At 40.0% G+C, this 68,407-nt stretch overlaps 1 long non-coding RNA gene across 1 annotated transcript; it reads right to left on the minus strand.

Annotated features, from left to right (window-relative positions):
- Positions 1-7,871: 7,871 nt before the first annotated feature.
- LOC111747705 (uncharacterized) lies at positions 7,872-54,712 on the minus strand. The gene is made up of 7 exons (XR_010319747.1): positions 52,852-54,712; positions 45,051-45,188; positions 41,668-41,842; positions 41,225-41,377; positions 36,833-39,670; positions 35,014-35,178; positions 7,872-9,772 (listed from the first exon to the last, which is right to left on the minus strand). It is a non-coding gene; the product is annotated as an uncharacterized LOC111747705 (long non-coding RNA).
- Between the last annotated feature and the right edge of the window lie 13,695 nt (positions 54,713-68,407).

The following is a 68,407-nucleotide window of genomic DNA, read 5'->3' on the forward strand; positions in this document are numbered from 1 at the left end:
TTTGTTTTCACCCCACCAACTGTTTTGAAAATAGTTTCTTTATTAAATCCTCCTCAAATTACCCAATTTGAGAATACCACCTTTTTTCCTGCTGGAATCCTGATAACAGCCCCTGTCCTTGCAGGAATGTATATGATTGGTAAAACCATTCCTGAACGGCCATCTGAGGTCTCAGGTAACTTTCTTTACCTTTCTTCTTTTACCCTTTGCTTTTCCTACTCATTCCTCTCTCCCTTTCTACTCTTCATTCTTACATTTACCTTTAAACTGGCCTATTTACTCAAGCCAGGATCTTTTCTTGAGACAATTATTTAACACTCTTGACTGTGTTCATTATTGTTGTAGCCCTAGAGCAGCAGGTCTCAACTATGGCATTGTGACATAAAAGCAGCAATTGGCCATCAGGAATAACCCAAATAATTTATTACTAACTTGATTAAGACACTAAATTTTAAGAATTGTATTAGTCAAATTTCTGTCAGATAAACCAAAGTCACTCTACATACCTAGAGAAGGAAGAGACTTAATATAGATAATAAAAGTCTACACGACCATTAAAAGGGCTGGGGAGTCAAAGTCAGGAAGGCGGCTTTCCAGAAATCTGGGCGTGAAAAAATTGAAGGGAATCTGGCACCAGTGATCCCAGCCATCTGCAGCACTGCAATGGATGAGTCTGATGATGACCTCTAAAAGTCAAAGTCACCAACAATAACCTCAGCTACCTGCCTGTAGCTACCATCACAGAGCAATGTCTTCTACCTTCCAACTATCATGCAGGCAGCCACCACCGGTGGAATCTAATTGAAACTCTGCTCATAAGGGAGTCTGGAAATACAGCTTCCAAGATTCCACTGGTGGGGCGTGGTGGAAAGCTGTAGAAGGCTTTTTAAAGGACACACTCTATATGCCAATAAAAAAATTACACATGGAAGATAAATTTCCTTATAACTACAGGAAGGCATTCAAGTGTCTTCCTGTAATAATAGTACTCTCTCGTATTTGCATGCCGAGCTTTTCTGAGTGGGAAGAGAAGACTGTGATGTTATAGTGAGTGAGCTGGGAATTCGCGTTGGAGTATGTTCACTCATCGGACCACTGTTGAGACAGAAAAATGAAGTTGAGAACAATTGGACTAGAGTATCTGAAACTACGTCTTCCAGTTTCCTACCCCAGCTCCAAAGCAACGTGGAAAACACCATGTCCTAGATACATGCTGATCAAATCAAAGGTGATGATCATGCATTAAGGATGAGGATGCAAGGTCTGTTTATCATCCCTAGAAGAATATTTCAGAGCTTGGAAATGAGGTCATTTTGCTTTTAGTCTGAACAGAAAGATATTTGAGATCCTGCCAAAATGTGTGGGTTCAGATTAATCTTAATTTAGTCTCTTGACGAAACTAACACTGGAATTGATTTCTTCTACATACTTCGGAGCAATTTTTCACTCAAGTTATGTAAGCAGTCATGTCCTCTCACCCACCACCCTTAGTGTTAGCTGTATTCAATACTAATAGAATGGGTTCTTCACTTATTATAAGGTGATAGGAATTTAATCAGTAGGTGGCGCAGTGGTTAAGAGCTTGGCTGCTAACCAAAAGGTCAGCATTTCAAATCCACCAGCTGCTCCTTGGAAAGCCTATGGGGCAGTTCTGCTTTGTCCTGTAGGGTCGCTGTAGGTAGGAATCAACCCAAGGGTAACAGGTTTATTACCCTCCTTCTGGCTTCTGAGAGGCAGTAAAGAGTAAGGCTTTCTTTCATTCTCTTCCTTTTCAAAGGGATATTCGCCAATGTAAATACTATTATGTTTACATTATCCCGTGTTTTGAGTATGACTCTTCCTGATGTCAACTTAAGTTGTTCTTTTCAGGTCCATGTTACCCATTCTGGAGGCGATAGGGAATAGAAGTTAAGCACATAGGGGCTGGTGTCAGGCTGTTTGGATTTGAAACCTGGCTTAACCACTTGTAGTGGGTTGATTAGTGTCCCCTAAAAGATATATTTAAGTCCTAATCCCTTGTACCTGCGAATGTGACCTTATTTGGAAATAGGATCTTTGTAATTATGGATCTTGAGATGAGATCATCTTGGATTTAGGGTGGGCCCTAAATCTCATGACTGATATCCTCTTAAGGAGAGGAGATGACACAGAGACAAACACAGAGAAGCAGGTGATGTAAAGACGAAGGCAGAATCTGGAGTAATGCATCTATGAGCCAAGGAACACCAAAGATTGGCGGCTGGGAGACAGGCATGGGATGGATCCTCCTTCACAGCCTCCGGAAGTAACCAACCCTGCTGACACCTTGACTTTGGACTTCTGGCCTCCAGAACTGTGAAAGAATAAATGTCTGTTTTTGTTCTTATTTTTTAAGTCACCCAGTTTATGATACTTTCTTATGCCACTAATATACCACTATGAGCCATGTGACCTTGAGCAAGCTGTCTTTACCTTAGTTTCTTTATCTGTTAAATAGGAATGATAATAGTACACAATAATAATAGGGCTATTCTGAGGGAGCAGGAGATCAATGGGATGCAGACCCCAAATTCTCATAAAAAGACCATACTTAATGGTCTGACTGAGACTAGAGGAATCCCGGCGGTCATGGTCCTCAAACCTTCTGTTGGCACAGGACAGGAACCATTCCCGAAGACAACTCATCAGACATGAGAGGGACTGGACAGTGGGTAGGAGAGAGATGCTGACGAAGAGTGAGCTATTTATATCAGGTGGACACTTGAGACTGTGTTGGCATCTCCTGTCTGGAGGGGGGATGGGAGCATAGAGAGAGTTGGAAGCTGGCAAAATTGTCACGAAAGGAGAAACTGGAAGGGTCGACTCATTAGGGGGAGAGCAAGTGGGAGTACGGAGTAAGGTGTATATAAACTTAAATGTGACAGTCTGACTTGATTTGTAAACGTTCACTTGAAGCTCAATAAAAGTTAATAAAAAAAAAAGAGTAAAGAAAAAAAATAGGGCTATTGTGATGATTAAATGAGATAATATATGTAGAGTACTGAAAACAGTGCCAATCGTGAAATAAGAGCTCAGTAACCAAACCCACTGCCGCTGAATTGATTCCGACTCACAGCAACCCTATAAGACAGAGTAGAACTGCCCCGTAGGGTTTCCAAGGAGCGGCTGGTAGATTTGACCCGCTGACCTTTTGGGTGGCAGCCAAACGCTTAACCACTGAGCCACCAGGGCTCCAAGAGCTCAAGAACCTGTTGCTGTTGAGTTGATTCTGACTCATAGCAACCCTATAGGACAGAGTAGAACTGCCCCATAGGGTTTCCAAGGAGTGCCTGTTGGATTCGAACTGCTTACTTTATAGTTAGCAGCTGAACTCTTAACCACTATACCACCAGGGTTTCCAAGAGCTCAACAGTATTAGCAATTACTATTATTCGATGTCGTATTTCCCTCAAAGATCTAATCAAAATTGCTGTAACCTCCACTCAAAGCTTCCTTAGTCCTTACAGTGGCAGAGGCTCTAAGAATCTCTCCCAGCATCTTAGTGTGAGATTTGTGTGCCTGGTGAATTGAATAATGAATGTAGTTGCCAGGAGATACTGTTTTCTGATATCTTGTCACTCCTTTTTAGCAGAATATGCTTGGGAAACACTGTGTAAGCTGAACTATTTCCCCACGTACAATAGATGCCCCAACCTCACTGTATTACATGCAGTTTCCCGAACATGCCAGGCTCTCTCACTCCTCCGTGGCTTTGCGTGCACAGTTCCTCTGTCTGGGAGACGCTTCATCCTTCTTTATCTGGATAACTCCTACTCATTCCTTAGGACGCAGTTTAAATATTGCCTCCTCCGAGAAGCCTTCCCTAACAAGCTACTACCCACCTTCTCTACTGGCAAACCCAGTACCAAATTGAGTGGGCTAGTCACCACTCTCTTCCACCTGGGTATCTTGGTACTCCTGTCATTGCACTTAACCACTATCTTTACACCATTTTCTTGTCTGTTTCCATCATTCACCTATGCATTCTTTCATTGGAAACTAAAGGCTCTCTATATTTCTTTCACTTTTCAATTAATTTTCAGCAACTTCAACCTTGTGGCAGGTTGTGTTTTTGTGTTATTTGTTATTTGTGTTTTGAATACAAAATGATGTGGATATCTAAATCTGGATAATTTGCTTTCACACTAAGGAAGCAATAGAAATAAATGTATGAGAGGATGAGGGGTGGGGCTTGTGTATTCATATATTTGACACAAAGACTTTTAGTTTTGTTTTCAAGATAGGTAAAATGTATCAGAATGACAATTGAATGGCAATTTAATGAAGTGTGATTTATTTTTAGGAGATTTAGTTAGGTAATAATGACGAAGAGAAAAATATATTAACCACTCAGAGAACATTCCTGACTCAATCTTCATCTGCTGCCCTTCCACCCTGCTCAACCAGACAGCTTTGGACTGTTAAGGTTGGTATCCTCACCTTAGAAAGGAGAAACAATGAAGTGATTAATTCTGTGGGCAAAGGACAACCATGGCACAGTCATTCAAATGAGCATTGGTGTAAGACAATGGAAAACAACTCCCCTCAAGTAGAAAATAATATATGCACCTCCATTTGAACTGCATGAGTCTATTATACCTTCACAACCTTCTTGTTCAAATGTTAATGAAATGCTTTCAGCGTGCTTTAGTACTCAGGGTCTGCTCAATAAAAGCTTCACTGCTCAACGGTCATATCCGCCTGTATTATTCTCCCCGGGTTGTGCGGACCCTGCTACCGTGTGTCATCAAAGGTAACAATGCAGAGGGGTCTCCAAACACCTGCTTTCGCCAGTGTTAAGTGGCTGCATGGCAACATTTCCTTTTGTGAAATGAAGGACGTTTGCGCTCAAAAGTCTTTACGCAAAAGAAATACTGAGAGCAATTTCTGTAAAAACTTAAAATTAAATGTGCGGTTTCTCTCTACTGTGCTGCGTGGGTTTCTGTAGAATGAATCTTGTTGATCCCTGTCTCAAGGTTGCTATTCTTTGTGCTTTTAAACCAAGGTCAACCTAGAGGCAGCTCAGAGGCCTTGAGATTGTCATTGACAAGGAAAATAGAAGCTTTATAGCTGGAGCACTAATTAATCACTTCTAGTTTTTTTTTTTTTTAGAGAAATAGAAATAGGAAATGCACACACACACACACGCAGACATATACACATAAAGTTTTGCATGTCAGCAACAAAAAAAATGTCAACAGCTAATAAAAAATTTACTTTGTGATTTTTATGCATGTAATTATATGTGGATAAGCATATTTTATAGACACATTAAAATATATCCTCGATAGCTAGATAAGTTTAGGGAATAAATATAAAGTAGTTTCTATTATAATACCTTTCCTAATTACTGTTGCAGTCAAGGCTGCCCTTCAAGATGTCTGAAGCATCAGAGTTAACTGTTTCAATTAAAATCTGAATTACCAATGTGTTTCACTGGATTCCAATAACTCATAAGTAGCTTAAGACAAAGAATGCCATTCATAGCAAGTTTATCTTCATGTACAAAATATAATAACCACCAGAATAATTCCTATATGAAGCATTTCTCAAAATAAGTGTTTAAATTCAAAACTTATATATGACAATTAACTGATTTCAAAGTCATATTTTATTCATTCTGATCTTTCTTCAGCAAGCATTTAATGAGCACCTGTTTTTTTTTCTTTGTTTGTTTATGTGCCGGGTGTTGCAACGTGACTTTACTATAGAAAAAAAGTGTATTTAAGAGATTTCTAGGGAATAACGAACATACCAAAACCAAACCACACCCCTTGCTGTCGAGTGGATTCCAAATCATAGCCACCCTGTAGGACAGAGTAGAATTGCTCCATAGGGTTTCCAAGCAATGGCTGGTGGACTCAAACTGCCAACATTTTGGTTAGCAACCTCTTAATCACCGAGCCACCAGGGCTCCAATAGCCAACATAGTGCAGAGTTAATTCATAGTAGGCTCACAGTGAACACTTCTTTTATTGTGGTAGACACATATGTAAAAAATTGTTTGCCATATCAACATTCTTCACATGTACAATTCAGTGACATTATTTATGTTTATCATGTTGACAAAGAATGTTTTCAAAAAAACAGTTTTGAAAGCTTGATTGGTTTTTTTACCTTAAATATATTTACTGTAAATTTAAATTTAGAACTTGTTTTCAGAAATAAAAATAAGTAGCATCATACTCCTACAAGAAAGAAGACTCTTCTAATTTAGAAAGATAATGTGAGTAGAGTAATATTTCATTCTTCCAGAATGTGAAGAAATAAAATATTATATATAATTCATTCCTTCATTACACATTTACTGAAAACTGACTATAAATCAGGAATTGTGCAAAGCACTAAAGATACAGCGACGGACAAAATGTCCACCATTCTTACCCTCATGGAATTTAGCATCTAGTAAAGGAATTCAATCATTTTTCTGCCTGCTGTGGAAAGACATAGGAAGGCAACACAACCCAGAATGGGAGTTCAGGCAGTGGTTCCCCAAGAAGAGACAGCCTCCAAGCTGACGGCTGGAAAAAAAAAAAAAGGTGGTACTCCGAGTAGCAGAAAGAGCAAACAGCCTAGAGAAGAAAAAGACCTTTGACGGATTAGAATTAGTTTAGCTGTGCTTCAAGTTTAGCGTTTGAGGAAAAATTGATGAGAGATAAGGTTCTGAAAGTTGAGTTAGAGCAACCTCAACATGGCCCTGTGAGTCCTGTTAAGGGTCGGGGCTTCACCATAAGGGCAATTGCAAGCTATTGAAGGGTTTCAGTGAAGGATTATAAAATGTGTGTCTTAAAATAATCACTCTGCCCACAGGGTTGAGAACGAAGAACTGTAAGACCTGAGGGAGGGACCAGACCTTTATGGTATCAAAGTGTGATGTGATGGTGGCTTGAGCTAAAGTGGTAGCAGTGGGGATGGAGAAAAGGTGGTCTGATTAGAGAAATGGTTAGGGAGTGGAACCAACCAGACTTGGTAATTGGCTGTACATGACAAACAAAGGTGAAATGGGTTTTTGCCAGGGTTTCTCAACCTCAGCACTACTGACATTTTGGGCCTCATCATTCTTTGTTGTGGGTGGCTGTCCTGTGCATTGTAGGATGTTTAGCAGCGTCCCTATACCAGGGGATCTGATGACAGAAGCATACCTTGCCTCTTCCTACACCCACCTCCCCACTCTCAGTTGTGTCTCCAGACATTACCAGGGTTCTATGCAAATGACTGTTTCTTTGCCTTGGCTGCGCATTAGAATCACCTGGGAAGCTCTTAAAACAACCCACGCCCTAGATTCTTCCCCTACCAATTAGGTCAGTGTCTCTGGTGGGTAACATATAAAAAAAAAAATATATAGGCATGACTATTTTGTTGTCTGGTGGAGGCTGTGGTAGATGTGCTCTATTAGTCCTTTGGACTAATCTTTCCCTTATATCTTTAGTTTTCTTCATTCTCCCTTGCTCCAGAAGGGGTGAGACCAGTGTTGTATCTTAGATGGCCACTCACAAGCTTTTAAGACCCCAGATGCTACTCATAGAAGTAAAATGTAGAACATTTTCTTTATAAACTATGTTATGCCAATTGAGCTAGATGTTCCCCAAGACCATGGTCCCCACAGCCCTCAGCCCCGTAATTCGGTCCCTCAGGGAGTTTGGATGTGTCTATGGAGCTTCCATGACCTTGCCTTGTACAAGTTGTGCTGGCTTCCCCAGTATTGTGTACTGTCTTACCCTTCCTTAAAGTTACCACTTATGTATTGTCTATTTAGTGTCTTTCAATCCCCACCCCTCCCCTCCCTCATAGACACCAATTATTCCTTTTTGTGTGTAAACCTTTTCATGAGTTTTTACAGTAGTGGGCTCATACAATATTTGTCCTTTTGTGATTGACTTATTTCACTCAGCACAATGCCCTCCAGAGTCATCCATGTTGTGAGATGCTTCGCAGATTCATCATTGTTCTTTATCATTGTGTAATACTCCATTGTGTATATGTACCATAGTTTGTTCATCCATTCATCTGTTGGTGGACATCTAAGATGTTTCCATCCTTTTACTATGCTGCAGTGAACATGGATGTGTGTATGTCTATTAGCGTGACGGCTCTTATTTCTCTAGGATATATTCCTAGGAGCGGGATGGCTGAATCATATGGTATTTCTATTTCTAGCTTTCTAAGGAAAGCACCATATTGTTTTTCCAAAATGGTTGTATCCCCACCAGCAGTGCTTAAGAGTTCCAATCTCCCTGTAGCCTTTCCAACATTTTTATTTCCTGTTTTTTTGGTTGTGTGTGTGTGTGTGTGCCAGTAATGCCAGGGTGAGATGGTATCTCATTGTGGGTTTAATTCGTATTTCTCTAATGGCTAGTGATTGTGAGCATTTCCTCATGTGTCTGTTGGCTGCTTTAATGTCTTCTTTGGTGAAGTGTCCATTTCCTTTGCCCATTTTTTAATCGGATTATTTGTCTTTTTGTCGTAGGGGTGTTGAATTTTCTTGTAGATTTTAGAGATCAGACCTTTGTCGGATTTATCATAGCCCAAAATTTTTTCCCAGTCTGTAAGTTCTCATTTCACTCTTTTGGTGAAGTCTTTTGACGAGCATAAGTATTTAATTTTAGAAGATCAAATAGATACCAAATTCAGAAAAGACACAATACACACACACACAGAAAACTTATCTATCAATATAGATGAAATATGAATAAAACATTATCAAATCAATGCATTAAAAGAATAATACATTAAAACTTTACAAGGTTTATCCCAAGAATAAAATGGTGATTCAACATTAGAAGTATAAGAATGAAATATAATGCATTAATAGAAAAAAAGGAGGAAAGACATGATCATCTTTAATAGATGTTGAGAACATGATAAAATTCAACCATCCTTGCTTTTCGACAAAATTAAAATTTAGCATTCTAGAAACACAAGGCTTCCCTAAACCTACAAGACATTTCACACTTAAGGGAAATCATTAGAACCTCTCTGATCAGTAAAGAATAAGCCAAGAACGCCTTCTATCAAATTCCACACTGGATTATCAATTCCAGCCAATGTTAAAAAAAAAAAAACTTGAAAGAGAAATGTAATGTATAAATGCTGGAAAGGAGAAATCAAAACAAGTATAATTTGCACAGGAGTTTTTTGTCTTCCGAAAAATTCAGGAAAATCAAATTTTAACTAATTAAAATTAATTTTAATTAATTTTAAAAGGAAGGTAGCAAGGAATAAGATAAACACCCAAAATGAGCAATTTTCTAACACATGAGTAATAATCAATTAGGAAATGCAATGACAAAAAAGATTTCATTTACAACTGCAAAAAAAAAAAAAGCCTATGAACACACCAAGAATAAAATTGTTTACGATGCATGAAAAAAACATGCAACTTCCCTGAAAGACATGGAAGAATATCTGAATAAGTGGCTCTAGGTAACATGTGCTTGAAGGTAAGAATCAGTACTTGTCTTAGCCATCTAGTGCTGCTATAACAGAAATGCCACAAGTGGATGGTTTTAACAAAGAGAAGTTTCTTCTCTCACAGTAAAGTAGGCTACAAGTCCAAATTCAGGGTGTCAGCTCCAGGGGAAAGGAAGGCTTTCTCTCTCTGTCGGCTCTGGAGGAAGGTCCTTCTCATCAGTCTTCCCTTGGTCTGGGAGCATCTCAGCACAGGAACCTCAGGTCCAAAGGATGCGTCGTGCTCCCGGCACAGCTTTTTTGGTGGTATGAAGTCCCCATCTCTCTGCTTGCTTCCCTTTCATCTCTTGTAAGATAAAAGGTGGTACAGTCCACACCCCGGGGAAACTCCCTTTACACTGGCTCAGGGATGTGGCCTGAGCAAGAGTGTTACATCCCACCCTAATCCTCTTTAACCACAGGCAGAGATTATGATTTACAACACATAGAAAAAGCACAAAATGGAGGACAACCACACAAGGCCTAACCAAGTTGACACATATTTTGGGGGGACACAATTCAATCCATGACAGCCCTGTTAAGCTATTAACTTGAAAAGGCAATGCAGTTCCAATCATTGTCTCAACCAAATCTTTAGCGAATGTTAACAATTTTATTGTAAAGTTCATTAAGTTCATTAGGAAGAGAAAATGTACAAAAATAAATAACGTTTTTTAAATGATAGAAACTTGCCCTACAGATATAAAACATACCGTAAAGAATAAAAAATAATATGATCCTGGCACAGGAATAAACACATAGACCCTAGAAAAGAATAGAGAGTTGATCCATCCCATTTGAGAATATTTTCTTTTATGGGATGAAGACGGAATTTCAAAGTAATGGGAAGGAAATGAACTATTTATAAATGGTGTTGCAATAAGTATCTGTCTTTTGTGAACAAAATAAAGTAAGATGCTGTCTTTTATACCACATACAAAAATAAATTCCAAATGGGTAAAACATCTTAAAATTAAAAGTGAAACTATGAAAGAACTTGAAAAAAAAATAGCAGAACATGTGTTTATTCTTGATATGAGAGGACCTTTTTAACCAAGACAGTGAATACAGAAACCACAAAAAAAAAGTTGATGAAATTTGCTACACTAAAAATTGAAAGCTTTTACATTACAAAAGAGCATAAATTGAGTTAAAAGATGTTGAAAAGCTGTGAGAAAATATTTGCAGGACGTATAACAAGCAAAGAATAAGTGGATTGTTACCCATACCATTTTTTAAAATCCTTAAAAAACTCTAATGGCAAATATTAACCAAAAAATAGGCAAAGGATATGACCCAAATGCTAACAAAGGAAATTCAAACGGCCGATGAGTGCATGAAAAAAGTGCATACCCTCACTAGTAATCAAGAACATGAAAATTTCACTATCACTACAGGATCACTAAGGGCCCTGGTGGCACGGTGCTTAGGCATTTGGCTGCTAACCAAAAGGGTGGCAGTTCGAATCTACCAGGCGCTCCTTGGAAACCCTATGGGGCAGTTCTACTCTGTTCTATATGGTCATTAGGAGTCAGAATTCACTCAACAGCAATAGGTTCTTTTCGTTTTACAGATCTCTTATCCCCAAATATTGTAAATACTGACTGATAACTTGATTGTTAGCAACGACATAGGGGGAAACGGATTCTTACATGTTTTTGGAGGGCTGATGAGTTCTTACAGCCTTTTTCAAGAGCAATTTAGTAGCAGTTATCAAAATTTTAAATAAATTAGACCCGGAAATTTCAATTTCTATCAACATTTCTTCCAGGACAATCATATACATGGCCTGAAAACTATGGACATTTGGTGAATTGTTTTCAGAAGTGAAAATTTGGCACCTACCTGTACAGGCACGTCGATAGGACAGAGATTAAATAAATTTTGCCACATCCATATCGTGGAATACTGGAACATTGTGCAATTATTTAAAAGACTAAAACCAAAACATACATACTAGGGTAGAACTAGCTCCAAGATACACAATTCACCAAAAAAAAAAAAAAGCTTAAATTTTATGCTTAGTTTCTTACCCTCCCCTGTCCTGCTTCCCTCTCTGCCTTATCAGTTTCCCCTGGAACAGTTCCTTAATAAATCCCTTGCACATAAATTCTCATCTCAAGGTCTGTTTCTGAGCCAATCAACATAAGATAGACTCCTCCAGGGGCATGGTGGAATGGAAAGGAAATCTGCACAATTACCCGTAGGGAATACTGAACACAACCAGCCCAAGATCTCCTCCGTTAAATGAATCATTGTGTATGTAGGAAAATGACCAAAGATGTCTGAGAGGTTACACAGCAAATTGTTAAAAAGTTGGTTATCTCTGGGATTGAGGGTTGAGGGAAGGTGAAGGGTGGTATTTACTTTTTACTCTACATACTTCTATATTGTCTGATTTTTTTTTTACAATGAGCATGAATTCAAATATAAGTGCAGCCAAAAAAAATTCTTTTTAATTATTTATGTGGGCTTTGTCACTGCTATTTTGTCTGCACAACAGTCTTCAAACTTGGGGTGAGGTGTGTTGGGGATATACAAAGCCTTCCCAAAGTATATATGGGCACCAGGAAGTGTAAGAGAATCAATTTTCAGATCCTCAACTTCCGTATGTACTCTTAGCTAAGACCGATCATGCTGACCCCTTTTCTGCCTCCCTTTGCAGAATTACACTTTGGTCACTTTACTTCTCCATCCTAAATTACTATAATTCATTTCCCCAGAGCATTAAAACCTCTGAGATGCCAAAGAACAATTAGAAATAGCTTGAGAAAGTAAATGAGTCTAATGACTAGGTAACAAATCTTTTAGCATGATGGGTAGTTACCAGCTTTCTTTTTTTTCCCCTCCCCCAACAAAATAGGAGTACCTAAATCAAGTTGTCAGCTAATAGGTCATTAAAATGTATTTCTTACGATATATCACTTTCTGATATTTAGCATATAATTCAGAAGGAGTTTTAAAAAATTGAGTATTATACCTTTAACAAAACCCCTTCTATTCCCACCCATTCATTTATATGAAGTTTATCAGTACTTAAATCTAAAGAAGCAAACAATGGGATTAGACTTGACGTTGAACTCTATCTCTTCGTACCATTAATTAACATTTACCCAGATATAAAAAATGAATTACGAAAAAAATCCCTAGCCGTCTCATTAAGAGATACATTTTCATTAAAATTGACTTTTTATATTTAATATTTATAAATTGTATATTTCTAATGTTTTGGTTAATGGTGCCCTAATAATAATTGTACAGATAACCAAATATAGAAGAAATTTTTTTAAACTAAATCTTAATGACCATGGGATTTAAAAAATAGATTTCTATTCATATATGTATTTTATAATGGAAAAATACAGGATGAAATTTTGTGATGAAAATGGAATAAAAATTCAGCCTCAAGGAGAAAAAGAAACACTGTAAAACTTCCTACTATTAAAAAAAGCTTGTGCATTTATTTTTAAATTGATAGTGGTTCATATCAAATAACTATGATACTTAGATTCCACCGGCTTTATTTGTCTATTAGAATGATGTAACAGTTTTATCTTTAAGTGTGGAGCTAACAGCTGCTTGCCAATTTTTATTAAAAAATATTAAAGCTACTATAATTCCATGTTCAGAGTAGCCTCCTCCAGAAGGTGGGGCCTTTAGAATTCTAACCTCTACGGGAGTGAGGATGGACTATATTCCTTCTGAAAAAGACAAAGAACCTCATAGCATCATGTGAGTCAGTGCCAAGAAGGGAACAGTCTCTTCCAGGATGTCCACTCTTGACCTAACAGGTTTTGGTACCAAGGTGACCCTGCTAAGCTGTCTTTGAAGTTGTAGATTGTGGCAGTAAAGGGACAGGAAAATAGCTGAACAGGTTAGGAGGAAATGTCTTCAGAGAACATTCTGCTCTGGAAGCAAGAAAGGGAGTCTGCTGTCTCTGACCAATTACCTTTACGACCTGCTTCTTGGAACTTGGCTGACCTTCTGTTGTGTGCTTTAAATCCTTCTCTTCATTTTGTTAACTTTAGAGAAGACTGTTGCTGATATTTGGTAAGATTCTGAAATTCCAGGTTTTTTTTCACGTGTTCACCGTGTTTTTACGCAAATGACGCGGACCTTCTATGTTCCTTTGCAAACCGCACCTTCTCCCTTCTAGGTATTTTCATAAGCGCTGCTATGCCAATGTTTTTTTTTTTACATGTTGCTGTTTAAAAAGTTTAGCATAGCGCACTTAGGAAAATACCTCCCTGGGTGCAGGTGTGGGTGGCAAACAAACCTAGAAGGCACGTTGTTCGCATAAAAATATGGTATGTCTGTTAAAATTAGTATAGTATATTAATAAATCCAAGTATACATTCCCATAAGAATCTAAACATTGTCACACTGGTTGGTTCACTTGGTACCTGGACAACCAGCATAGGATTTTATTTCTAATAGCTGTTTCCAAAGATGTTCAGAAATCAAGTGTAAAAACTTAGGTCCACACAGTAGCCTGGTTCTCCTTCTTAATCACTAACATTTACTGAGCACTTAGTATGTAAAAAAAAAAAAAATTTTTTTTTTTAGTATATACCAGGCACTATTCTAAGCTCTTTACGTAGAATATTATTTTAATCCTCACAATAATGCTAATTTATCCTCACTTTACAGAGGAGGAAATTTAGACAAGAAAACTTACTGAAGTTAACTTGCTCAAGTCAAACAGCATTAAGACCTGGCATGGCAATGTGTTTGTAAATGACAGAGCTGCGATTTGAATGCAGAGGTTTGTCATGCTGTTAATGATTGAAAGCAGGTCCTATACATTTCCATTGCAGTCGGTTATCTGCTAGCAACTCCTGGGGTAATTCATTTCATAAATTTATTCTCCAGGATCCATAAGATAGATTGATATTAACAAATAATTATTGTGGTGAATGTTTGCCTGCTAAAAAGTGCAAGCTAAACTTCCTGTTGTGTAATTTTCATTTTCGAGTATGTACTTCTGCAAAATCCGTAGTCCTTCTCTTCTTTCTATTCCTCATTTTTCTTTAGGGGACATGATCCGTTGCCTGGGCATATTAATTAAAAAAAAAAAGAATTGACTAGACAGGTCTTCTGGAAAGAGGTAATGCAACTTTTAAAACAGTCACTTTGAAAAGGGCAAATGAGGACTACTCCAAGGTTGTACCCTTAGGTCAGAAAAAAAATACAAATCATCCAAGCTAGTTTAAAAATTGTCACGAAAGAAAAAAGTCAAGAATTAATTGTGATAATGTTAATGAGGTTTAACAAGCATTTGTGCTAACAGCAGGAGGGAGAAATACAGGGACCTTTCCAAATTGATTCTGTATTTTAGGGACTTACTATTACAACATGAGCTCTGCGAGGGCAAGGACTTTGCCTTATACAGTGATGTATCCCCAGCTCCTAAGACAGTGCCTGGCACATGATACATGCTCAATATATATTTGATGAATAATTAATTCCCCTCGTGTATTACCATAATAAAAAGTGATGATCATATTGGTTATTAGAAGATGGTGGTAATGGCATCATTACATTATCCCTCATTACTGAATATTATCATATATAACAGTGATATCCTCTAAATGTGATACCTTTCTGCTTGCCTGTGGTATTGACAAGGGAAAAAAATAGAACAGAGCCCATCTCTAACACCCCCTCTTCTCCAAATTATCTTACTGCAGTGCTACTCACAATGTGGTGCGCAGGCTACCTCCGGGCTGTGAATTACTTGTTGCCAGCTGTCTTGGTCATCTAGTGCTGCTGTAACAGAACTACCACAAGTGGATGGCTTTAACAAAGGGAAATTTATTCTCTCACTGTCTAGTAGGCTACAAGTCAAATTCGGGGTGTCAGCTCCAGGGAAAGGCTTTTTCTCTCTGTCGGCTCTGGAGGAAGGTCCTTGTCATCAGTCTTCCCTTGGTCTGGGAGCATCTCAGTGCAGGAAACTCAGGTCCAAAGGATGCACTCCGCTCCCAGTGCTGTTTTCTTTGTTGTATGAGGTCCCCATGTCTATTTGCTCACTCCTCTCTTTTTTCTCTTGAAAGACATTGGCTTAAGACACTATCTAATCTTGTAGATCTCATCAATATAATAGCCACTAATCCATCTCATTATATCATAAAGATAGGATTTACAACACATAGGGAAATCACATAAGACAACAAAATGATAGACAATCACATAATACAGGGGATCATGACCTAGCCAAGCTGGCAGATATTTTTGCAGGACACAATTCAGTCCAGGACACAATTCAGTCCAGGACACAATTCAGTCCGCGACACCAGCCCATAACATAATTAAGTACAGAAACTGAGAAATAAGCAAATAGAAACTTTTATAACAATTTGACTTTGATGTAACATCTAGCGGTTCATTTTTATTATGATTTACAAAAATATTAGACTGGTGGATTAGAAATAAAACAAATAAACACTGGTCCTTGAGCATCAGCAGGGACAATGTTAAGAATAGACCAGGTTGGGAGCAATCTATGTTTTTTGGGACTTGGATAGAAAAAAGATTATTCATCTGAAATATCAACTCTACTTCATGCCAGACCATTCTTGTAGCTCACCTCCTTTGAGTACTGAAGACTTTTTGATGTTTAAGAAACCCCGTTGTTGTTGCTGTTGAGTCAATTCTGACTCATGGCAACCCCATGTGTGCAGAGTAGAACTACTCCATAGGATTTTCAAGGCTGTGACCTTTCAGAAGCAGATCACCAGGTCTATCTTCCGAGGTGCGTCTCAGTGGGTTTGAACCACCAACCTTTTGAGTAGTAATTGAGCACTTAACAATTTGTGCCACCCAGGGATTCTAAGAAGCCCCCAATTAAATACAAATATCTCTGATAGAGATCTCGGTTACATCTACTAATTGTTAACACTCTAATTATCACTTCCCACCCTACTATAATAAAGAGAAAAGAGAACAAATCAACTGGTATTGAAAGTGACTAGAAAAAACCTTGAATATCAGCGATAGTAGCAACAGTGGTTTCCAGGGGTGGGACCAAATGGCCTTTAGTCCTAGAAATATGGCAACTGCAAAAGTAAAACCACCCGTATTGGGGCCCAGGTGACTCCATGTGTCTTTCACTTCCTTCTCATGGTACAGAAGCAAAAGAAAGCAGTGGAAACACATGACATCTCTTAAAGTTCAGGCTTGAAGCTGGCACATTATCACTTCCCCACAACACACACACATTCTCTTGGCCAAGGCAAATGACGTAGAGAAGCCCAGAACTACACACTTCATCTAGTGGGAATAACTGAAAAGTCATAGGGAAAGAGAATGGATAGGAGTAGAGGTGAAAACCTGGAAAATCTACCACATCCATTTAGATTACTAGAAAAAAATTCATGCATCTAATATACACAGCCTAAGTGTATCAGTTAGCCTTTGCTGTATAAAAGAGAGAAAAAAAAAACCTCCCCCAAACTTAGTGTCTTAAAAAGGCTAATCATTTATTAGCTTATGATTACATAGTTTGACAACTTGGGCTGGGCTTAGCCAGGCAGGTTTTCCGCTGACACTCTCTGGGTCACTCATTCAGTTGTAGCCAGTTGGTGAGTTTGCTAGGGCTGGTTGGTCTAGGGTGGGCTCACTCACATTCCTGTCAGTTGGTGCTTTGCAGCTGGCTGGAGTAACAAGGGTGACAGGGCCACGTATCTCCAGCAGGCTAGTGTGGGCTTATTTACATAGTGGAGCTTTTGAGGTTTCCAGGTCCAACAAGAGAGAGTAAGCCCTAATATGCAGGTATTTTTTAAGCTTCTGTTTGTATCACATTTGGCATTATCCCATTGGCCAAAGCAAGCCATTACCACCAAGCCCAGATTCGGAATACCCAAGGGCAGGGATACAGAGAGTGTAAACACATTGGGGTCTATATTATTGCAACAATCTACCATATATGGCACAGTTCCTGACACATACCAGGCACTCAATTAAATCCTGATCATTTAAGTCTACTATATTTTTTGTAATCAATTATGGATATTCGAGATCTTCTAAACTACTATTGATACATGATTAATACATATGTTTTCTTTCTTCTTGTTGAAAAATATATAGCTAACACATTCAGCATTTTTCACATGTACAATCCAGCAAGACCGATTACATCGATCATGTTGTGCAAACATAAGCAATATCCATTACCAAATTTTCCATCACAATAAACAGAAATTCACTGTTTCCTAAATAATGACTTCCCTTTTCCCCCTTCCTCCCCCTATAACTATTAAACTCCGATGTTAAACCTTCGCTTATTCTAGGTATTTCATATTAGTGACATCCTACAATAGTTATCCTTATGATTAATATATTGACCTCTACCAATATGAGGTCTCTAGTGCTGTGCTGTAAGTCTTGTCCAGTCTATTAGTCTATCCGTGAAGAATGAAGATATTAAAGACATGCTTTTCACATTTTTAGTGACCACAATGCTTGAAACTAATATATTGGTTGATATAAGTAAAATCCAAAGTATTTTACCGAGTTGGAATAAAAATACAACATTTTAAAAGGATAACTAGTAAGTCCTACATTTAGGTATCAAAAGTTAATTTTAAAAGTTTAGAATGAAGGACCACACTTGACCTCAAGTCATTTGAAAACGATGTGAGATAATGCCAAGTTCATTTGGAGCCAGGACTTTGAACCAGTTCAATCATGGCCAAGGAAGTGACACTAGAACAGACATGAATTTTTTTTAATTTGGGTGAACGAGGACCATAACCTTGGAGCCCTGGTGGTGCAGTGGTTAAGAGCTATGGCTGCTAACCAAAAGGGCAGCAGTTCAAATCCACCAGCTGCTCCTTGGAAACTCTATGGAGCAGTTCTACTTTGTCCTGTAGGGTCCCTATGAGTCAGAATCAAATCAACTCAGTGGCAACGGGTTTGGGTTTGGGAACCATAACCAGAACAGGAAAAATTACAGGTCAGAGCCCTACTAGAAACTTAATCTCCCTCTTGGAAAACAAGGGCAGCATATGTGTTGCATAGCAACCAAATCTCTGGCCCGTTGGATTTTGTGTAGAGTCAGAAACAGCGGTGACCTGCTTAAAAATGGTGGCCACCATAAACCAGAGACTACATCAGCCTGAGAGCAGAAGAACTAGATGGTGCCCGGCTACCACTGATGACTGTCCTGACAGGGAACACAACAGAGATTCCCTGATGGAACCGGAGAATAGTGGGATGCAGACTTCAAATTCTCATTAAAAGATCAGACTTAATGGTCTGACTGAGACTAGAGGGACCCCTGAGGTCATGGTCCCTGGACCCTCCGTTAGCCCAAGACTAGAACCATTCCCAAAGCCAACTCTTCAGACAGGGATTGGACTGGACTTTAAGACAGAAAATGAAACTGGTGAGGAGCAAGCTTCTTGGCTCAAGTAGACACATGAGACTATGTGGGGAGCTCCTGTCTGGAGGCAAGATGAGAGGGACAGAATGGACATGGGAATATAAGGTGGAGAGGAGGAGTGTGCTGTCTCATTAGGGGGAGAGCAGCTAGGAGTACATAGCAAGGTGTGTACAAGTTTTTGTATGAGAGACTGACTTGATTTGTAAACTTTCACATAAAGCACAATTTAAAAAAAAACGGTGGCCAACCATACCGTTTTGAATGTGTGTCACTCTCCTCAGTCCTGTAAATAATCCAATCTCATGTGTCAGGCTTCCGAAGGGGCTCACTACGCCTCTTCCAAGTCTCCCGTTCCAGGGCTTTCACCCATAATTTTTCCCATTCTGGTTATGATTCCCGATCACCCAAATTGTAAAAAGTTGGCCCTATTCTGATTTTACTTCAATGGCCATGACTGAGCTGGTTCAAACCAGTTTGAAGCCCTGACTAGAGCCAACAACCTAATTCTAGTTAAAAAAACAAAAACATAATAATGCAATTTTTAGCCTACATGAATAGGTATATGGTATCATCATAGTGGAGCCTAATAGCACTGGTAAGAACACATCCCAAATCTTTTGTGTATTTCTGATTCATCTAAAGAATTTTGACAGATTAGAAACTGTCCCAAGGAACTCATCCAAGATGGTGAATGATTTAGAAATCATTTCATATGGAGAAGGGTTCAGAGAGCTACAGATGTTTCTCACATGACAACAAAATAACAACAAAAAAACTTGGAGAAACATGACATTGGCCTTCAAAATCTGAAAAGGTGTGTCATGTGGGGGAAAGAACAAGCAATCTGTGATGTTCCAGAGGCTTCCAGAATCAATAGATAGAAAGTTACAGGGAGGGAGATTTTTGCTCAGTAGAAGGCCTAACACTTAGACAAAATGAAATGGAACAACTAGTAAATAGTGAGCTGCTCTTACTGAAAATGTTCAAGCAGGCACCATTTGGCCATCTCTCAGGGATGTTGCAGATTTTTTTTTTTTTCATTTGAAATGAGGTTGATCTGGTGCAATTTAAGGTCCCTACCAGATTCAGTGGTCTCAACAAATGGGCTCAAGCATAACAGGGATTGTGAGGATGGTGCAGGACCGGGCAATGTTTCGTTCTGTGGTACATAGGGTCGCTATGAGTCAGAACTGATGCGACGGCACCTAACAACAACCAGATTCAAGGTTACATCTGGTGCTGTGCAAGGGACAGGTTGGGGAATATTGGAAAAGACTCACTATCTTCACTTGTGTATGAACTAGTTAGAACGATAATGTTGCAGAGTATCACCGGAATAGAAACTAAGTCCAGGCTATTTTCTAGTGGGAACTGAATTACTAGCAAATACTGCCAAAAGGAAAGTTGAAAATTCATTTCAAACGAAGAAAATAAAAGTAGAAATTTCCTATTTTAATTATTTTCTGTATAAATTCTATTGTTAACACACCCATGAGCTTGCCCTATCATTTCAGAAAAATGTATGCTTTTTTTCCTCCATTTTTCCTCTTCTTTCAATGCAGCGATTTTTATCCTTTTATAGCTGATAGAAGCAAACATTTATTTTCAAATTGTAAGACCATTATCCTTCCACTAATTAATTCTATCTCTGTGGCTGTGGTTTGTAAAGTACTGCTTTTCTACATCTTGAAGCAGAAACAAAACTATTTTTAAACAGTGCCCTGTGATGTTAAGCACAAAGAATAAAATAAATAAGTTCTGTTCGCTGTCAAGATTTATCTGTTTCAAATGTTTCTAAAGCACAAAGCATTATTAATGAAGCACTTAACATTAAACTCCCAACAGCCTGGTAGAAAAACGACAACACTAATCCAGCAGATAAAGAGAAACATGGGAAACGGTTTTAGTGGGGGCGGAGGAGAGATTTCTGCTCTTTTAATGGAATCTTTATATGTTCTGGGTTCCAGTATTGTGTCAAAGATATGAAGAAAGGAAAACTGAGCAATCTTTTTAATTGATTCCATGGAGGTTAGAAAACAATTGGTTACGTTTGGGGACAATTAAGAGTTCGAGTGAATGAGTGACTGAGTGAGTGAGAACAATTTTCCTTATTACATTTGCAAGCTGATTAAGGGTGAGGTTGCACAACCGATTATTGTAATTGCTGTCAATAAGTTGTACACCTGTAAAAGGTTGAATTGACAAAAGTTGCATGATAGATAGATGTATTGACAAAAAAAAAAAGTAGCTGCTGAGGCTGCTTAGCTACAACCAAACACCTCATGGGATTTGGTGCCTTGGTTTGGAGGTTTTGGGTCATGGTTTCATGGGACATCCCAGTTAATTGGCCTAATAATGTGTTTAGTGATTCTTTTCTACCTCCTAGTTCGTTGAGTAGTGCCTGGGGTCTTAAAAGCTTGCAAGCAGCCATCCAAGGCACGATTGGCCTGTATTCACCTGGAGTAACAGAGGAAGAAGGAAAGTCAGGAATAGAAGGAAATGGAATATGTGGCTAATTGCCTCCAAGAACAATTCTTCCTTTGCCATGAGACCAGAACTGAATGGTGCCTGGCTACCATTACTGAACACTTTGATCAAAGATTCTATAGAATCCTAATCCAAAGCGGGAAAATGCAGAACAGAATATCAAATTGTCATCGACTCCAGACTTTCTGGAGCCATGGAGGGTGGATGAACCCCTGAACTTATTGCCCTGAGATAACCTTTAAATCTTAAACCAAAAATATCTCCTGACGCCGTCTTAAAATCGAACAATAGATTAACTAGTAAAAAATGTCTGCCTTGAGCATTATGCTCTTTTAAGAACTATCTATATGGGATCAAAGTGACAATAGCAACTCCAAAGATTAGATGGGAACCTTAGGGGCCAGTGAGTTTATATTAACAAGGGAAGAAAACTCAGAAAAGGGGGGTATGATTGCGCAACTCGAAGAATGTAATCAAGGTTACTAAATTGTATATGTAGAAACAGTTGAATTGGTGTATGTTTTGTGTGTATATTCTCAACAACAACAAAATAATAAAATTTAGAAGAAAAACAAAATTGCAAACTGAACTCCAGAGATCCAAAGGAAGTACTGCAATAATAATAATAAAAAAAAAAAAAACAGAAGCATCATCTTGCTCCCTGTTGGTACAATTGCAAGAAGTAAAGGAACCATGCCAGGAAAGAGGGTGGTCAGTGAACCCCAATTTAGGAATCCACTGCTAATTTTTTTTTTTTGTAATACTTTATTGTGTTTTCAGTGAAGGTTTACCCAGCAGTTGAGGCTCCCATTCAACAATTTCTACACAAGTTATTCAGTGACATTGGCTATATTCTTCCAGGGCTTCAGACCAGTTTGTTCCAGTTTTGACCCCTTGCTGAGAATTTGCATTTCCACCCAGGTGATTTAACAAGATCCCCAGGTGATTCTTATCATTTTAACAAGAGCCCCAGGTGATTCTTATTTATACTTATTTCTGCATAAGAATCACCTGGGCTCTTGTTAAAATGTAGATTCTGATTCGGTATACCTGGGGTGAAAGTAGAAATTCTCAGCAGGGGGTCGCACCGGACAGAATCAATTCAAAGCCCTGCATTCTTCACAGTGCATGAATATCCTCATTATTTCTGTACTGGTTGCTCAGTTTCTATTAATCTAGTTTCCCTGCCTCCTTTTATTCTCATCTTTGTTCTAAAGTAATTGTTGACCATTTGGTCTAATATAGATGATTTTTTAAAGAAACACAGTACTCACAAGCAATATTCTTTATTTGTGAGCCAATCTGTTATTTAGCTAAAAGGTGACCTCAGGGGCTAGTTTTGGTTCAAGGTTTAAAGAGTATCTCAGGGCAATAGTCTTGGGAGTCCTCCAGTCTCAACAGGTCCAGTAAATCTGGATTTTTTAATTTAAGATTCTGTTTCACGTTTTTCTCCCATTCTATCAGGGTCCATCTATTGTGGCCATGATTAGAATGGCTAATAGTGGTAGCCAGGCACCATCTAGTTCTCCTAGTCTCAGGGTAGATGAGGCCATGTTTCTTATAGACTGGTTGTCCTGTACTCCCATTTCTTCTTTGAGTCTTTGGTTTCCTTCTTTGTCTTTTGCTCCAAATGAGTAGAGACCAATAGTTGTATCTTACCACTGCCTAATCTTTGTTAGCAAAAGAGAAGGAGAGCTCTATCAAGGCTGTCCCTTATGGGAAATGAGTCCATGCCAAAACCTGCTTGAGGAGAAGAGGAAGCTGCATTTTGAAATGATAATCAAGATTTCTGATTCAAAAGAATATGTATGGAAAGCTAGGAGGGATGTCTTTGTGAAAAATTAGAGGTCCTTTGGTATGGTATATATGATATTAGAAGCATATCAAAGATTTTAAAGATCAAAATTTGCATTTATTTTTTTGCCCATTTCATAGATCTTCGTCTATATAGATGATACAATGACTTGCCTGTCAACAAGATATACACACACACACACACATATATATATGCATATAGAGAGAGAGGGTCTTTACATTTTCATCGATGAACTGGGCTGAGCCCATCCAAACCCTCAAACCTTGTCCCTCTCATGGCTAAGAGAAGATACGTATGAGAGGACTAGCTCTGGTTTAAGTTTTTCCCAAGAAATGTAACTTTTCCATATAAGAGACTTATTGGTCCCAGTAGAAATCATAAAACTAATACAAGTTCTTCACATATAGAGCTTATAAAAGTATCACCCATTTCAATAGATATTGGCCTTAAATGAAAGATTTTCTTTCAGAAAAAATATGCTCATTGCTGAAGAATCATATATAACTTTATGAAACTGTCATATTTTTACATTCAAGAACTAACATGATTATTGCACTGGGCATGATCCATTTGTCTCTCCCATCCACTCTTCCCGTCTCTCCATCCTGCTCTGCTTCCCAGGATGCTGCCCTATATGGATTATGTCAGCCTTCTTTGCTTCCCTCTAGTTTTGGGTTGAGTTTGGCCACTAGGGGGCACTGAGAGGAGATAGGAGGCAGGGGAGTGAGGTCAGGGTATTTATTCCCCCAGAGCCGTCTCTCCATTGTTGCATAATCCTGGCTGCTTTTCTTCATCGAAGGCTACAGCTTCTACCAGACGGCCCTCTCCATACTGCTTTTTCCGACTCCAGGTCTCAATAACAGCTCCTTTTCCTCACTCCCCTCATACCATAAGGCTTAGGGGTGGTAACAGCACTCAGCAGTTACCAGCCCCAGGGTACACCACAGTCTTTGCGGTTTCCCTACACCTGACCACCCGTTCGTAAATTTAATTATTAAACTCTTCTCAAATTACCCAGTTTGACTGTACCAGCTTGACAATAAATGACTTAAATACCCAGCAAATTTACTAATATATGAGGAACAAAGACCATCCATAGGAAAGTAGATATTTTAGACTTTGGATTTTTTTATTGTGTAATTACTATAAAAATAATAGCAGATGTTTGTTGGGAGCTTACTCTATGCCAGACACTGTTCTAAAGGGTATACATGTGTTAACTCACATAATTTTACAATTAAACCTATGAAGATAATACAACCATTATGCACATTTTACAGTTGAGGCACGGAAAGGTTAAATGGCTTGCTCATAATTACACAGCTAGTAAGTGGTAGGGTCAGGATTTCAACCAAAGAAGTCTGAATCCTGAGCCCACGCTGATAACATGGGGCAATATTGCCTTATACAGCAAAACCTATAAAAGCTGGAACCTGTGTAAGGCAGAAACCTGTCAGAGAAGGAAACTCAAATATTTTCCACTAAAAAAAGTGGTAGAAAAGTCAAAGGTGGTTGGCCCCTGGACACCCTTTTAACTCCGTACTGAAGTCATTCATGAGGTTCACCCTTCAGCCAAAGATTAGACAGGCCCATAAACAAAACAAGACTAAATGGGCACACCAGCCCAGGGGCGAGGACTAGAAAGCAGGTGGGGACAGGAAAGTTGGTAGTAGGGAACCCAAGGTCGAGAAGGGGAGAGTGTTGACATGTCCCGGAGTTGGCAACCAATGTCACAAAACAATATGTGTATTGTTTAATGAGAAACTAGTTTGCTCTGTAAACCTTCCTCTAAAGTACAACGAAAAAGAAAGAGAAAAAAAAAGTCAAAGGCAAAAAACTTTGGAGACCTGGAAAAACAAGGCAGTCCCATCGAGTTCTGGCTCTCACAGTTTTCACTGTATGTAAGAATGCTAAAACAGTAATCCATGGGAAAATTTGCATGATTCAAATGGAAATTTACATTGATCAAAAAATGGCAGAATGTATGAAGTTGCTAAATATTAAAAGTAATGTTATTTATTGGCTTTAATTTTACTGGAAAAAATGTTAAGGTTATAATGCTGTGCAGGGAAAAGCCTATGACTAATGGTCCTTCAGAAAAAATAAGTCGGGAAGGAAATGACTGTTTATTGAGTGCCTACTCTTCTACCGCGAAACCTTGGTGGCGTAGTGGTTAAGAGCTAGGGCTGCTAACTAAAAGGCTGGTGGTTCGGATCCACCAGACACTCCTCGGAAACTCTATAGGGCAGCTCTAGTTTGTCCTATAGGGTTGCTATGAGTCGAAATCAACTCGATGGTAACAGGTTGTTTGCTGGAAATCCTACTAGTAGCATAGTGGTTAAGAGCTACGGGTGCTAACCAAAAGGTTGGCAGTTTGAATCCACCAGGCTCCTTGGAAACCATATGGGGCAGTTCTACTCTGTCCTATAGGGTCGCTATGAGTTGGAATTAACTCAGTGGCAATGGGCTTGGTTTTTTTTTTTTTGTACCCTCCTACCAAAAACTTTACATACAAGCACACAGACTCCTACACATATTTTATTTGTATAATGCTCATAACACACCTGTGTGGCAGCTGCTGCTGTACCTATTTTACAAATGAGGAAACTGAGACTCAGAGTGAGGTGACACGGCCACATGTTGTTGACCTCCCTGGTTATAATATGCTGCCTGCCTCAGCCTCAGGGTTTTTTGTTTTTTAACCAGGGCCTACATGACAAATGTCAGGGGCAGTGGTGGTTCTGGGGTAGAATTCTCGCCTTCCATGCGGGAGACTTGGGTTAGAGTCTCGGCCAACACACCTCTTGCGCAGCCACAACCTGTTTGTCAGTGAAGGCTATGTATTGCCATGATGCTGAACAGGTTTCAGCAGAGCTTCCAGACTAAGATGGCCTAGGAAGAAAGGCCTGGCAACATAATTTTGAAAATCAGCTGATAAAAGCCTTATGGATACACCAGTCCAATCTATGACTGATCATGGCAATGGTGCAGGATCGGGCAGGATTTTGTTCTGTTGTGCGTGGGGTTACCATAAGTCGGGAGCTAACTCGATGGTAGCTAACAACAACATATGGCAAACAGCCAAAAGAAAGCTTCTTACCACATCGAAAGCTATTAATTTGTGCATTTCATTCCACTTATTTAATAGAACTTTTTTTTAATTCTAAAAAATTTTTTTCTAAAATTTAATGTTAGGAAAAACTTTTCTTTTCAAACAAAAGTATGTGCTTTCTAAGGCAAAGGAAGAACACCAAGGTCACACGACAACTAAGAACCCAAGAGACAGAAAGGGCCACATGAACCAGAGACCTACATTATCCTGAGACCAGAAGAACTAGTTGGTGCCCGGCCACAATCAATGTCTGCCCTGTCAGGGAGCACAACAGACAACTCCTGAGGGAGCAGGAGACCAATGGGATACAGACCCCAAATTCTCATTAAAAGACCATACCTAATGGTATGACTGCGACTAGAGGAATCCCAGAGATAATGCTCCCCAGAACTTCTGATGGCACAGGACAGGAACCATCCCCAAAGACAAATCATCAGGCATGAAAAGGACTGGTCAGTGGGGGGGAGAGAGATGCTGATGAAGAGTGAGCTAATTAAATCAGGTGGACACTGGAGAGTGTGTTGGCAACTCTTGACTGGAGAGGGGATGGGAAGATAGAGAGAGAGGGAAGACGGCAAAATTGGCACGAAACGAGAGACTGAAAGGGCTGACTCAATAGGGGGAGAGCAAGTGGGAGAAGGGAGTAAGATGTATGTAAACCTACATGTGACAGACTGATTGGAATGGTAAATGTTCACTTGAAGCTTAATAAAAATTAAAAAAAAAAAAAACAGGTTGGCTCAACACAAAAAAAAAAGTATGTGCTTTCTTTCACTGTTCATTCCTTCATTGACAAATATGTATCGAGTGGCCACTCTCTGCAGGCATTGCTCCAGCCACTCGGATCTATCAGTCAACAGGTGAATAGGTCAAAGTTCCTGCCTTGGTGGAGATCAATGGGGTGGGCTGGATTTTCTAGACTTTTTAGTGTTAGCACACTTAGCTCACTATAGTGCAAGAAGTGGATAAATATTTAAAATTTGATTTCAGTACACAGTAGGAGTGAAATGGGGAAGCCACATTCTAACATACAACCCCCCTGAGCTTCACATGAATTTTTTTAAAAAAGGCAAAAGCAGGTGCAAACTTCTGTATAATGTACGCGAGTCATTTAGATAGGAATGAAAAACATGTTGCCGTGTAACCCACTGACTGATAAATAATCAGGATTTTGTGGCAAGGTTTTTTTTTTTTTATGGCAAGGTTTAGACTTTATCTTGATCAACCTCTATCATATCGGCCAGGCATCAGTATTATGTCTAGTACCTAATTAAATAAAAAAGGGGGAAAAAAAGTAAAAGCTTCTTCATTGACTATGAACGCTAAATAGAAGTTGGAAATATACCCACCTCTGCTACTCTTTGACATTTTACAAGCCTATACCAGGAAACCCTGGTGGCATTAAGTGGTTAAGTGCTATGGATGCTAACCAAAGGATTGGCAGTTTGAATCCGCCAGGCACTCTTAGGAAGCTCTATGGGGCAGTTCTACTCTGTCCTATAGGGTCGCTATGAGTCGGAATCGACTCGACGGCACTGGGTCTTTTTTTGGGTTTTATACCAAACACACAGAACTATAATTCCTTGACCTGGGCACTACACTGGTTAGTGTTTAGGCCCAAAGAAAACAGGCTCATGCCCTCCAAGGTCACATGAAACCATCTTGAATCAGGAAGTCAATGTTTTAATTTCATAGAGAGAGCTATAGTTGGTCAAAGACATTTTTTTTCTTTTTTGCTCTTCAGTCCAAGAATGGGTTTTAGAAATTGAATTTTTTTTTTTAAATCACTTAGTGAATATGAAGTCAAAGAAAGGGGAATTGGATCATGTGTGAAGGTATTTCAATAGTGGCTGTCGTTTAGCATTCTTATTCTGTTGGCCATGTGATTTTTCATGTCCCTTCACATCAATATCATCTAGCTTAGGAGGAAAGGACTATGTCACTCTAAATTACTGTGTACAGCCAAGCATAGTAGCCCAAAAAAGAGAAGCTCAATAACTGTTTCCTCATTATCTGGAGACATTACTCAGTACATCTGCAAATACTTTGCTGCTGAGCCAGGACAATCTACAAATGTTCTTCCTGGGTATCAAACCAAGTGGATCCAGCCTCTCAGATTCTAACCCGTCTCCCACCTTGACCTAGTACTCAGCACTTCGTCGCAGTCCCCTTCTCCCCCAAAACAGTTCCAGTTCTCTAAAGCAACAGTACTGGGTTGACAGAATTTTTTCTGTAAAGGGTCAGATAATAAACATTTTCAGCTATGTGTCTCTGTCACAATTACTCAACTCTGCCATTGTAACATAAAAGCAGCCACAGACAACATGTAAACAAATGAGTGTGGCTATGTTCCAATAAAACTTTATTCACAAGACCAAACAGTAGCCCAGATTTGGCCTGTGAGCCATTAGTTTGCTGACTCCTACACTCACGAATAATGTAGTTTTCTTGAAATTTTTATGAGGAATGGAGATGAGGGTTTACATCACACACTTCACAGAAAAACCCAAGTAAAGCCACCATTAAAATTCTCATTTATTTACCCTAAATTCTCTTTCTGGCCTCCAGTAGCCCCAGGTCTCTTTTCTCTCTCCCTTTCTACCACAAATCTCCCAAAGTCCCCAATATTCTCCAGAACATTACAATTCTTGCTCAAAGCTTACAAGCCCTATTAAACAAAAGGGAAATTCTACAGTTAGCAACATGCATGATCCTTTAAAAGTGATTTAAGGGAATACTAAGGAGCTCTGGTGGTATAGTGGTTAAGTGCTCAGCTGCTAACATAAAGGTTGGTGATTAGAACCCACCAGCCACTCTGCAGGAGAAACATGTGGCAGCCTGCTTTCAGTGAAGATTACAGCCTTGGAAACCCTATAGGTCAGCTCTATGAGTCACTACGAGTCAGAATCGACTTGACGAAAATGGGTCAAGTGGGTACTATTGTTACTGGAGTGTGTCCCTTGAAGGCCTCATGGTCTAATCTAAGATTATATTAAAAATGCAATGTCCAATAACCCATGAAAAAGTACTCTACATCATCAGTCATCAGGGAATCACAGATACTACTACACACTCACTAGAATGACTAAGATAAAAAAGATTGGCAACACCAAATATTGGTGAAGACATTGCTAATGAAAGTTTAAAAATTTACAGCAGCTTTGGAAAATTGTTGACAGTTTTTAAAATAGCTATACATATACCTACCCTATGATTCATCAATTGTACCCCTATATATTTATCCACGGTAAAATAGAAGGTCCGTGAAAAAAAAGAAAGACCCTCAACAAGATGGATTGACACAGTGGCTGCCACAATGGGCTCAAATATACAGACGCTTGTGAGGATGCCACAGGACCAGGCAACATTTTGTTCTGTTACACATGGGGTCGCTATGAGGTGGAGCTGACTCGACAGCACCTAACTACAACAACAACATCTTTATCCAATAGAAATGAAACCATATGTTCACGTAAACACTTGTGCACAAATGTTCATAGCAGCTTTATTCACAATAGCCCAAACTGGAAACAGTCCAGACATTTACTAATGGAAGAATGGATGAACAAACTGCAGTATATTCATAACATGAAATAATACTCAGCAATAAAAAAGAAAGAACTACTTATACATGAAACAACATGGATGGATGTTAAAACATTACTCTAAATGTAAGAAAAGAGTACGCACTGTATAATCCATTTACATAAAATTCTCAATAGACAAAACTAACCTATGGTAATACAAACAAGATCAGTGGTTGTTTCTTAGGTGGGAAGTAGGAATTGATTGGGAAAGAGCAGAAGGGATCTTTCTGGGGTGATGGAAATATTGTGGGTCTTGATATGCATTTGCCAAAACTGATTGAACAGTGTACTTAAGATGTGAATATTTCACTGTATGTAAATATTACCTCAATACAAAATTTTTTTTTAATAATATATTTACCTAACATTTTAAAAAGCCCTAAAATGACTGCTAGAGTTCCAGCCATCACATCTGCATTCCAGGCAGAGAAAAGGAGGTAGATTAGAAAGGTAATAGGACAAAGGATACATATACTATCTGACCCTTCTAAAGGATACTCAAAGTCTCGCCAACTTGTATTTAATTCTCATTGGACAGCCCTAACTAGAAGAGAAGTGGGAAAATTGGCATATGCACTATTCGGTCAGGTGCCTGTCAGACATAATAAAATCTTTTTTTGTAGTAATAATAATAAGAGAAAGGATATTGGTTATCCATTGGTTGGCTCAACCACACCACAAATATGCATGCACACGTATAATTTCTTACGCAATTTCCGGGGGCCTATGGGCTCCCCCACTGCATACACACACTGGATCCCATTTTTACCTGAATTCTAGATTATTCTATTCTAGTGAGTTGGAGAAACTGGTTATTACTAAACACAAGTTAATGAAAAGTGTGTGAATGGCAAATTCACAGGACAATAGGCATTCAAGAGACACAAGGTTGTGTAGAGTATACCATACTCACCCACCTGGAGTAAATTCTGTTGCCTGTGTTTCCCGTTAAGTGGATTGTTCTTAACTGAACAGTATTTAATTCTGCTGCTGTCTTAAAGATACAATATGTGAATGTAGGAAGATAGGCTACTTCACCTAAGTGTATGTTCTACTTACGCACTTGATTCGATGACATTAGTTTGCAGGTGTCTCTACTTCAATTAATTGCACGTTGGTGAAATGCATAATTTAAACTCAGTACAAAACTATTCAAATGATAGTCTCCTCAATATAATTATCCACATAAGTTGGAGTGCTGACAAAACGTTGTCCTTTATTTTTTTCTAAATAATAGCCTCAAGTATGTTCAAGATTAGATAACACAGAAAATGTCAACAAGCTCTGATAAATATGAAATGAAAATAATGAGATGAAAACTTTATATCTTCATCTAATTTTCCTCTATAGAGTCACAAACAATTTTTCCTTACGTAGTTGGGTTACAAACTCCCAACGTCCTGCAGTTTGTTCAGCCTGATTTCAAGAGCAAGGGAAAGCCCCTTTAAAAAGGCCACATAAAGGCTCAGTATTTTGCAGACCAGTAAGCTGGATGTTGTTCTGTAAAAATGCACTTACTTCTTTTGATTGTAATAGCAAGGAGAAAATGAAATGATTCAATACAACAGAGCAAAGGCACAACTTGTTCTACACACTGCATTTAATGATTGACTTAAGTGGCTTTGTTTTTTTAAATAAGTTGACCTCTAACCTGAGTAAGTAGGTGTTGACAAATGCCAGGGCTATTTTACTAAATCCAAAACATGAAAAATGACACAGCACCACACTGCTAAAGTAACATTACATGTACTACTATAATAAACATAGGTGGCACAAACAGTTAAACGCTCAACTACTAACCGAAAAGTTGGTGGTTTGAACTCACCCAGAGGCGCCTGGGAAGAAAGGCCTGGTGATCTGCTTTCCAAAGGTCGCAGCCTTGAAAACCCTATGAAGTGTAGTTCTACTCTGCATGCATGGAGTCACCGTGAGTTCGAACCGACTCGATGGCAATGGGTTATTTATTGAGCACCTAGTAAGAGATGAAGAAGCCCTGGTGGCACGATAGTTAAGTGCTCAACTGCGAACCAGTGGTTTGAACCCACCAGCTGCTCCAAGGGAGAAAGATGTGGCAGCCTGCTTCCAGAAATATAACAGCCTAGGAAACCCTATGGGGCAGTCTACTCTGTCCTACAGGGTTGCTATGAGTTGGAATTGACTGGACAGCAACAGGTTTGGTTTGTTATTGTTTTTGGTATGCTTTCATACGGGGGCTTTTATATTCCAAATGAAACTCTTTTTTCTGTATTAGTGTGGGCAATATAGGTATAAGGATTCTGGTGAAAACTCCATGGAGAGAAATTATAACCTAAGAGTGATTGTTGTTGTATGCCGTCGAGTTGATTTCAACTCATAGTGACCCTATGTGAAAGAGTAGAACTGCCCCCTTTGGTTGTCTAGGCTATAATCTTTATGGAAGCAGATTGCCAGGTTTTTCTCCCTCAGAGCCCTGGGTGAGTTCAAACCAGCACCTTTCAGGTAGGAGCTGAGTGCTCACCCATTGCTTCACCAGGGCTCCTTTTAAACGTAAGGGTGGCCACCCCTAATGAAGTCGTTGCACAGTTTCTTAGGAGTTCAGCTTCTGCCTGAAGGTTTAGTAATTCCCTGAAGATGCTTTGTAGTGGGCATGTAATATGCCCCTCATTCAGGCTTCCTGAGTTCCTCTTTTGCTACCTAAAAAGCAATTGTCCAAAAACATCAGTTGGGGTTGCATTTTGTAATATTTCAGAGGTCCTGAATTAAAATGAGTCTTCATGCATTTCAAAAGCATAGAATGGAGCAAATAATGAAAAAGATAAACATTTTATCGTGATAATTGTCTGCCCAACATATATTGGGGGTAGAGGGGGTGAATAAATATTTTATAGTCCCTGGAAGGTCCTGGATTTTATGGGAGATGACCAGACATTTGTGATTTGACCTTTGTTCAAGTGAAACCTTTTAACTTCCTCTACCAGAAAAACCTTGATAATTTCAATGGGTATGTTTCACTGTTACTGAAACATCTGCAAAGGAAATAGTGTTAAACTTTTGCAGCCGCGGTTAGATTTTAGGCTGGTAAAATAGTGACATCTTGTGGTCAGAGTTAGTAACAAACAATTCCTAAAAAAGGAAAGCCAAGGCAGGGGAGGCAAATTGGGGGAAAAAAATTTTTATTAAACCTTTGTTCTTGTAGGTAAAATGTGTTTTCCTCATCTTGGCTTTTAGCTGTGAGAAAATATTATGGGTTTCTTCCTTATAACCATATTTCCTATACCACTACGGACCAAACAAACCAAACCTTTGTTGTCAAATTGATTTGAACTACTGGCAACTTCATGTGTGTCAGAGTAGGATGGCACTTCATAGAGTCTTCAAGAGCTGTATTTTATGGAAGTAGATCATCAAGCCCTTCTTCCACGGCACTGCTGGGTGGATTCGAACTGCCAAACTTTTGCATAGTAGCCTAGTGCAAACTATTTGCAACGCCCAGGGGTCTTACCAATATGAACAAAGAAGTTTAATTTGGAAAATAAAAGCCCCCTTATGGGGAAGGACAACACACAATACAGGGGAAGTCAGCACTACTGGACTAAACCAAAAGCTAAGAAGTTTCCTGAATACAACCAAATACTTCGAGGGACAGAGTAGCACAGGCAGGGGCCTGGGGACCATGGTTTCAGGGGACATCTAAGTCAATTGGCATAACGAAGTTTATTAAGAAAATGTTCTTCATCCCACTTTGGTGAGTGGTGCCTGGGGTCTTAAAAGCTAGCAAGGAGCCATCTAAGATGCATCAATTTGTCCCAATCCACCTCGAGCAAAAGAGAATGAAGAACAACAAAGGCACAAGGTAATTATCAGACCAAGAGACAGAAAGGGTGACATAAATCAGACTCCATCAGCCTGAGACCAGAAGAACTAGATGGTGCCCGGCTACCACCAACTACTGCCCTAACAAGGAACACAACAGAGAGTTCCTAACAGAGCAGGAGAAAAGTGGGGTGCAGAACTCAAATTCCAGTAAAAAGACTAGACTTAATGGTCTGACTGAGACTGGAGGGACCCCAAAAGACATGGCTCCCGGGCTCTCTCTTAACCCAGAACTAAAACCATTCCCGAAGCCAACTCTTCAGACAAAGATTAGACTGGACTGTAAGACATAAAATGAGACTCGTGAAGAGAGTGCTTCTTAGTTCAAGTAGATACATGAGACTGAATGGGCAGCTCCTGTCCAGAGGTGAGATGAGAAGGCAGGAAGGGACAGAAGCTGGTTAAATGGACATGGGAAACCCGGGGTGGGAAGGAGGAATGTGCTGTCACATTATAGAGAGAGCAACTAGCACATAACAATGTGTGTGTAAATTTTTGTTTGAGAAACAAACTTAAGCTATAAACTTTTGCCTAAGGCACAATCTAAAAAAACAAGGCCCCTTATGGAAATAGGTATTTGCATATATTTGACTATCAACATATTGTTTTAAAGAAATCTTTTTCCCTTGAAATGCACGTAACATGAGTAATTTCGATTTGTTTCTTTTTATTTTGAGGAAAAATGAAGAGGAAGCATGTTTTCCCCTTCAGTGTCAGTAGCAGATGCTGTTGGTGATTTCACCCATATTCCTTCTGCTGACCCCACCAGTCACCTGCAGCTTGGATGGACAGTTATATACTCCATGCCTTCTCTCTGCCTGGGGTCTCTCTCTAGCTGCAGAAATGAATCTAGTCTGTGCAGAGCAAGCTGGAAATGTCTGGAATTTAACACCCCAGGAGCCAACTTCAGCCCAGAGGACAGAGCACTGAGGGAGGGATACCTCAGCTCCTTCACCCATTGGTGGGACAATTCTGAGTTGTGTTCAGGGGGGCCCCAGCAGGATTGAATGCCCAGTGCCCACAGCAGTAACCTGCTCATTAAAATGCACCCTTCATTGTCTTTCTTCTATTACTCTCTCCCCACGCTTCCAGGAATCACCACCCAATAAACTATGTGCACCCAAATCCTCATCTTTTGGAAGAACCCAAGCAAATACAATGACCAACCCATGCTGTCTGAACCCTGGTGGCGCAGTATTTAAGCGTTCAGCTGCACGTGCACGTGTTTCATAGGAAAAAAAAAGTTCTGAGAGTTTTTGCAAGTTTCGCTAGCAAAACACTAAAATGAAAAAACAAAGACAAATTAGCATACCTTAGCTTTCCTGCAACCATAAAGCCTCTCACAGCTGCTTCAGCCCAGCTGCCATTCTCCTGAGGGCTTTCTCTTTATGAAAATGGAAGTCCAACAGAAGGGAGTTGCCTCAGTAAGGGAAGAGGGCGTGGCCACTCCAGGGATTTGGTATTCATTCTAAAATTCCTGCAAAACGAAAAACATAAACTGGGTGCTAAGAGCTGGCTGGACCAATGGATTTACTAATTGATCAGGAAATAATATACTAAGATTGTATGCTTGAAGACCCAAGAATTGGAAATATATTTTTCAAAACATTTGCAAACATCAGTTGTTTTTTTTAAGAACAAATGTAGTCAATGAGTTCTCTCTTCTTTCAAGAGCATCTGAGGGGCACAGAGGCCAGTGAGTGTCTCAATATTTTACCCAAAACAGATCCCAGTCCAGGAAGTGATATACAAGAAGGAGGGAGGTGTCACTAGTCAGCACTTTGAACATCAATCATATGTAAATTTCAACCCCTGGCCACAACTTTGCATCAAAAGTCAATTTATTCCAACCTGATGGCAATGGAGGGACAAAAAAATTTAAAAAGCTGTTTTATATTGACATGTTGAAAATTACAAAATAAATCTCAAAAGTATTCACCTGAACTCTTGGTCACAAACAAGTCAAGCATGCTAACTAGAAAAAAACAAAAAAAACCCCAAAACCCACTGCCGTTGAGTCAATTCTGACTCATAGCAACCCTATAGGACAGAGTAGAACTGCCCCATAGAGTTTCCAAGGAGCGCCTGGCAGGTTCGAACTGCTGACCTCTTGGTTAGCAGCCGTAGCACTTAACCACTATGCCACCAGGGTTTCCATGCTAACTAGAGCGTCTGACTGATAGCACTTTATACACCAAGTGATGTTGGTCAAGTCATGATTATATTTCCCTTTAAAAGAAAACTATTTCCAAGCTAATTATTCATCTCTCCAAGTAGTACATTTATGAAGTTTAATGGTCATTAAACAAAAGAAAAATGATTTATCTGCCCTGAGTTTCAGAAGAATAAATGCCTTTTTTTTTTAACCATCATATATTTAAAAATCTAATTCATACCTTGAAATTCATGGGTGTCTCCTATTTCATTGGGTTACTGAATCCCAAAATATTCTTTGTATTTGTAAGTATAACAATATTAATAGTGAAGCATTCTGCCTAGGAGTTTACAAACATCATTTCATTTAATGTCTATAACACTGTGATATAATTATTATGATTACATATATTTTACAGATGAGAGTACTGGATCTTTGCTGTTAGCTTCTATCAAGTCTGCCTCTGACTCAGGGTGACCCCATGCACAATGGAACGAAACTGTACCCGATTCTGTGCTATCTCCATGATCGATTGTAGATCAGGCCGTTGTGATCCAGAGAGTTTTCATTGGCTCATTTTTGGAAGCAGATTGCCAGGCCTTTCTTCCTACTCCTTAGTCTGGAAGCTCTGCAGAAACCTGTTCAACATCATAGCAACTTGCAAACCTCCACTGACAGATGAGTGGTGACTGCACTTGAGGTGCATTGGCTGGGAATCAAACCCTGGTCTCTCGAATAGAAGGTGAGAATTCTACCACTGACCAACCAATGCTTCATAGTGAATCTTTAAAAAAAAGAATCTTTAGGGAGGCTAAATTAACTGCCCAAAGTCAGTTCAGCTGAATTTTAATTCAGGTGTGTCTGACTGCAAACTTAACTCTTATCTGTGGCATCAGCCAGCTAGTACTGCAAAATAAACAATCACAAAATCCCAATGACATTCAACTCTAAACTTTTATTTGTCGCTTGTACGCACATCAGCTGAGATGGCACAGCTGATCTTGTCTGGGCTAAGCTGGGCGTCTCCAAGCTGCAGGTTGGATCCTTTTGGTCCACATATCTCTCATCCTTCTGGGATCAGCAGGCTAGCTGGACCATGGTCTTCTCGTGGTGATGTCAGAAGTACAAAGGGTAAGTGAAACATACAAGACCTCATAAGTCCTAGCCTCGAAGCTGGTGCAGTGTTGCTTACACCCACATCCCCTTGGCCAAAGCAAGTCACATGGTCAAGTTTAAAGTCGGGGGCTAGGAAGTATAGCCCTCTTTTCGTGAAAGGACGTGCAAAGTTACAATGCAATGGGCATGGATGCAAGAAAAGGTGAAAAATTGGAAATGAGAATTCAACATACTCCACTCACTATGTCAGTGGGCTCCCATTGTGGTATAATCTTTCATTATTAATTTGAGATGTATATGACTGCAGTGAGGTAAGGGATAAGCTATCATTGTGATACAGTCAGGAATGCTGACAGATTATCAAATGTGATGAATTAAACAAGACACAGGTGACATATCTTTAAGCTCTGAAAACCTGAAGTCTACAGGCTGTGACAGGGCACATCATAGGCCAAATCATGAAGCTGGCCAATTTGCCTTTGACACTCGACATTACCTCCAGTCATTCCCCACTGTCATGACTCTTTTTTTTTCTATTTCTTCTGTCCCCGTAACAAAATGCTCCATCTCTGTAGCCCACTCTTCCAAAAACCAACTCTCAGCTTTTCAAGGCTTAGCTATTTGATAATTAATGCCCCCTGAGATAGTGACAGGCAAATGAGTTTTTGCTTAAAGATATCTACATTTTAACTGGGGATTCCTGGACACAGAGCACATGAGCTTAAATAGCACTTGCCATTTTTTTTTTAAGTAAACCATTTTTTAAAAAAGTGAACAGAAGTTTAGCTTAACTAGTAAAAAAAAAGGCCTGCCATGAGCATTATGCTCTTTTAAGAACTATCTATATGGGATCGAACTGACAACAGTAACTCAAAAGATTAGATGGGAACCTCAGGGTGCAGTGAGTTTATGTTAATGAGGCAGGAACAACTCAAAAGAGGAGAGTGAGAATGGTTATACAAATCAAAGAATGTAATCAATGTCACTAAATTGTACATGCAGAAACTGATGAATTGGTGTACGTTTTATGTGTATATTCTCAACAACAGCAACAAAATAAATAAAATTTAGGAAAAAACTTTTTAAAATAAACTTAATTAGAAATTCAATTCATTAAAAGGTAACAGAGGGACTATACTTCCATTACTATTAGTCAAATAATAGTAATCTAATTATTAAGGGTAAAGTATTATTAGTTGACGTGAGGAGTGCAGGGGGAGAGTCCTGCCTACTTGTTCGTCTTGGTTTCCCCGTTCATATCACCCTTGATCTTCCACAGAATCCCTAGATACTAAGGAACACAGTTTGAAAACCATGAACTCTCCTGTTAGGAATGTCTGGTATGTCCTCTTGTCTTTTAAATCACCCTGGGCCACCCACAACCTCCGTGGAACAGTAAGGCTATTTGGGCTCCAGCGCCTCTGAGATGTGATTTGAGCTGCATGTGAAATTGTCCTTCCCTTAGTCTGCTACAGTGCCTGAACACCTACAATTGGAGGGGCCACCCCAATGTGGTCTAGGGCATTTTCTTGTCCAGGAGTCCCTTTAAAAGCATGACCCATTAATACTTTGGCTTGAATGTGTTTTTTGTTTTAATGGCCTACAGATGGCACGTGTAGGTTGGATAAGAGCTGGGAGACGTAGATATCCAAGAGGCTTGCTGAAACAGGGTCATGAGGAGAAGCTCTGAAATAAAATGAGTGGTGAAAAAAGTAAGATGACAGTGGAAAGATGAATTCAAAACTGAGGTGAGCTTTGTCTAAGAAACACTTTCGTACTAAGCAAACTCCAACTAGTGCCATGTTGTTGTTGTTGTTAGCTGCCATAGAATTGCCCCTGACTCATGGTGACCCCACGCACAACAGAACAAAATGCTACCCAGTCCTGCACTATCCCCATAATCGGCTGTGGATTGGCCATTGTGATCTGTATGGTTTCCATTGGCTGATTTTCAGAAGTAGATTTCTGAGCCTTTCTTCCTAGTCCATCTTAGCCTGGAAGCTCTGCTGAAACCTGTTCAGCATCATAGCAACATGCAAGCCTCCACTGACAGACATGTGGTGGTTGAGAATGAGGTGCATTGGTCAGAAATATAACACAAGTCTCCAGTGTGGAAGGCCAGAATTCTACCACTGACCCACCACTGCCTCGCTAAAATGCCGTACAGAAATCATTTCACTGAGCACACAGCCCTTAGGAGTTTCACTTCCGTTTGCTTTCTGTGGGGAAGACCAAGTAGGTGGGCTTCCTTTGGATTCCAGTCTTATTGTGTTGTTGTTGTTGTTGGGTGCTGTCGAGTCGGTTCCAACTCCTAGCAACCCTATAGGACAGGGTAGAACTGCTCTATAGGGTTTCCAAGTAGCAACTGGTGGATTCGAACTGCTGACCTTTTTTGGTTAGCAGCCGTAGCTCGCCATAGCTCCCCATAGCTCTTAACAGCTGCGCAACCAGGGCTCCTTATCTTATTGTAAGATATGCAAATTTTCTGATTGATTACAGAGCTTGAAACGCCCAAAACAAACCACATCTTTTTTGAAATGAATTGCCCAAGGAAGTAGAGCCCCAAGTTTATTTAATTTATTTTGCATAGATACTGGGAAGAGGAAATAGGACAAAATGAGCAGAGATCGGGGTTATCTGATAGTTGTGCTACATCTTCTAAAGTCTCTCATCCAGTAAGTGATCAACTCCGCCTCATCTGCAGCAAAGAGATACAGAACTCATTGAATTACCATAGGATGATGTATTATTTGGACTTAGAATATACTATCAGGTAATGAGGGTTTTCTGGAAAAATGATAAATTCATTGCCCAGAAGCTGACTGTGACTCATAGCGGCCCTATAGGACAGAGCAGAACTGCCCCATATGGTTTCCAAGGCTGTAGTCTTTATGGAAGCAGACTATCACATCTTTCTCTCGTGCGGAGTGGCTGGTGGGTTCAAACCATTGACCTTTCGGTTTGCAGTTGAGCGCTTAACCACTGCGCCACCAGGGCTCCTTTCATAAGATATAAAAACCCGAAAACCCATTGCTGTGGAGTCGATTCTGACTCATAACAACCCTATAGGAGAGAGTAGAACTGCCCCATAGGGTTTCCAAGGAGCAGCTGGTGGATTCAAACTGTCAACTTTCCAATTACCAGTCTAGTGCTTAACCACTGCACCACCAGGGCTCCTTTCAGAAGATATAAAAGGAATTTAATGTTTCCTTTAAAATTCTTTGGAACATCAGTGGGAACTCCCAGTGTATTTGATTAATTCAATTCAGGAAATAATTATTGCCTATTTCATGCCAGGCACTGTGTAAGGTGCTAGAAAGGCAAAGATAAATAGGACATTCTCTCCGCTCACAACATGCTCAAAATCTGAGAAATATAAATGACTGACTAGATTACCAGTATAATAAGACCTACATTAGCGGCATAAAGAGAGGAGTATGAGAGTGGAGGAATGGGTGATCTCTCCTCTGGCCAACAGGGGATGGAAAGGGGAAGGTCAGGGAAGGCTCTGTAGCTCAGGTGGCATTTGAGCTGGACCTTGTAAAGCCACTGGAGACTGAGCTAGAGAAAGCATGATTAGATAGGTCTTATTGAAAGAGCACTCAGCCAGGGAAAAAGGCAGTCCAACTAGGTAAGATTCTTGGAATCAATCAACAACTATTAAAAGAGACCAAATAAAATGTAGAGGTGTGGAATTTGGAGAAAGAGGAGGGATTTCTTCTAGGTGACCTTTGTTATTGTTAGTTGCCATCAAGTTGATTCTGACTCATGGTCACCCCATGTGTGCAGAGTAGAACTGTGCTCCACAGGGTTTTCAAGGCTGTGGCCTTTGGGAAGCAGATTGCCTGGCCTGTCTTCCGAGGTGCCTCTGGATGGGTTTGAGCCACCAGCGTTTGGCTAGTAGTTGAGTGCTTAACCATTTGCACCACCCAGAAACTCCTAAGTGACCTTTTCACTCCCCCCCCCCAAAAAAACTCAAACCCATTGCTGTAGAGTTGATTCCGACTCACAGGGACCTTTAGGAAGTAATAAAGTGCAAGCTCTCCAGTTCTCAAATGAGAGATGTATAGAAGATAATCATTTGTTCATATATACGAGAAAATGAAACTTTTCTGATTCCTATGCCACATTACGTAGTTGCAGTGCTGACACCTGCTCCTTCTAAATAAGAAAGAAACCAAGAACTTCTTTCTTAGAACTAGTCAAGCAGTTGCTAGGGACAAGATATGAGTCTTGTCATAGGCTAACTCACATTCTCAATTGAAACAGAATTCCAGCATTATCCTTCATGGAAACCCTTATATGAAGTAGCTGCCCTCTTGGATAGCTATGAGAAACTTCAGTTTGCATTAAGGCTTAAATGTCTTGACATCATGGTGACTTTCCATCATACGTGTGTTATGCACTATATTATAAAGAAGGGTAGAAAATAAAAAATTAACATTTAATGATCACTAGACTACATGCAGTCACTAGTAGGGATGGTGGTGTGAGGTAGGTTATCACCTCATAAATTAACATTAACTAACCCATTACTGAATGCCAACCCCCAGAATTCTACCTGGCATAGAGTACATACTCAGCAAATATTTAATAGATGAATGAATAAAGAAACAAGGAAACATAAATATCAAGAAAACCTAAAGGACTTTCTTATGACACTTGCCTCTAAAATGGCAACAAAATATTAAATACCTCCCTCATATGGTGGCAATAAGAAAGCATGCTAAATATTTTGTCATAATCTCTAGTTATTTTTTGTCTGTTTTTATCTTCCATAGTTCAAAGCACTATTCGGTTCCATCAGAAGTGGGAACACGTTTCAGTTCTTAGAAGAGCATGTGAATTGAGTTCCTTCACCTTGTTGCACCTTAGTGGGGGGAAAAAAGAATTTTAAGAGTAAACAAAAGGTAGGATTAGATTCATACACTCAGAATAAAATAAGGTGGAAAAAGATGTGGGGAATTGTGGCAAATTACGGTACGTATGAGTGGTCATTAATATCCCTACTCTTAAGTAGCAAGGCATAATCTCATCCACGCAAAAAGAGCCTAATCCCAAAACACTCCAGAAACAAAATTAGAGTGTGACCCAATATCTCAAAACTCGGTGAACATTTTTACGACCCATCAAGTGTATCATTGCAAGTCGTTAGAGAGAAGAGTTTGATGAACATCAATTTCTACCTCAAGAAGAATAAATGAGCCTCCATTTCTTTCCTTCTCTTTGTCCTCACCTTCAAGTTGTTAAGGTCTTTGAGAAGAATAAAAGATGACACTTCGGTAGCTCACAAATCAGACTTAACTGTTCCCATGTCAGTTCGAGTTTAGAAAAGATTACTTTCATCTAACAGCCCTCTCAGATACAGTACCACAGTCAAGTACTATGTCACCTCCCAGAATGATTTATATTGTGTCTATCTAAATTTTTAAATATTCGAAAACTGCCTTCTAGCTATCTTCATGCTTTCAAAGCAGCCCCTAACTGTGCCTGGAAGCCATTTCTTATTCCTTAACTACCAAAATCCTAAATTACGTTAGTGCTTGGAAATAGGTTTAGAAAAGAATAGGGGTCAAAATGAACACACACACGCAGACACGCACACACTCGTGTGCACACATACATACATGTACACAACTATTCGCCATTGCTCCAGTCACCATAAAAGAAACGATCTAAACCTAAGGTTTAATCACTTTTCATTCAAGAAAGTGTAAACTAAGTATAAGGGACCCTTGTGAGGAATGCAAAGATGAATAACCCCTTTCCTCAAAGAGCCGGCAATATAGCACAGAAGATAAAACATATACACAAATACTTATAACGTACAGAAGAAGAAGTTAACCATCCGGGAAGAGTGCCAAAAGTGTCAGCGATGCACGGAGAAATAAAGGGTAACTTCAGAATTAACCAAGATTGGGAAGGTGAAGACATTCTGGGCAGAGGAAATGGGATGAATATAGGGCCAGGGATCTTCAAAGAAAGGTGAAGAGTTCAGTTCCCCATGGGGACAAGAGAGCAGTGAGAGAAAGTCTGAAATACTACATTTGGAACAAATCATGAGCAACCTGGAGTGCCAGGGCCAGTGGGTTGGGTTTCATAGATTAAGCAATGAGAACATTTCAGAGCAAGGAAAAGACATGATGTTAGCTGCATCTTGTTGTTGTTGTTAGGTGCCAGCAAGTCAGTTCCGACTCATAGCGACCCTGTGTAGCACAGAACAAAACACTGCCTGGTCCTGTGCCATGCTCACAGTCATTGTTATGCTTGAGCCCATTGTTGCAGCCACTGTGTCAATCCATCTTATCGAGGGTCTTCATCTTTTCTGCTGACGCTGTACTTTACCAAGCAAAAGGTCCTTCTCCAGGGACTGATCCCTCCTCACAACATGTCCACAGTATGTAAGATGCGGTCTCACCACCCTTGCTTCTAAGGAGCATTCTGCTTCTACTTTTTCCAAGACAGATTTGTTAGTTCTTTTGACAGTCCATGGTTATAGTCAATATTCTTTGCCAACACCACAATTCAAAGGTGTCAGTTCTTCTTTGGTCTTCTTTATTCATTGTTCAGCTTTCACATGCATATGATGCGACTGAAAATACCATGGCTTGGGTCAGGCACACCTTAGTCTTCAAGGTGACATCTTTGTTTTTCAACACTTCAAAGAGGTCCTTTGCAGCAGATTTGCCCAGTGCAGAGCAAAGCTGCATCTTAGATTAATCAAAAAGTGATGTGAAGCTGGGATAGAAGAGGTAGGGGCTGCAGGTAGAGACTAACAAGATGGCCATCACAATAACAACCCAGTAATGAGACCGAAAATTAAGGTGCTGGCAGGGGGAATGGAAAAGAGTCCTCAAATTCTAGAACTCTAAGAAGATGTCATTTTCAGGGCTTCAAAACTGCTGGGATGTGAAGACTAAATGGTGCAGCATTAAAATAAATTAGAAAGTTAAAAAAGTAAGACATATGGAAAAGGGAGAGATAGTTCAATGTTACAATATGTTGAATTTGAGGCCCCCATGGAGCAATCAGGTTGGAAATTCCTCTTAGGTTCAATGACATGAACATTAGTAGACCCATTCAGTTTTGTGGCTTCTTCTGGATGAGCAAAAAACCTAGAGAGTAGGGTTCATTAAAGGTTGGATATTGTCAAGGTCCAAATGGAATGGGTCAATGAAGATGAATATTCCAAATTACTAGTAAAAGCAGTATTAAAATGGCTGATCCTGGAGCTTATGTTGGACAGAAGGGAAGGAACATATCTTGTGTTTTACTTCCCTATGTAGAGCTTCCTTATATCTCCCTCTTTCCATTTCTTAATCTTTGTGTCTTACCATCTTTTTCTCTGGAATCACTCCATCTTTTTCTTCAAGCCTATTAGGCCTACTCTGGTCTTTTGCTTTGCCACTAGTCATTGTAGACCAGTATACCCATAGAGTGGTATTACTGAGTCAGGGTGCCTAGAATGTAGTGTTGAAGTGGACTTTTTAAAAGTCACTTTTGTCAGACTAAAAAAATGAAGTAAAAATGTAGCAAATCGGCAAAGCAAGACTTGTCCTCCACCAAATCACCACCACAGAAAGAGAAGAAAGAGGAGGAGAAGAAGCAGAAGAGGTGGAGGAAGAGGAGGAAAGAAGAAAAGAACAAGAAGGAAGGGAGGTTGGTTTTGATTAACTTCATTAAGATGCCGTAGAATCATATAAAGATGATTGTTTTCAATAGTTCAAGTCAACATGGAGGCAAGGAATCCAGATAGGCCAGTCCTCAATACCCATTAATCAGACAAACAAATCTTCACTCATTAATTCTGCTTCAGACATATAGGCCCTATTTTACTCTAATCATCAGTAGCGGTGGAGTCGATTCCGACTCATGGCAACCCCACGTGTGCCACAATAGAACTGTGCTCCACAGGGTCTTTGGTCCGTTAAAAGTAGAAAATAGAGAAGTATCTTGAATGCAGAAAAATTTTGTATAAATCCAAGCTTTGCTGTGTGTTAAACATATGAACAAAGAAAACTTATTTACCTTTTGAGTTTTAATTTTTCTATGTATGAAATAGCGACAATAACACTCACCTTATGATATGTTACCCACCATAGAGCCCCACATAGTCTCAGTGGCTTCTAGTTCACTTCCTTACAGAAGTAATCTTAGAATTAAATAAAATAATATGTTTGAAGGCACCTTGAAAACAGTAGATTAGCTCGAAAAATCTACAAAGTAATGATGTGATATTGCTTTAGTAATTCATGCAAACAATGAAGCAACAAAATAATGTACCTTCATGATTCTTTTGATGTTGACATTGAGAATGAACTTATTTTGTTTTACTGAATAATACCTCGTAGCCTTATTGAAGTTCTAAGTATTCTACATGGTAAAATAAAATTGTACTGCATTCCCTGGAGTATTTTCAATCACTGTAAAACACCATCTAGCTGCAGTACATATTTTTTAGATGCAAGCCATATTTGACTTTGAAACTACGCTGACTGAGAAAGAAAATGCAGTGTTGATTAGCTTTCTAAGCCCCACTAGATTTTCAAGATAATCACATCTTACTCTGTTTCATTTTAGTTGTGTAAATGTGGTCTTAATCTGTGTCTACGTGACCTTCAAAATTTGAATAAAAATGGTTCTGAACCCCTGCACCTCTGACCCCTTAGGACAGTTATTGCAAAAAGTCTGCACATTTATAAACACACCAAGTGTTAACTGCACATTAACTAAATAATATGTCTCGGAAGTACTAATGCTAAAATTTTAAATATTATTAGCTGCTGTTGGTATCAATAAAATAAAATATCATCTCAAAGCATTTATATTAGAAAAGGACTTTTGATTTCAAGTAACGGAAACCCAATTCAAACTAAAAATGATATTTATGGCCTCATATATTTGAAAGAGGAACCTGGTGGCACAGTGGTTAATAGCTTAACTGCTAACCAAAAGGTTGGCGGTTCAAACTCACCAGTTGCTCTGTGGGAGAAAGATGTGGCAGTCTGTTTCTGTAAAGGTTACAGCCTTGGAAACCCTATGGGGCAGTTCTGCTCTGTCCTATAGGATTGCTATGAGTTGGAATTGACAACGACAGTGGGTTTGGGGTTTGGGTTAGATAAATCTAAAAGTCAGGAGAGTTCCATTTGGAGCACTGATGGCAGAGTGGTTAAGCGCTTGGCTGCTAACCAAAAGGTTGACAGTTCAAATCCACCAGCCGCTCCTTGGAAACTCTATGGGAGCAGTTTTACTCTGTCCTATAAGGTGGCTATGAGTCAGAATCAGCTTGATGGCAACGGGTTTGGTTTGGGTTTTGGTTTATATCTGAAAAGTATATGGGTAAATCCAGGCACGAATAGGTCTAGGGGCCCAAACCATGAAAATGGGACTCCGCCTCTTTAAATATCTCAGCTTTATCTCCTGTCTTTGACATTTATTCACATGCATACTTTATGCTTGTGGAGGCAAGGTGGTTGCCAGCAGCTGCAGGTTTATATAGGCAGATCCCAATAGTCCAGCATGAAAAAGACTGTCTCACTCTTAACAGTCCTAGCAAAGGTTCTAAGCCTGTCTCAAATTGGGTAGCCCATAGCCCATTCTGGAATTAATTACTGTGGCCAAGTAGAAAAGATGCTCTGATTGGCCTGGCCTGTGTCACATACCCACCACTGGAGCCAAGGTGTCATGGATTGAATTGTGACACCCCCCCCCCAAATATCTGTCAACTTGGCTAGGTCATGATTCCCAGTATTGTATGATTGTTTACCGTTTCGTCATCTGGTGTGATTTCTCTATGTGTTGTAAACTCTGTCACTATGATGTAATGAGATGAATTAGTGGCAGTTATACTGATGAGATCTACAAGATTAGATAGTGTCTTAATCCAATCTCTTTTGAAATATAAAAGAGAAAGCAAGCAGAAAGACATGGGGAACTCATACCACTGAGAAAGCAGTGCCAGGAGCAGAGCGCGTCCTTCGGACCTGAGGTTCCTGTGCTGAGATGCTCCCAGACCAAGGGAAGACTGATGACAAGGACCTTCCTCCAGAGCTGACAGAGAGATAAAGCCTTCCCCTGCAGCTGGCACCCTGAATTCAGACTTCTAGCCTATTGGGCTGTGAGAAAATAAACTTCTCTTTGTTAAAGCCATCCACTTGTGGTATTTCTGTTATAGCAGCACTAGATGACTAAGACCCAAGAATAGAGTCAAAATGGCCCAACATGAATGGAATGAAAGTAGAAAAGTGAGGGGTGGCTCACTATAGGAAACTTGGGGCACTGAATTTCAATAGGGGGAATGAATGCAGATCGAAAAAAAAAAAAAACCCTGGTGACTAGTATAGCATTATGAATACAAAAAACCAAATCACTAGTATGTGTGGATCTTAAAATGTTTTGATGTTTAAAAGGGGCCCTCACATTTGAAAAGCTGGAGAATTACTAATCAGTTCCTCTTTCTGTTGGAGTTTGTGGACTGATATGGACCAAATACACGGATGAATAACTGAAGCTTCTGTCTCTCAATTTAGATATTTAGTGTGGTACGTACAATGCCTTAGGCGACTGCTTTGGAACTTCATGTGGCTTTAGCGATAAGTCACCAGTGAGCCTTCTTGGCCCATTAGGTAACTGCAACACATTGCCTTCTCCAGGGAGAAGGAAGCAGTATGAAAAGAAAATCTTGCAAAGCACGTTTTCAGCAAGAATTTTAACTGTCTAGTGAGGTGTTTATTCCTGAATTGTCTGATGTACCCAGGTTAGCTGCTCACCTAGTGTATTTATGAATTTCCTTAGAGCTCATTCGAAATTAGTTATGTATCCTACATATGAAGCTCTTTAATCTTTTCACATTTCTTCCCATGAAATAGCTTAGCTCAAAGAAATTTTGTGAGGTTGTTTATTATGTGTTCTAACTGAGCACAATTGTAATACTTATGTAATTGTGAGTGGCAAGTGCACCCCCTTCGATTGCTATATCCTACTTAAAAAAAAAAAATACTAGCTACCTGGATATTCATTTTTCCATGGAAGGAAAATCTACAGTGTTATAATAGACTACTTTATGATTACTTTATGCGTAAGTTTTTATGAAAGTAAATACTTCCATGATAAAACCTATTTTAATCGCTCATTCTTTCAGCAAGGTGGAGCCCTGTGGTTTAAGTCTCACATAACGCTACATAAATGACATTTATGTAGCATTATCAACTCATATTTCAACCACACTGTAATATTTAGACCCCCAAATCGGGCAATTCCTCTTCCCTAACAAATTGCAACTAAATAGTTTCTTTCTGGTGGTTTAGTTTGTATTAAAGGAGATTCTGAAATAATTTTAACTTAAAGTTGATTGTGGAATAAAAGAATTCTAATGACTTTTGCAAGGAAATAGCCCAAATTCATTTACTTTCTTCTGCTCCCTTTCCTCCCTGTCTTTTGACAATTTTTTCTTAAATAATGTTATCTTTCTTGATGTTTACCTTTGTACACTGTTATATATGTTTTTATTTCTTTGACTTTATTTGAAAATCCAAAATAATGTATTTTGGCTCCCAGTTAAGACAATCCAAAAAGCTTGCTTTTTTTCCTTTGGTCTCATTTTTCTTGTAATGCAGCAATTCGAACATGGTCTGGGTACGTATTTATATTGTCGTATCTCATCCTAATCTCCATATGTGTTCAGTCTTAGCTCTGCAGTTAAATATATTTGGTACACACCGTTTTTTTTTGTTGTTGTTAGTCCTTTCTCCCGTCCTCTATTGGTAGGCTGAAGTTCATTCTCTTGTATTTTTCTCAGAAAGAGTTCATGATAACAATACTTGCATTCTTGTATATTCAAAATAATTTTCTGCTGCCCTTATACTTGAAGGACAGCCTTATAAAATAAAAATACTTGAAGGACAGCCTTAGCTGTATATAAAATTGTTGCCTCATTCTTTTGTTCCTTGACTAACCTTGTAGGAATTTCTCCATTGACTTTTGGCCTGGATTGGAGCTATGGAGAAATTTGAGCCCAGCCTGGTTGACTTGATCTTTCTGCCTGATTGCCCAATAGATTCTTTCTTTATCTTTACCAGGACATGTTTTAGTGTAGACCATTCTAAGTTAATTTTCTTGGCACACAATGTAAAAAGTCCTCTTTCGTTCCAGGAAAGTATTTTTGAATTATATATTTAAATATCTACCCCATTCCAGGTTTTCTTCTCCTGGGTCTTATACATGTTGGATGCCCTTTGCCTGTCTTTTTTAACTATCATTTTTCTCTCTCTTCTATTTCTTTACTTCTTCTTCACTAAGTTTGCTATTCTCATTTCCATATCCTTTTTCCCTACTGCTTATTTTTTTTACTTTAATGTCTATAATCATATCTATAATCTCTTGTTCTCCTTATAATTCCATCTTTATTTCCATAAATGATTCTGCTTTTTCTTCTATTACCTTACCAAGTTCTGCCAACTCACTGTTTTACTTTCCTGGTGTCTTGTCATCTTTTCCCTGAGTTCTTACATTCCTACCCTGTGACTTTTCTTCAGAAAGGCAATTGGTTTCATTATTTTTTAAATTCTTGGTAGAATGTTTTATCAGCATCATGGATCAGGTTCTCCCAGAAGCAGACCCTGAGGCAAGGATGTGAGCGCACATTGTTTATTTGGGAGGTGATCCTAAACTGATGCAAGGCTGGTAAACTGAGACTAGGAAGGAACGGCAGTCAATACAGGGTGCGTTAATTGTCCACAGGTTACTGCTATGCACAAGTAGGGATCAATCCTGCTCAGGACTTCTGGGAGACTGTGTATAACAGGACTCCTCAAACGTTAATGTTCATGCAAATCATCTGGGGACCTTGTTAAAATACAGATTCTCATTCACCAGGTCTGGGACAGGACCTGAAATTCATTTACAACAAGGTCCCAGGTAATTCTGAGTAATAAGGATGTTGAACACATCTCAGAGTCCCGCCCCCCCGCCCACATTTCTAAGGGGTGAGGCAATTCCTGTCTTAAGAGTTGAGGGCTGCTCCTGGGGACATTAACTCCCTGGCCCTTCCAGCTTGCTCTGCATGTGGGACAAGTAGCCAGAGAATGCTCTCAGGAAGAAGTTACAGGGGCTTGTGGTAGAAAACTATCAGGATGTTTAGGAAGAGTGAGTGCATAGAGGATGGAGCGCGCACCAATAATGTCTGCTAGGCACAATTTTCTTTTTTCTACATACCAAACCTAAAAAAAAACAAATCAGTTGCCATGGAGTTGGCTGCAACTCATGGCCACCGCATGTAATGCAGAGTAGAACTGCCTCATGGAAGATTCGGGTCGAAACCATCTCTTCAAAGAAAAGGTGGGCATTTTGAAGAGCTACTTCTGCTCCGGTTAAGAGGAACACACTCTTCTTTATTCCCGCTCAGTTTATAAATCATCTAAAGTATTAGAATCTTTTAAATGATGCAAGGTACATTTGCTTGTCAAAATTCACAAGTTGGATTGAGACTTCTAGTTCAGATGGAGGAAGCAATCTGAAAATGAGGGTGTCACTTGTATTTGGGGGTGTCATTTGTATTTCTTGGCCTAGATTCCATTTCATCACCATAAAAAAAATAGCATACTGCCTTCCAGGTTAACCCATGAGACTCAGAAAATCTGCAGTCCTCCCAACTAGACAATTCGTTACCGTGGAGTAAGATATTCTTTTTTGGCAATCATTCCTCCCAGTGCTGTGGGACGACTCTGGAGACGTGTGGGATGCCTGTCACCCTGCCGACAATCCAGTTTCTCTAGGAATTGTTCCCACCAGACCCTCTGCTAAAGGGAGGGCCTAGGCTGCCATGGTTTAACTTGAGGAGATAAAGAGAGCTGGAGGGACCAGAGACTTCAGAGAGCACTGTCCCCTGATGGCTCTCGGTTCCACAAATCCATTTGCTAGGCACAATGTTCATTTGTTCTAAGGCAACATTTTTCTGGTGAGTGTTCCTCATGTATTGATAAGATTTACTGCTCTGTCACACACTTTATTTTGTAGAGTATCTCTGTGCCTGTTCCTTTTCTATTAGCCTTAACTGAATGGGTTACATTTTCCTGGATGAGCTATCTCCAGTACATTACTGTTGGGAGGGAGGAGGACAAAGGGTGAGGGCAGCTTCACAAGCCAAAGGCTCTCTCCTTCTCTGCTGTCACAGAGACAGACTGCTTACTGAAATTATGCTCCATCTGTCTGATTCCCTGCCTAGTGTCAACTCCTCTGCTTCTCTGACCCAAAGATGGGCTTATGAGAGCTTCTGCCGGGAGGCCAAGCTCATCCCAATTCCTGCACCTATTTTTACAAGCAAAGGATATACCTTTAGCACATCAGAGTAAGCCCTTCACCTTCCTTAAGCAAATTTTTTCTGGTAATTTCTGAAAGCTGCTACTCTTAGTCCCTGACGCTGTTCTCAAGGGCTTCTTCTGTGCACTTCCTCTTGTACAGCTTGTGCCTAACCTCATCTGTCTTCGGTAGGCCCCGTAGATGTAGTTTGGGGTCAGAGGATTGTCTTCCGGTTTCATTTTAAATGTGGTTTGTGCAACTCTTTTTCCTCCTTCTTGCTTTTGTAATAGTTCCAGAAGGAGAAGGGAAAAGCATTCAGGCTATTAGCTCTTAAATGTGTTTGAGTACCTACTATGTGCCAGTCTGATCACAATGTAATCAAAGTGCATATGACACTCATCTTGCTCCCAGCCCTCAAGTTGCTCACAACCCTATGTACTGTGTTAAGGCAACTTAGAAGCCAATGTGCTGAACTAGGAGAGTCTCCCTCCCTCCCTGGGCTGTCAGTGTGGCATCATCTCCACTTCTAGCGCCACCTCTGGGTGGACTCAAACCTCCAACCCTTTGGTTAGCAGCTGAGTGTGTTAACTGTTTGCACCACCCAGGGACTCCATAAGGCTCATAGTCTTGGCCATTTCCTCCAGCCCAGGCCTAGCCAGTAATAACCGATCACCACCCGTTGCCTGATTCCAACTCATCGTGACCCTGTAGGACAGAGTAGAATTGCCCTATAAGGTTTCCAAGGCTGTAATCTTTCTGGAAGCAGACTGCCACATCTTTCTCCTGAAGAACAGCTGGTGGGTTGGAACCGCCAACCTTGAGATTAACAGCTAAGCACTTAACTACTGTGCCACCAAGGCTCCTTTTGTAGATCATAGTTATACACAATATAAGTATTACTGTACTAAGAAAAAAAAATTTTTTTGTACTAATATTAGCCATAGCTGCAGCAGTAGCAGTAATATAGTAATATTCCTGGCACTGGTACCAGATAAAAACCAATCAGGGATACAGACCTGTCTGGCTATGGTCTAGCTAATTTTTGGAACAGGTGGTCAAAAGTTGATTTGCATAAGGGACCAAGGAGCTCCTGGGAAATAATTCATTCTGAGGGTAGAAAGAGGCACAGTGAATTTGACACAGTAACAAAGCTACTGAAGATGACTAATTAATGTTGCAGTGGCTGGAGACTGTAGAAACCTAACATCAGTCATAAAGATCTGAAACTGATACCAAAAGCTTTGGTCCCTGAGAGGGAGTAGTGTTTCTGCGTACAGTGTGATGGCAGTCATTGGAAATCACCTCTCTGTCCGAAGGATTCTTGGGTGCTTAGGAGAAAAAGGGGCTGTAATGATTATATTATTTTTTACTAAAAAGCCTAGAAAATACTGAGTCACCTGCACTATGCTTTGGTGTCTCTCTTAACAGAAGACAACACATAAAGTGGAGATCACAAAGCACCCAGAAATACTTGGTACTTCAAGGGCTCCAGGGCATAGAAGGAGTATAGAAAGACTGGTAGGAGAACTAGCAAGCATATGCTTGGGAGATAGCATAAGCACACAAGAATCAATGCATTCTTACCATTACTCTTCCATTTCTGAATCATAAATAAAAATGATTATTTCTTGTTTGGCATTCAGGGTTATAAGTGGAGACTAAAAAACATCAAGACAAAATGGAAGCATAGCAGTGTTAGAGTCTCATACTTGTTAAACATATGTAAACCCACAGTGAGGACACATTTACCTAGAGATTGAACCTTGGGGAACCAACACATAAAAATGCTGAAATCCAACAGATTATGTGATTGTTTACATGGGAAACCCAAAAGAATCTATTAAAAAAAACTATAAGAAGTAATAAAAGAGTTTAGAAATCTTGCTGATATAAGCTTGTTATACAAGTCAATCACATTTCTATATACCAGAACAAATATGACTAGAGAATCTGATTTAAAAGCAGACATAACTATTAATAGTATTGGAGAATACCAAATACACAGGAGTCCCTGAGTGCTATAAATGACTAATTAGTTTGGCTGCTAACCAAAAGGTTGGAGGTTCAAATCCACCCAGAGGCGCCTCGGAAGAAAGGCCCGGTGATCTACTTCTGAAACGTCAGCCTTTGGAAACCCTATGGAGCACAGTTCTACTCTGACACACATGGGGTTCATGAATAGGAACTGACTTGATGGCAACTGGTGGTGGTGGTAGGAATATGTCTAATAAAACAAGAACAACACCTCTATGGGGGAAATTATAAAAAAATTTTAAGACACTAAAGAAATTCTAAATAAATGGAGAGCCGAACCATACTTATGGATAAGAAGACAGTATTATAAAAGCATTGATTTTCCCAAAGTTGTTCTATAGCCAAGGTCAGGAAACTATACCCACAGACCAAACCTGGCCCACATTCTGGTTTTGGTGGTCCTGAAGCTAAAAATGATTTTCACATGTTTCAAGAGTTCGAGGAAGAGGAGGAGAAGAAGGACGAAGAGGAGGAGGAAAGAAGGAGAAGGGGGAGGAGAAACAGACTGAAGGTGGCTAACAAAAACTTAAATATTTCCTGACTCTTCACAGGAAGTTTGTTGACTCCTGATCTATGGTGTCAGTGCAATTCCAATCACAGTCCAAAAAGTGTTTTGTTTTGTTTTGTTTTTTATGGAACTTAATGCATTAATTCTAACATTTGTATGCACTGGTGCAGGGAGAGAAAAATTGGCCAGTAGCATATGTCAGGGAGCCCAGAAGAAGACCCACAAATGATGAAGCTTTGAAACATGGCTGTGGTTGAATGTTAGGTAGGTGGGGGAGCAGACAACTGTTAAATATGTGGGACTGGAAAAAATGGTTATTCATTTGGAGAAAGATGACCTTGGATTTCCACTATATGCAGATATGACCTCCAAGTAGATTAAGGGCTTACATCAAAAACAGAACATTAAAATGCTCAGTAAAAAAAAAAAAAGTGATTAGTATTTTAGATCTTGCAATAGTGATTTTAAAAAAAGAGAAGTTGCTGTCAGGTCAATTTTAACTTACAGTGACCCTCTAAGACAGAGTAGAACTGCCCCACAGGATTTCAATTTTTTTTTTTTTTAAGCTTTAGGATAGCCGACCGCCACATCTTTCGCATGTGGAGCGGCTGCTGGGTTCGAACCACCAACTTTTCGGTTAGCAACTGAGTGCTTTAACCACTGTGCCACCAGTGCTCTGGAATGGTGATCCAAAAACCATTGCCATCGAGTCGATTCTGACTCATAGCAACCCTATAGGACAGAGTAGAACTGCCCCACAGGGTTTCCAAGGAGTGCCTGGTGGATTCAAACTGCTGACCTTTTGGTTAGCAGCTGTAGCTCTTAACCACTACTTCGCCAGGGTTTCCGGAATGATGATAGAGACCTTTAAAAGACACAAAGAAGTGCTAACTCTAATACATTAATAAATATGACTATATTAAAATTAGGAATTTTGCTTTTCTAAAGATACCTTAAGGAAAGTGGAAAGTCAAGTTACAAACTTCAAGGTATTGTCCATACGCACAAACGGCAACAATTTGTACCAAGAAAATATAAAAACACCTACAAATAAATAGGAAAAAATGGTTAAATGGGTTAAAGGTGTGTACAAGCATTTTACAGAAGACAAAACATTAAACACATGAAGATATTTTCAGCTTTATTAGTGATCAGGAAAACATAAATCAAGTCCTAAACGAAAGACCATTTTATATACATTCCATTGGTGAAAATTTTAAAGTCTGACAATATCAAGATTTGGCAAAAATATGGATTGATAAAAAAAAAGAATGTGGCTTGACAACATGTGTTATATATTGCTGTTGAGAATAGGCTTATCTCCTAAAGTTGAAAATTCACATAACTTATGATCCAGCAATTCAACTGTTAGATGTACACTCAAAGGAAGCCCTTGTGTATATATGCATGATGCCGCCAGGTCGACAGTCAATGAGGTCAGTGGGAAACCTAGAAAAGTATAAGTGAGGCGTATATGAAATATGGGAAGCCCTGGTGCTACAGTGGTTAAGCACTTGGCTGCTAACCGAAAGGTTGGGGTTTGAACCCACCAGCTGCTGTGTGGAAGAAAGATGTGGCAGTCTGCTTCCATAAAGATTACAGCCTTGGAAACCCTATGGGGCAGTTTTACTCTGTCCTACAGGGTCACTATGAGTCGAAATCAACTCGACAGCAATAGGTTTTGAGTTCTTATGAAATACGTGTGGGAAAAAGAGGTTGAGCAGTCCTCAGGGAGAAGAAGTCTCAACACTCTTGCTGCACAGTTTTATCGTTTATTGAATACTGTGAGTCTACTAGTACGTATTTATTTTATTGTCTGATAATGCTCTTTTGGTACTAAAAGACGGTATCTGAGGATCAAAAGTACATGACACATCACTTTTCATTGAGATCAAATGATCAAATACCCATTCTAACTTCATTTTGCTCAGTTTCACTTTCGAGTTTTCTTGTGCATGTACAAAAGCTAAAGTGATATTTCTAAAAATGTGCCATGAACAGAAAAGGAATTTGACATGCAGTTAAATGGTCCCAGATGCTTCAAGTGGGAAATTGGTTAATTCTAATAAAGGTTCATTTTTTTTCCATCCAATTTATGTAATTATAGCAAAGCTTTTGACAGTTCACTATGTTGAAGACAAAGCAGCTGACATCAGTGTCAATGCTATTGTAAATTCACTTTAAAACTCAATGTGGAAGACAAAGTTTTTGCTTTGGAGGGGACAAAGTGATTAATGATTTTGGCACAGCAGAGCATCATGGAAAGGAATGTTCTCACTACATTAAGAGACCTATAGAGCAAAAATAGAAAACCCTGGTGGTGTAGTGTTTAAGAGCTACGTCTGCTAACCAAAAGGTCGGCAGTTCAAATCCACCAGGTGCTCTTTGGAAACTCTATGGGGCAGTTCTACTCTGTCCTATGAGCTGGAATCGATGTGATGGCAGTGGGTTTCCTGGTGACATAGCGGTTAAGAGCTACGCCTACAAACCAAAAGGTTGGCAGTTCAAATCCACCACGTACTCTTTGGGAACTCTATGGGGCATTCTACTCTGTCCTACTATGAGTTGGAATCGACTTGATGGCAACAGTTTTCCTGGTGACATAGTGGTTAAGAGCTACACCTATGAACCAAAAGGTCGGCAGTTCAAATCCACCAGGTGCTCTTTGGGAACTCTATGGGGCATTCTACTCTGTCCTACTATGAGTTGGAATCGACTTGATGGCAACAGTTTTCCTGGTGACATAGTGGTTAAGAGCTACACCTATGAACCAAAAGGTCGGCAGTTCAAATCCACCAGGTGTTCCTTGGAAACCCTACGGGGCAGTTCTACTCTGTCCTATAGGATCGCTATGAATTCTTTTGGGGGGGGGGAAGGGTTCGGTGGTACAGTGGTTAGGCAATCCGCTGCTAACCGAAAGGTCAGCAGTTTGAACCCACTAGATGCTCCAAGGGAGAAAGATACTACAGTCTGCCTCAGTAAATATTTACAACCTTGGAAACCCTATGGGCAGTTCTATTCTGTTCCATAGGGTTACTATGAGTTGTAATTAGGCTTGGCAGCAATGTTTTTGTTTTTGTTTCTTTTTTAAATAAAGCAAAAGGTATTCTGAATAGGTCATAGAACAAGAAAACCAAACCAGTTGCCACTGAGTCAATTCTGACTCATAGTGATCTCATGTGTGTCTGAGTAGAACTGCACTCCATAGTGTGTTCAAGGCTGTGACCCCTTCAAGGCAGATTGCCAGGCCTTTCTTCTGAGGCACCGCAGACATCACTCCATGTGCCCCAGCCTAATCACAGCCCCCTCTTCCCTCCCAAAATAACCATTATCCTGTCTTTTGAGGTAATTACTTCTTTGCCTTTCTTTCTGGTTTTATCACCCATATTTATCAGAGTTGGAGGACATACAGCCAGAGTGCTCTTTAGAAGTGAGGATGGCAAGACTTTGTCTTGCTTACTTTGGACACGTCATCAAGAAAGACCAATCACTAGAAAAGGGCATCATGTCTGGTAAAGTAGAGGGTCAGCGAAAATGAGAGAAACCCTCCACGAGATGGCTTGACACAATGGCTGCAACAAGGGGCTTAAACATACCAAGAATTATGAGGATGGCACAGGACTGGGCAATGTTTCTTTCTGTTATATATAAGGTCACCATGAATCAGAGTCGACTTGACAGCAATTAACAACAGCAGACATTCTAGTTTAGGTTTGCCCTTTAGGTCACTTTTCATCTACATTTTTCACCTTCATCTCTTTCTCTTCCTTACAAATTAGCTATTGAAGAACCCGACACATTTCATCAGTACCATATGCTCCAGCCCGGGCTTTGCCGACTGCATACTCCTGGCACAGTTTAATATATTCCTCTCGCCAGGCGCTCCTTGGAAACTCTATGGGGCAGTTCTACTCTGTCTTATAGGGTCGCTATGAGTCAGAATCGACTCGACAGCACTGGGTGGGTTGGGCTCCTCTGTATTTCCTGACAATTGGAGCCTAGATCCAGAGGCGTGACCAGTCTCATGTTTGACTCCTTTGGGAAGACTACGGGTGGCAGTGTGTTCTTTCATCACAAAACACAAAATGTCCAGTTTCCTCTCTTTTGTGGTATCTGTAGACACTGATGCTCAATTCTTAGCTCCACTTAAATCACTGGGGGATGCAAAATGATGATATTTTAACTCTATCATTTTGTTTTCATTGAGAAATGACATAATTTTATATCATTAATTATGTAATTTTATAAAATAAATAGAAAATTTTCATTAAAAAGTGAATCCGATTTTGCATGACTGGAAACCCTAGATCACATTTGAAAAATACAGAATTTCAGTTTCTTTTGTATTAAGCTGTGAATGGTCCACATGGAGTGAAAATAGGTATTCTTGTTACTGTGGCCTAGAATCTAAGACTCCATCCTGACCCATAACTTAGAGTCTTCTAGACAGGCTTGGAATAATGTCAAATGTACCTGTTTATCCCTTGTGGAACAATGTTAGAGATGGCTAATAGCACCAAATCTCTCTCCCCAAAGCTGCAAGACACCTGAAACTTAATTTATAAACTATTGAGAAGCTGTGCCCCCAGGAGGACTGATGGCAGAGGGTCAAAACTTCTCAGTAACTGTGCCTTCATGTTATTTGATAATTTGGAGAAGTTTGTTTTAGTGGTAGCCCTAAATGTTTTCAGAAGAGAATGGCATATATTTATTCTTGTTCAGTCTAGGCCGTTTATCACAAAAGCAATGTGCCCACTTACCATAGGAAGGTAGTTGCTTCCCTCTTCTCCTTCTTCTCCTCTTCTTCCTCCTCTTCCTCCTTCTTCTTTTAAGAGTAGAACATGTCCCTGTGACACTGGGTAAGATGGAGGCATTTCTTTGCTGTTTGTGTTTCCCTGATGTGATTTGAACTTCAGATTCTGTACCCAGAAAACGAACAAACTACCCTCCTCCAGTCTAATTGAATCATTATGATCAAGTCTATCTTAAAACAAACAGATGTTAAAGCATCGAACATACAGTTTAACTGCATTTGGAAGAATGATCTTTGAATTAAAGTTATAGAAAAAATATGGTTGACAAGGAGTTGCAACATTAAATTTGTTAAAATCTATAAAAATATGTATGAGTGTGTGTGTGTGTGTGTGTGTGTGTATGTGTTCAAAGTCACTTTAAATGATTAAAGTCTCCAAGCTCAGACAAATTCCCACTCAGGGTATTATTAATCCTTAACTAATGTGATGGCCAAACCTCTTCAGCCCTTCTCAAGAAATAAAGGAGAATAGGGAAGTGTTAAAAGTTTGGAGAAAGTAAATGTGCAAATTGTCTTTAAGAGTATGAGACACAGTTAAGGTCTAAAAAAAATACACACCCTGAACTTGGCATGCATCTAGGAAAAATGCTTAACAGGTAAGTACAAGGATGGTGGGTGAGTGCTCAGGAATCAAGACTGTCATCACTAGGCAGCCCCAAGAACAAGTTATGCCAAACCAAGCTCGTTGTCCTTTTTGATAGGGTCACTAGGCTCAAGAAAATGCCATAGACCTAGTGTATCTTGTTTTCAATTTTCTAGAAGAAGACATCCAGAAAATTCTGTCATAATATTCTTGTGGAAAAGGTGTAGAAATAAGAGCTAGATGAGAATACAGTCTAAAATTCATGGGCCATAGATGAGGAGTTTGTTGATGGACCAAGACTAAAGGCAAATTTGCAGCCACCACGGGAGAAAGGAAGTTCAGAGTAACAGTAATTAGAGCACTACTCCTCTGCCCAGTCCTGCCAGAAGGTCTGTGTCAGAAGACTTACAGAGAGTCCATTTCAGTGGAATGCCCATGTGTTTCTACTGAATTGCACACCCTATGACACTGGGTGCTTAAAAAAAGGAAAAGAGGTGCATTTCTTGGGGGTGGATATTCTTTCCCTTGAAAGACATATGGCTTACAAGGAGGGGGTGTTAATCATTTCTTCTGTACTGAGATTTGCCTATAAAAACTAAACCCATTTCCATCAAATTGATCCCCACTCATAACGACCCTGTAGGAGAGAGTAGAACTGCCGCATAGAGTTTCCAAGGAGCGGCCGGTGATTTCAACTGCCGACTTTTTGGTTTACAGCCAAAGCTCTTAACCACTGCGCCACCAAGGCTCCATGCACATCTCTGTATTGTCATCCCAGAGGAAGCAGGAGGAGTAGGATTGGGTCTCGGTGCATCCTCCTCACAGAGTGCATGTGACTCAAATTTTTTACAGTGCTCCTTCCTATGGGAAAGGTTATAATTACGTGAAAAAAGTGAGGACAGAATAGTACAATGCCATTTGTTTAAATATATATACATTTGTATCACTGCAGAGCAGTGTGACCCGTGCTGGCAGGAAAATTGGAAGGCAAAGGAGTATTGAAGTGAGAACTCTTCCTGATTTGAATTTGTTTGTTTGTTTGCAATGTACACGAATTAGCTGTTTATTAGCATTTCATCAAGCAAATAGGAAAATATATTTGAAATTTTAGAAGTCAGCATTGTGTGTAATAAATAATGAAGGAAGGAAAGAAGGAAGGCAGACAGGAAGGAAGGAGGGAGGGAAGAAAGGGGGAGAGAGGAAAAAGGAAAGGAGGAAGGGGGAAGAAGAGAAGGAAATGAGGGAGGGAGGAAAGGAGGGAGAGGGAAAGAGGGATATTTAAGGGAAAAAAGAAATCTAGGAAGAAAGAAGGAAGGAAGAAAAGAGGAAAAAAGGGAGGAAATGTCCCTGTTTTCATTGCCTCCTCCCCTCAGCTACTGTCCATTAGACTAGAGATAAACCTAGTTTCTTTCTGGTCCCTCTCACAATTCACAATGCTGCTATTTTCTGTCTTTGGGTTATTTCCTCTCAGGACAGGACAGAGGAGTAGCGATCTAATTACTGTAACATTAACTTCTCCACAAACTCAGAGGTAAATAGCACTTTTTCTTTTCTTTCTTTCTTTCTTTTTTTTTTTTTTTCTGAGCAACTGAATTTCTGACTCTGAACCTCCATTATCCCCTGGAGGCTGAAAATTTCATTTCAGTTAATCTTGGGTTCTCTGCTCCTTCCCCAGGATTGTGTCACAGTCCTGGGACCTTATGTGATGCCAAGGAATGGTGGCAGGCAAGACAGGCGTTTTGGATGACCTTCAAGTCATAGACTATTGGTCATCAAAGAACACATCTTGTCACAGGTCATTGCTAAGAGACCCATTGTCCTGTCTGTATGGCCCTTTCAGGTCCCCAAGTACCTTTTGCGTCTAGGCTACAGATGGAACCTGGGAATCTTTTTCAGGGCTTCCTATGATCCCATCTGCATAAGGCCCATCCTCTTTCAAGCTTCGCCATTTTCCAGTGGAGGGGAGCCCTGTCAGAAAGCAAGTCCAAGTTTCTGACTCTGAAACCCAAAGACTCTCTCTTCTTCCTCCACCACATATTTTATCTTACTGAAAAAAAAAATAGTTCTGAGAAATCAAAACTTTCTTCTGACTGGGACACCCTGGACAATACAGAAAGATATCTGTTAATTCTTCTTGCATCTGATATGAAACATTCACTCCCTGGGCCTTGACATTTGCCTCTATTTTTCAAGAGAAAAAAAAATTACATTCCGTAAAAGAAAATTTGTAAAAAAAAAAAAAAACAGTCTGGCATTTGTTGAGAGACTCACTACTTGACTTTATTCTTTTCAATATTTGAGTTGTTCCTAGCAAGACATGGGACCCAGGAAAACTGAAATAAGAATTGTGGGCACCCATTCTCTCTGCTCCTCAGCATTAGCTATCACTCGGACTGTCCTATTTTAATTCCCAGGACCAAAATTCAGTGTCATGTCCTCTGAAGAAGGGAAGCTGTTCGTGGGAGGGTTCAATTTCAACACTGATGAGCAGGCGTTGAAAGACCACTTCAGCAGTTTCGGGCCTATCTCTGAGGTGGTCATCGTCAAGGACCAGGAGACTCAGCGATCCCGGAGTTTTGGCTTTATCACCTTCACCAATTCAGAACATGCCTCAGATGCCACGTGAGCCACGAATGGAGAGTCCCTGGATGTTCACCAGATCTGGGTAGATCACGCGGGCAAGTCAGCCCGGGGAACCAGAGGCGGTGCCCTTTGTGTGTGTGTGTGCTTTAGATGAAAGTTTACAGGGCAAATTAGTTTCTCATTAAACAATACATATTATTTTGTGACATTGGTTGCCCATCCCACGACATGTCAACACCCTCCCCTTCTCGACCTTGGATTCCCATTACCAGCTTTCCTATCCCCCTTCTGCCTTCTAGTCCTTGCCCCTTGGCTGGTGTGCCCATTTAGTCTCATTTTGTTTTATGGGCCTGTCTAATCTTTGGCCAAAGGGTGACCTTCAGGAGTGACTTCAGAACTGAGTTAAAAGGGTGTCTGGGGGCCATACTCTCAGTGTTTCTCCAGTCTCTGTCAGGTCAGGAAGCCTGGTCTTTTTTTGTGAGTTAGTATTTTGTTCTACATTTTTCTCCAGCTCTGTCTGGGACCCTCTACCGTAATCCCTGTCAGAGCAGTCAGTGGTAGTGGCTGGGCTCCATCTGGTTGTGCTGGACTCAGTCTGGTGGAGGCTGTGGTGGTTGTGGTCCATTAGTCCTTTGGACTAATCTTTCCCTTGTGTCTTTGGTTTTCTTCATTCTCCCTTCCTCCAGATGGGGTGGGACCAGTTTTTAAGATGCCAGACGCTACTCACCAAAGTAGAATGTAGAACATTTTCTTTTTATAAGCTATGTTATGCCAATTGAGCTAGATGTCCCATGAGACCATGGTCCAGAGGGGGTGCCTTTGGTGCCCATGGGCGTGGATGCAGCTACTCTAGAGGTGGTGGGGACCAGGGCTTTGGGAGAAGCAGGTATGACAGCCTGGACGATATGAATATGGGTATGGAAGGTCTGGAAACTATAGTGGCAGAAGCCAGGGTGGTTTTGACTGCTGGTCTGGAGGGAATTACAGAGATAATTACTGAGATGAAACACAATACTGAGATGAGACATGTACATATAATAGAGATACACAAGGAATAAAAATCCTTCTGATCCAGGATCATCCTTCCAAATGGCTGTTATTTATAAAAAAAAAATTTGGAGCTGCACTGAAATATCTTTGTTTTTGCACTGAAATATCTTTGTTTTAGTACATCAACTTCTATTTTTGAGTCGAGCTCCCAGGGTAGCCTGTTAAAGACCTTTTAGCAAACTCCATATGCTTTTAATTTTTTCCTCCCATTTAAAGACAAGTTCTGTGACATTCACAGAGTCTAGGTATTTTTCCTTTTACCAGTTTTTTTTTTTTTAATTTAGGCGCTCAGGATTATTCTGGCCAAAGTTTTTGGCCAGACTGTTTGGTTTTGTTTTAATTAATGAGTATCTAGGGACATTTAAGAATTTCTTAAACGATGTTTCTTTATCATGGTTCCGAATGTACCTACAATAAATCTGCATCAAGAATATAATTACTTAGAGGTGTTTTTTACTCTACAATGAGATTACCACCCTGATGACAGAGAAGAGCTTAAAAATGTTTGTGAATGTCACTTTTTCTTAAAACTGGAAGAAAAAACATTCTGTTGTATTTCATGTAGTGTTTAGAATGTCCTTCGTGGAGCTGATTAAAAAGATGAAATCTGAAAATTGAAAAAAAAAAGAATTGTGGGCAGGGGGTGGGGGTTTGGGGACCATGGTTTCAGAGGACATCTAAGTCAATTGGCATAATAAAATCTATTAAGAAAACATTCTGCATCCCACTTTGGAGAGTGGCTTCTGCGGTCTTAAACGCTAGCAAACGGCCATCTAAGAAGCAACAATGGGTCTCCACCCACCTGGAGCAAAGAAGAATGAAGAACACCAAAGACACAAGGTAATTATGAGCCCAAGAGACAGGAAAGATGACATAAACCAGAGACTACATCAGCCTGAGACCAGAAGAACTAGATGGTGCCCAGCTACAACCGATGACTGCCCTGACAGGGAACACAACAGAGAACCCCTGAGGGAGCAGGAGAGCAGTGGGATGCAGACCCCAAATTCTCCTAAAAAGACCAGACTTAATGGTCTGACTGAGACTAGAAGAACCCCAGAGGTCATGGTCCCCAGACCTTCTGTTTGCCCAAGACAGGAACCATCCCCAAAGCCAACTCTTCAGAGAGGGATTGGACTGGAGCATAAGACAGAAAATGATACTGGTGAGGAGTGGGCTTCTTGGATCAAGTAGACACATGAGACTATGTGGGCAGCCCCTGTCTGAAGGGGAGATGTGAAGGCAGAGGGGGTCAGAAGCTGGCTGAATAGACATGAAAAGAGAGAGTGGAGGGAAAGAGTGTGCTGTCTCACTAGGGGAGAGCAACTACAAGTATTATAGCAAGGTGTATATAAATTTTTATATGAGAGACTGACTTGGTTTGTAAACTTTCACTTAAAGCACAATAAAAATTAAAAGAAAAAATTGTGAGCAGGATGGGAGAGGATTTAGTACCAAATGTGCAGTGACCTCACGCCATGCCCACTCTGAGATTCTGGCCAAGTCCAGGGTCAAAGCCAGTGTTGATACTGAAGTCCATACTGAAGGAACATCATCCCCTACCCACTTCCCCATCTCTTAGAGTGCTTAGTAGAAAAGGTTCCAGCCATAACCCTGTAATAGGGCCTGAGGGCCAGAAACTAAGAAAATAAATAAAATAAAAAGAGATGAGGCAAGGCTGCAGATAATGAACTGGGATAAATTGCAACAGCCCCTAAACAGTCCTTTGCGTGTCTTTCTACACTTACTGTGCCTTTCTTTACAGGCTTTGTACTACATAAATAAGCTCTTTAAACAGGGACTGTCAAATACATCTTTGTTTAATAGTACATGTTCACTAAATATTTGTTGAATTTTATAGCATGAGTAGACAAAAATCTGGCAAATTATTTTCAGTATGGAAAGAAAAAACCCAAAAACCCACTGCCATCAAGTCAATTCTGACTCATAGCTACCCCACAGGTTTCCAAGGCTGTAAATCTCTGTGGAATCAGACTGCCACATCTTTCTCCGTCGGAGCTGCTGATGGTTTCAAATCGCTGACCTTTTGGTTAACAATCAACCACTTTAACCACTGCGCCATCAGGGCTCCTTACATTAATCATTAGGGGAACGCAATTGAAACACAATGTGATGATACCACTAGCCATCCACCAGAGTGGCTAAAATGAATAAGACTGACAACACCAAGTGAAGGCAAGGATGTGGAGAGCCTGGAACTCTCATATACTGCTGGTGAAAGGGTGAATATAAAAAAATATAAAGGGAGTAATCCAAATTATATTTGGTGCATGTTGAACTCTTGGTTACAGTTGAAACTCAGAAAGAGATCTTGCTGTTAACATAGACAAGTTCCTGAGTACATTGGTCCAATGTTCTGCAACAGACAAAAATGTCAACAAATATCAGGACATTGTCAAATCGTGTATGGAGAAGAAAGAAAAACTAATATACTATCTTCTGGCAAACAACAGCGAATCTACCAGTCTCAGAGCTTTTCCTTCTGCTATAGTGTAAAACAAACAAACAAAAGATACAAAATTAAATTCATAGATAATATGATCACTCTACTCAGGGAAACTAACCCCCCCTCCAGAAAAGACTGGAAAGAAATCCACTCAAAATGTTAACTGTGAATGTTTGGGAATTGGGGAATTAGAAGTGATATTTTTCGTCAGTTTTCTACTTTGCTGTTATCCAATTTTTCTATAGTGAGCAGGTACTACCTTTATAATAAAAAAAAAAGAAACATATTTGAAAAGAAAGGAAGATAAGAGTAGAAGTAGACAACTAAAATGAGCCAGAGGGAAATATGGATTAATGTATATGGACAAACCAAAAAACACTTCTGTATGGGATGAGAGGAGGCAGAAAGGGAAACTATTTTATATATAAGTAAACATGGATTTGGAAACCCTGGTGGCGTAGTGGTGAACTACTATGGTTGCTAACCAAAGGGTCAGCAGTTCAAATCCTCCAGGTGCTCCTTGGAAACTCTATGGGGCAGTTCTACTCTGTCCTATAGGGTCACTATGAATCAGAATCGACTCAACGGCACTGGGTTTTTTTTTGTTTTGGTTTAAACATGGATTATCCATCTCGAAAAAGGGGAGGTGTAAATTTCCGACAACCTAGAGGGAAAAAATGACCCTGTTACTGTCTGTAGTAGGCAGCATAACCCCCAAAGATGCCCATGTCCTAATCCCCAGAGCCTGTGAATATGTTACCTTACGTGGTAAAAAGGACTTCACAGATGAGATTAAATTAAACATGGGTTTAAAAAAGAAATTGAGATAGGGAGATTATCCTGGATTATCTGGGTGGACCCAATATAATCACAAGGGTGCTTGTAAGAGGGAAGCAGGAGAGGCAGAGTCAGAGAAGGAGACGTGACAGTAAAAGCAAAGGTTAGAGTGATGCGGGGCCAGGAGCCACGGAAAGCAGGCAGCCACTAGAAACTGTAAAGGACAAATAGATTCTCCCCTAGAGCTTCCAGAAGGAACACAGCTCTGCCAACACCTTGATTTTAGCCTAATGAGACAGATCTTGGACTTCTGGCTTCCAGAACTGTGTTGTTTTAAGTCACTTTTGGAAACTTTTTCACAGCAGCCATAGGGAATTCATATACTGCCTATTCATGCATTCATTCAGCAAATATTTATCGAGTGATTTCTATAAGCCAGGAGCCCTGGTGCACAATGGTTAAGCACTTGACTACTAACAGAAAGGTTGGTGGTTGGAATCCACCAGCAGCTCCTTGGAAGAAAGATGTGGCAGTCTGCTTCCGTAAAGATTACAGCCTAGGAAACCCTATGGGGCAGTTCTACTTCTGTCCTACAGGGTTGCAATGAGTCAGAATCGACTCAACGGCAATGGCTTTGGCTTTTGGTTTTTTCTATGAGCCAGGCACTGTTCTAGGGACAGCAAAACAGGACTGAGGAAAGCAACCAAGGTCTTAGCCCCAAAGAAAGCTGTATTCTAGTGCAAGAGATAGGCAATAAGCAAGTAAACCACTCAGTGATTTGGGTAAATTCAGACTGTGGTTATTGCTATGAAGCCCATTTAAAAGCCATTAATGGCTTTGCATTGCCCTCAGGATAAATTCAAGTTTCTTCCAATGGTATTCAAAGGCCCCTGAGATCTGTCCTCCACATTTCTACTTAGCCTTTCCGCAGCCTCTGACTTGGCTCCAGTTACACCCATTGACTTGTGGCTCCCTGTTGGCACCATGGGCTCACACCTCTGCCTGGAACAACTCTCCCACGCATCTGCCTAAATCCTGTCTTGATCTTCGAGAAATTTCAATTAGCAGTTCGCCTTGGAAGCTTTGCCTGCACTAGGCTCCTCCGCTGTCCTGTGCTCCCATAGTGTGGTGTTGCACTGGGTTGCAATCACTGATAATCCTATTCCTGTTTGTACCACTTTGCTAGATCTGTACTTATTAAGTAGCTTTGCTACTTGTTCATTGGTAATTTGCTAGGCCACTACAACAATATAGTAACCTTGTAAAAGACAGGGCCTACTCTGTGTGTTTGTGTGTGTGTGCGCACACATGTGTGCGCTTGTGTGTGTCTTCCCTGTGTATGCTTAATACGGCGTTCCAACCAAAACAGACAAACCAGCATGAAATAAACGCTCATTGAAAAAATGAGCCAGTCTACTTGGTAACAAATTCTTTCTCGGTAAGCAAAGGGGAAAGTATCTATACTGATACTTTATTACAATGCATTTTATTATACTATTTACTAATCTGCTGTGAAAGAATAAATCTCATTTATTCAGTTACTTTTCTTTTTTCAGGAGAAAACCTCAATCGCACTTTTTCTCTAGTCAGAATTATCTGGTTTTCATATTGACAGCGTGCCTCACTTTGACCGCCAGATGCAGTGTTCGACACGCCATCGCTTACTCATTTGACAAACATGTACAAGTACTGTTTTGGGCATTGTGGAAACAAATGAATAAATCAAAGCTTACATTCTGGAAGGGGAAGATGGGTAATAAATAGTATATCAAGTAAAACACAATAAGAAATGAAGTAACATAATAGGAAAACAATTGACTTGCTTTCCCTTGGAGTAGGAAACTAGTGTTTAATGAGACAAATACAGTGGTCAACACGAGGAAGCAGATGGTAATGGTAAAGAGCAAAGGCTTTCAAGTCAAATGGGACTGGATTCAAATCCAGTTCCACCATTCACCGTGTGCCCTTGGACAAATTACTTACCTTCCCAGAGCCCACCTGGCTCGTCCGTAAAAAGGGGTAAATAATAGACACACCAGCCACTCCTCGGAAACCCTACAGGGCAGTTCTACTCTGTCCTACAGGGCTGCTATGAGTCGGAATCGACTCGACGGCCAGCGGGTTTGGTTTTTGGTAAACTTGTTTTAAGGATATAGAAGACCCTTTCCTTGATCTAAAAGGATCGAGACAGCATGGAGAAGAGGAAGAGGAAAACAGTGGATAAGAATAAGATTCGTAGTAGTTTCTCTTGAAGCTTAGTATCCCAAGAAAATCATATACAGCAAAATAAAACTAAATATTTTAAAGGGTTATTATGTGGCATTT

The sequence above is a fragment of the Loxodonta africana genome, chromosome X (genome assembly GCF_030014295.1).
Source record: "Loxodonta africana isolate mLoxAfr1 chromosome X, mLoxAfr1.hap2, whole genome shotgun sequence".
Classification (NCBI taxonomy): domain Eukaryota; kingdom Metazoa; phylum Chordata; class Mammalia; order Proboscidea; family Elephantidae; genus Loxodonta; species Loxodonta africana.